We start from the raw sequence: 59,116 nt of genomic DNA on the forward strand, positions 1-59,116 counted from the left end.
TAGGGCTAGTCTCCCTCTTCAGGCCCATGCCTGGAAATACAACAGTATGTTCACAATCAACGAAATGGTACAGTGATTATGCTTTCAAGTAAAGCAGATGTGTACCTAATTACGTGCAATCACATACACCATCAAAAGATATAATATGTAAGCTCAATATGGTTTAATATATCAACTCTCAAATATATATTTGCTATCAATGTAATCAATGCGTGAGAGTGCAAACCAGTATGATCTTTATATCACGATATGTATTCAATCTAAAAGTTCAAACAAAGATATTAGCCAAACTTCATATATCTCAATCAGCAGATTTTCTTAATGTAGAAAACTCAAGTAATGTATGAGTTTGGTTTGTAAAAAGGAGAATAATGTGATCTTTGTATCATAAAATGTATTCAATATGAATGCTCAAACAAAGATATCAATCAATCCTTATATGTTTCAACCAACAAATTTTCTTAATCATAAATAGCTTAAGCAATGTATAGATTTGGTTTGCAAACAGAAATTTAATCTTTGTATTCAGCAAAAGATAGAACTCAATGAATATTGTCACAAAGATTTTTAACCCATAAACAAATATCACTTCAAATATTTTTCAAGATAAAAACACAATAGATATTTGTAAATGATTTTGAAAAGATTTTATAACCAAAATAAAATACAAGCTTCTCAAGATGTTGTAATGAATATGCTATCTTAGAAAATCAAATGAAAGTCTTCTTAGGAGAGACTTATTAGCAAAGTCCCCTAAGAATACTTAGGTTTGGCTCTCTAGAAAAATTATATCAAACAATCACCAACCAAGTGAGAGCAAACCCTTTTTGAGCAAATAATCACTAAAAACAAACTTACAGAGGATTTAGGCAATAGTAGAAGGTAAGTATGAGGGAATGGAGCTTAAATATGAGTATTATGGATTTTGAGAATTTTAGAGAATTTCTCATAATCAAAATTTCTAATCTCATGCTAATTATTTCAAATGAGGAGCTATTTATAGACTTCCCCTGAAATATAACCGTTAAGGACATGGTTGGAATAATTAGAAAAGTTTTAATGATATTTAATTATTTAAACCCTATTTAACCAAGTTAACCACCGCAAAAAAATAAGTCCAACCTGAGAGCACCTGTCGACCAGGACAAGTTCGATCAACCCAAATTCTTAGGGTTCGGTTGACCGGGCCAAAAATGAACTGTCGGTTCGGTCGACCGGACATGTATGTCTGAGGGTGATTTTTCCATATTTGCGAAGTTCGGTCAACTAAGGTCACTTTAAACTAAACTGGTCGGTTGACCAGACCGTTGGGTTTCCACATGTGGGAACTCGGTTGACTAGGTTGGTGGTATACAATTTTCTCTCGGTTGACCAAGAGGTCAAAATGTTGGCTTCCTAAGAGGTTCGGTCGACCGAGGCCAAATGAACTACATAGTTCGGTCGACCGGGGGCAAAATACACGTGAGGTGCCGGTCGACTGAAGGTGCACATTTTGTACATTTCGGTCCTGTTTCATCCAACAATCACCCTATTTAAGTGCCTAACACATATAAGTGAGTGTATGAGTGTCCTAAGGTATTTTCTAGGTCCAGTTTTAGTTATTATAGACCAAAAGCCCTAATTACAATTACAGACCTCTTACATGAATGAAACATATTACAATATAAAAATGGGTCTTCAATCTTTACTTTCTTTCATGTGCATTAAGACCTTTCAATTTAAGTTCCTGCACATAACTTCAAACACCCATTAGATATAATGAGCATTTGTCATAATCAAAACCGGACGTGACTTATAAGGTCAACATACTTGATAACTAAATATAAAAAAGTAAATTGATTGATATTTTTCTTTTCTTTCTTTAATATTTTTTGAATTCCAAATCGAACCTAAATTATGCAATTATTTTACAACAAGGCTCTTGTGTAACTTGGCATTCAAAAAAGAGATGGTTCCTAGTTTTCACATTAGAACCACATAATCTGCATGTAGGATCAGTTGTTTTACCCCAAAAGACAAGTCTATGTAGTGTATAAGCTCCCAATACTAGCCAACCAAGTAATAAAAAAAAAAAATCTAGGAACATTATATTTATTCTAAGGGTCCATTTGGATCAAGAATCTTGGTTAGGAAAAGGAAAACAAAAGAAAATAAGAATGAAACTTGTTTTCCATTATATTTTCCTTCTATATCAAATATTACTAAAAACAAATTTTTTTTAATGTAGTTAAAAATTAAGAAAAATTGAATGTAAATGGTAAATAAAATCATATTTTTATTCATTAATTTGGAATATTTTTTTATTTTCTTTTTTAATTTTCTTGACAATCAAATATGAAAAAGTAGATTTTTTTTTTTCATATTTTTCTTTTTTCTTTTTTCTTTTTAAAGATTTTTTAAGTTCCAAACAGGACCAAAAGATTTTAGCCCAACCAATAGCTGGCATTTTATCTCTCTTGAATTCTAGGCAGAAGAGGTGGAAAACTTCTCACTTACGTTAACTCTAGATCAATTTATCATCCTGACCAGAATGAGTAAACCTTGTAGGCCAGAATGAGCAAGCAATTGGACAGAATGAGTTAACCTTGTAGGCCAGTTCCACATTTGATCCTTAATAGTCACCTCAAAAAATTTTGCATATTTCATTATGCCCAGCTCAAATTGAATTTGAGGACCACAATGATCAATAAGAGGGCTGTGTGTTGTCAATTACCATAAAGAAGGTATATAGAATTATTAGATCCAGCAAATGAGTTTGATACAAGGGTAAGTAGCTTGTCCGAGCTTTAAAATTTTCTTTCAAATCCAAGTATTACTAAGATTCTGTTTGAAATTTCGAAAATATGAGAGAAAGAAAAGGAAAATATAAAGGAATTTAAATTTTTTATGTGATTGTTGGTTTTTATTCCTCACTCCCGTATAGGTGAACTTGGTTTGTTCAATTCTTAGGGAGAAGAAGGATCCACTGGGAATGAATGGAAAGACTGGAGTAGTATCTTCATTAGCCGAAAGGATTTAGTCTCCACTAGCGTCATTCGAAGACGCCACTGGTAGTTGAATAAGGGAGGATGCTTAGAAGAATGATTAAACCCGCAATTGTATTAGTATCTATAATTGATTTCTTCTGTGTAATACTAATCGATAGGACCTCATTGGTAAGTGCTACAAGATCCCGCATATTGGAACCCATGGTTATGGACCCGAATCCATTAGTATGAAACATTTTCTTTTCCAAGTGAAATCCCCTAGTATATGAAAAAGTTTATCTTGCTCATTATCAGACAATCACTTATTCACAAATTTCGTGTGGAGCTCATACTTCCTACGCCCTTACTATTAAAGGGGCTCTTCGACCAAGGAGGCATTCTGATAAGAAGGCCGACCACTACATGCCACCATCAGTCCAGGAAAGAAGTAAACTACCTTTCTAAAAGAAAATAAAAAATATATTAAATCAATGAACAAAAATTTCATTTTATATACTATTACCATTTATTTTTTCTTAATTATTAATCATAATATAATAAATTTTTATTTTTAGTAATATTTAATATAAAAAGGAAATTCAATAAAAAATTCCCATTTTCCTTTCATTTCCTTTCCTTCCCTTTACCCAACCAAAATCTTTCATCTAAACAGTTCATCATTTATTGCCAGAAACTAATTTTGGAAAATTTAAAACCAAATTATGTTTTGTAATTATTTTAAAATCTATAAATAGAAAATGAAGAATCTTGAAAAACTAAAAAATAAACTTAAATTTTTATAATTCTACAAAAAAACTAAAAATGAAAAAAATATATATTCCACAACCAAACGGATCATAAAGTTCCCTATGATGATTTCTTTATTAATTTATTTTATCAAATATCGATTTATATATATATTTAAAAAAAAAAAGACTTTAAATAGCTGAATACTTAGTTTATAAGACTGAAAAGCAATAGAATCCATTGTCAGTTTCTTTTTATTTATGATTTTTATCCATGGTTTCTCCTCATTGACATTCAGGTGGAGCATCTTCCACATAGGTTTTCAATATGCAATACATACCAAATCCTCATGTCAATGCTCAATTTGGGTTTACGAATAAAGACCAAAGACAAACAAAACAAAGCAAAACATAAGGAAAATTACTTATATTCCAGTATACCAAAATGTTCATAGTACAGAGACATTGTTTCTGTTTCTGCGGCTGGAGTCTTGCACTAGCTTGATAGGAAATGCAAAGTTCCATCAGTTTTTCCTCCCTTCAGACAAAATTATGTGGTAACCATGCCTGCATCATTTAACAAAGTGAGTGCCTGCTAAATCCAAATTCCGATAGATACATACACAAAGTGATAGGCTGTCTAGAATCTTAAGAAAGTCTTATATTTGCCAAATGGGTGTGCAAATCAGTTGGTTACTATTAGGTGGAAGGCACAATCAGCAGCCTATTTTCGAGAAATGGCTTTCAAAAATCTGCCTTCTAGTTTTCTTTCGAGGACTTCGTGTTCACATTTTCAGTATTTTTCTAGTCTCTAGAAAAAAGCATTAGACTCGCATCCCCAAGTGCTTTTCGTGGAGACAATTATTTTTCCTTTTGCTCAACTCCTACGTTCCTTAAGAGCCCAATGAACCTCAGTCATATCTTAAACATAAGTAATCTAACCACAACCAATTTCTAAACTCAAAATTTAGAACTGCAAATACGTACGTTGATTTGAATGGTGCACTGGTAGCTCCAACAGGTGTGGTAAATGCGACATCTTGAAATGGACCTGCCATTTTACCTCGAGGAAACCATCCAAGATCACCACCTTTTTTCCCTGAAGGGCACTCAGAATATTCTGCAGCTAACTGAAATAAAAGAAGTGTGAAATTGTTTAAGTATCATAATATCATCCAGTCAACAGTTCATACATTGCTTCAATAATAAGCACTTCAAACAACATTTTTCCAGACTTTCTGCCAGACTTGAAACATGTTAACATTTTTTGGGAAAAAAATTCTTCAAAATTTTGTATTCAAATAATTATATCAAATAAGTAAACAAGTGAAAAACTTTTACAACATAATGTCTTCATGGGATTCAGTGATCGAGTATATTGAAAGATTTTCCTGTATTGACTGGGAGTACTTCTTGATTTGATAAATTTAACACGTCTTCTTCACCACAATATGCCCATCATGCATAGTTGGTAGCTTACCTTTGCAAACTCTGCTGGAGGAACCTTGTCTCCATTACTAAGCCAACCATCTTCCAACTTCTTGTATGCTTCATTGATCTTTCCTTGCTTCTCGCATAAGATATGCCTCGCTAAAACAGAAATCCAGAATTGATATGATTAATATTTCCAGGTACCTCAGCAGCATACAAAACATCTAACAATATCAAAGCTATTATTCAAGTGTTCCCACAGCCATGGAAATATATTTGGGAAAAATGAAATATGCACACATGTACATGTGCAGAGTATATTGTGACATTTAAACTGTAGGAACCCGAACCAAGAAAATAAAAGAAAAAGAAAGGGGAAAAGAGAAAGAAGAAGAAAAAAAAGGAAATTGTTTGGTACAGCACCAAACCGTCGACGGTTTTGTGGGAATTTGGAAAACTATCGACGGTTTTAGGTAGGAAGGTTTGGTTTGAGACCAAACCGTCGACAGTTTTGGAAATCTTAGGAAAACCGTTGACGGTTTCAACTACCAAGAGCTTTTAACAGGAAGGTTTGGCCTGATAAGTGGCCAAGCCGTCAACGGTTTCACGAAAACCGTCAACGGTTTCTGGAAGGCCAACATGCTTATAAATAGAAACTCTTATATGTTAAATTCACTTAACTCTCTCTCTCTCTCCTCTCCCATGACTCTCTTTGCTAGGGTTTCATCCTCCGCGCGTCTCTCTCTCTCTCCTACGGTCTCCCAAGGCTCCAACAAGCCCTCCGGTTGGCTCCCTCTTCTTTCTCAGCTTGCCGGCGACCTTCTCCTCATCGTATTCAGGAACCTGGGATTTGTTCTAGGGAGTGTGGTAGGCTATTTTTTAGGATTAGGTAAGGGGAATAAATTATGTCAGCTTTTTATTGAATTTGAACCGACTAAAATTGAGTATATGGATTCTTGAATGTTGTATACGATTTTCTGAATGATTCAGGTATATGAAAGTTATGGTTTTGATTATTATTAGTATTTGGGGAAAAACCAAAGTGATTAGGGTTGGTCATTTCCTTTTTCTTATAAAACCAGTATTTTGAGTTGAATAAAAATTGTGGAGATGATCAGACCTGATTTTCAACGAAAATATATTTTTCCCGGGCAATTGAGTACATTATGATTTATCAGTCAAAAATCGTGTGGCATGAGATTTATCTATATTTTATGGCACAACTGAATTTGAGTATTTTATGGTATTATACAGTGAAAATGTGATTTGTACTGATTGATGGAAATACTCGAAATGTGGTGGAAATTGTGAAATTTGATATGATGGCTGAATGCCGAGTTTGATATGACAAGTTTTATACTTAATTATGAAATGAGATTATATTATGATTTTTATTACTTAAATTGCATTATATGGTTAAAAAACCCTGAGGACCAGATGTATTAAGAGCACGGTACCGTAGCTAGTATGTGAGATAGTGCAACCACACTATTCTAGATAGAAGTGTTGGTAATGAAAAGTCGATTTGACCATGGAAGGGTTGTGTAACCCACTGGAGTCTGGACCAGGCTGGGTAGGCAAATCGGACTTACAGACATAAGGATTGACTTAGCCTGGTGGTAGACCAGTCGGGGCTAGGTCCAGTCTTTGAACCGCACAACTCGATCATGGGAGTCTATACATGATGATGTTGTTTGTCCAAAAGGGGGTTTCTTCTATGCATATATGTAAATTTAAGTAAATGATATTATATACTGAGTTGATTTATACTATGAAGAAAATGTGTATTTCCAACTGTAAAGGTGTGAGTTACATTATTCAATTGTTATATTTGTCAGCTAAAGTAAATTAAAGAATAGGTCTGATTTCACTAAAACTCATGCTAGCCACAAACTGATAATAATTTATTCCACCTTACTGACAAGTGTCTCACCCCAGGAAATATATCATCTTTTCAGGGCCTACAAGAAATCGAGTCTTGGAGCTGAAGGGTAGGACCTATAGGAGTTTGCTAAGGGTGAGTGTTTGAGGACACTATTTTGTGAATAACATATGTTTTGGATATTTTGGGTTGTAATATAAATTTAAGTATGGGAGATGTGGTAGCCGTGAGATAGTACTGTGGTAGGTATGGAATGGATGGTCTTTTGCTTCTACTGTATGTATTTTATTTACGCTATGGAAAGTTGGTACTCGAGACCTCGGTTTGGGTTCGGGTTATTGCATTTGTGGTATCAGAGGCATTAGATAATGATGTCATTTTATGTTTATTAAGAATTTATTTTGTGGGCGTTACAGTTGTGGAATCAAAGTTTAGGTTGTTAGGTTTTGCAGACTTTAGAGGATAATACTACCAGAGTATAGGAATAAGTGATGATAAGAGTAGGAATGGGTAGTCTAAGTGTTGTAAATAGGTCAAGTATAGGATGGGTAGTGAAGTTGGGTACGTAAGATTTTGAGGTTTTGTCTTGTAGCCTGGAGGTAGATTTCCCTTGACAGTCTTCTGTGATTTTCCTAAGGCGACGGTTTCAGAAAAATCATGGCAAACCATCGAAGGTTTTGTTTCTGAGTGGTGAGGCGGAACCTTGGATTGAGACTTTGGAAGTCGAATGATTTAATTGTGTGAGAAAAGTTCATTAGGGAGAGTCAAAAGTATTTTGGCACGAGATGTAGGGAACTCTATAGTGTTAGTTAATTAGCCATATTGGTAGAATTCCGATAATAGGATTTTAAGAAAATCATTATTTGCCCTATTTTGAGGATGGACCCCAGAGATAAGGACGTTGATGCCGGAGGGAATAATAATGTGGAGGATTTCAATGAGGAGGATATCGATGCCTCGATGGTACTGCGAGGTTTAGCTCGGCAAGTTATGGGAGAGATTAGGCGAGACCCTAGAGGTCAGAACTACCCACCTGCAAACTAGGGTTGCTCCATTGAGCAGTTTATCTGAATGAATTCGCCGACATTTGTAGAAGGTGCGGACCTTATCGTGGCTGAGGATTGGGTTCAGAAGATTGAAGACCTTTTGACTGTTCTACATTGCATCGATGAGCAGAGGGTGCAGTACGCCACTTTCAAATTGATTGGGGAGACTAAACGATGGTGGAGAGCAGTGAAACTGATGGAGGAATAGAGGCCAGGACCTGCAACTATTACCTAGAGCCGCTTTAGGGAGATCTTCTTCGAAAGATATTTCCCCGCTTCCACCAAGGAAGCCAAGGCAGAGAAATTTTTGAATCTGACTCAAGGGCACTTGACCGTACAGCAGTACGCGGCCAGGCTTGTGGAGCTATCTCGCTTTGCTCCCTACATGGTCCTATATGAACTGAGGAAAGCATAGAGGTTTGAGAGAGGCCTGAGACAAGGAATATATGAGCAAGTTGTGGCGTTTCAGGTCCAGGGTTTCTCAGAGCTAGTAGATAAGGCCACAGTGTTGGAGACTAGCATGTAGAAGAGCACGGGTATAGAGAATCAGAGGAAGAGGCCCCTGCCTCCTGAGTTTCATACCGACACCAGTCAGGGTACATGGAAGAGGCCTGGTAACTACACGGGCTAGGGATAGGAGGTGGGACATCGAGCTCCACAAGGAAATCCATCACGCCCTCTCTGTCCTAGGTGTCATTAGAGGCATTGAGGTGAATGCCGAGGTAGAGCAGCTAGCTATTACCAATGTGGAAGGCCCAACCACATAACACAAGAATGTTGTGTGCCACTTGGTGATGCGCCCACACCTAATCAGTTTTGGGGACACAATCAGGCACCCCGAGGTGGCTACCAGACAAACACTGCCCAAGCGCAGGTGTATTCGCTTACGCTGGGAGATGCGGAGAACGCCGGCGACGTGGTGATAGGTACTCTTTCAATTTTGTTACATAAAGCTATTGTATTATTTGATTCAGGAGCGACACATTCGTTCGCAGCTCGGGAGTTCATTAAATTATGTGGGATAGAAGCACAGCCAATGACTGTCGATTTATCAATGGATACACCAACAGGAACTGTAGTGGTGTGTAGGAAGATACTTAAAAATTATTTGATCAATATTTAGGGAAGGATGTTGCCCGCTAACCTAGTGGTTCTCGACATGCCCGGATTTGAAGTAATTCTGGGGATGGACTGGATAGTCTCCGATTATGTCAATATTGACTGTTACAAGAAAGAGATGGTATTCAAACCTTTAAGGGTGTAGGAGTACATATTTGTGGGGTCGTGTGTGCATACCTCACCACAACTACTGTCAGCCATGTAGGCTAGAAGGTTACTCTTGGAAAGATGTTAAGGTTACCTGACTTATGTGAAAGATACATCGATAAAAGAACTAAAGCTAGAGGATATCCTGATAGTAAGGGATTTTTCTGATGTGTTTCCGGAAGATTTTCCGGGGTTACCTCCCGAGCGTGAGGTGGGGTTTGCTATCGATCTATCTCCGGGAACAACGCCGATCTCCAAGGCTGCATACAGAATGACTCTGACAGAGTTGAAAGAGTTAAAGGAACAATTACAGGAGTTGTTGGACAAGGAGTTCATCAGACCCAGTGTGTCACCGTGGGGAGCTCTGGTGTTGTTTGTGAAAAAGAAGGACGGATCGATGAGAATGTGCATTGACTACCGGGAGATAAACAAAGTGACAGTAAAGAACAAGTACCCGCTACCCCGTATCATGATTTGTTTGACCAACTTCAAGGGACATAGGTTTTCTCGAAGATCGATCTTCGGTCCGGGTATCATCAGGTGAAAGTTAAATCAGAAGATGTACCAAAAACCGCTTTTTGAACCCAGTATGGCCATTATGAATTTTTGATTATACCATTCGGACTGATGAATGCGCCTGCTGCATTCATAGATTTGATGAATAAGATTTTCCATTAGTATCTAAATCAGTTTGTGGTAGTGTTTATTGACGACATATTGGTTTATTCAAAGAGTCCTGAAGAGCAAGAGGATTATCTGAGGATAGTGCTTTAGGTGTTGAGGGATATGAGGTTGTATGCCAAATTCAAGAAGTGTGAGTTTTAGCTGGAATAGGTTGCATTCCTAGAGCACGTGATATCCAAGGGTGGTATTTCGGTGGATCCGAGCAAGATAGAGGCTATAGTGGGCTGTGTAAGACCGAAAAACATCCACGAGGTTAAAAGTTTCTTGGGATTGGCAGGATACTACGGCCGATTCGTTGAAAGTTTCTCCAAGTTATCAGACCCTCTAATAAACTTGACCAGGAATGTAACAACCCGGCCCATTACACGGATCCAAGTGTCACTCACATATATCAACTACCTATACCTACTCAAGATATGGAAACAACCCGCCCTAAACAGGGACATACAGGTGTAAATCATACATAATCATGATATAAATGTTGCGGAAAAACATAAACATCCATTGAGATTTCTACTAGACTTATACCAGAGTTTACTAATACATCCATAATTTACACAAATTCCAGACATAGAATAAATCTTGTTGTTATAACCCTCCAAAAAGGACTTCCATCTAGGCTTAATACAAGATTCCGATGCTTACGTAAGCTAACCAAAATAATCTCCCCAGTCCCTTGAGCTACTAGGACCGATGTATTGATGGACCTGAAAACAAAGGTTGTATGATAGGGTGAGACACCTCTCAGTAAGGAAGGAGTTACAACAATGTGTGACTACATATGAATATTTTAATTCAACATATGAAATATAAATCAAATATTTTCAATACAGTAATGCATCAAGTATATCATTACTCGTATTACAAAATTCTCACATCTGTCTTTCGACCATTTAATGATTTATCAGATGACCAACAACAAAATATCCCTATAACCAGTTTTTCCCCGTGGCCTAGGTTGTGCACTGATACTCGTCCAATGCCCTGTTCGTGCAGACACTGCCGAGTACCTACTTTTGATCCGACTGCCTCCATTTGGCCCTATATCAACCAATGGTTTCACCCTACTAGTCAACCATCTTGGTACCCACACCGTTTAACACGTGTGGTTGCATGTGTACATCTAGCTGCGATATCGCGCTGTATCATATGGCAGTAGTTTATTTCAACCATGCAAAGAAGGTATTTTTCAACCCTCCTGGGACTCTCAAGCTGTGGTTGCGTGTATCATAAATTCAATTTATACAAACATGATAACCTGCGCAATTTCAGTATTTTTCATAAATTCAAATAATCACATTGGGTTCAAACCGGCGCTTTTCCACTCGATTTACCCCTCTTTGTTTACTGATTCAGCTCAGTGTATCACCGGCCTCCATTTATCACATTCTCAGTATAACAAATTGGAACTTCGTTCCCATATTCTATATCAATAGTAAAGAAAATCCATTCATTTCCATTTCAACATATATCACACAAGTTTAATCCAAAAACCCGCTAAATGATAGAAATCAAGTAAATATCATTTAAATGAAAAAGTAAAGGAATCAAGCATCTCCTACTATAGTATAAACACAAATAGATGATTTTTATAAAGTTTGGAGATCATACGCCGAAATCTTCGTTTTTACCAAAAACGGTAAAATCGTAAAACCGGCATTTCTACTCGGTAGAATTTAGCAAATAAGTAGTTAAAACATACATAATAACATAAACTAACTTTTTAGCGGTTTAGTTTTCTAAAAATACTGTTGTAATCAAATTCCCCTTACCTTACACTCAAAATGAAATTTCGTATGAATACGGTCCAAATCGATAACCCGGGATCCTATAAACCTAAAACCACAGAACATAATCTTACTATCTTTTCTACTACTATCCAAATATCCAATAAAAACTAAGATCAGATCCCTACCTCGACTTTTGGGAAAAACCCGAAAATCTCTGAAACGACAATCTGATCCGTTAAACTTGTAGAGTTTTCTCTTTTGATCCACGCAGTACCCTCCGTTTTTGGAAATGGATGACGAACGGCGAAAACTCCTAGAGAGAGAGAGAGATTCGCAGCTTAGAGAGAGAAAGAGAGCTTTTGGATGAAACTTGGCCCTTAAGTAACTCAAATGGGACATTTACAGGCCATTTTGTAGAGACCCGAACCTTCATAAACTGGGTTCGTCGACGAAGGATCACATTCGTTGACGAATTCCTTTAGAGCCTCATTGACGAAATTTAGAGCCTCGTTGACGAGAAAATGCCGAGGGGTTTTGGGGGTTCTTGGGAAATCCTCGTAGACGAAATTCAGGGCCTCGTTGATGAATTTTGTGGTGAATTCGTAGACGAAAACGCCGCCTCGTCAACGTATTGGACCGGGTCAAAGGCTCTATAAATATCCTATTTGGTTGCTTAATAGCTAAGTTTCATCCAAAAAGCTCTCTCTCTCTAAGCTACGAATCTCTCTCTCTCTTTAGGATTCTTCGCCATTCGTCGTCCGTTTCCAAAAACGGAAGGTATTGCGTGGATCAAAATAGAAAACTCAACACTTTTAGTGGATCGGATCGTCGTTTCGGAGAGTTTTGAGTTTTCCCAAAAATCGAGGTAGGAATCTGATCCTAATTTTGATTGGATATTTGGATAGCAGTAGAAAACATAGTAAGGTTATGTTCTGTGGTTTTAGGGATCTCGGGGTTGTCGATTTAAACTGTATTCATACGAAGTTTCATTTTGAGTATAAGGTAAGGGGAATTTGATTACAACAGCATATTTGGAAAACTAAACCGCTAAAAAACTAGTTTATGTTATTATGTATGTTTTAACTGCTTATTTGCTAAATTTTACTGAGTAGAGATGCCGGTTTCACGATTTTACGATTTTTGGTAAAAACGAGGATTTTGGCGTATGATCTCCAAACTTTACAAAAATCATTTATTCGTGTTTATACTATAGTAGGAGATGCTCAAATCCTTTACTTATTCATTTAAATGATATTTACTTGAATTCTATCATTTAGCAGGTTTTTGAAGTAAACTTGTGTGATATATGTTGAAATAGAAATGAATGAAATTTTCTATACTATTGATATAGAATATGGGAACGAAGTTCCAAATTTGTTATACTGAGAATGTGATAAACGGAGGCCGGTGATACACCGAACTGAATCAGTAAACAAAGAGGGGTAAACTGAGTGGAAAGACGTCAGTTTGAACCCAATGCTATCATTTGAATTTGTAAAAAATACTGGAATTGCACAAGTTATCATATTTGTATAAATTGAATTTATGATACACGGAACCACAACTTGAGAGTCTTGGAAGGGTTGAAAAATACTTTCTTTGCAAGGTTGAAATAAACTACTGTTATATGATACGGCGCGATATCGTAGCTAGATGTATACGTGCAACCATACGTATTAAACGATGTGGGTACCAAGATGATCGGCTAGCAGGGTGAAACCATTGACTGATATTGGGCCAATGGAGGCAGTCAGATCGTAAGTAGGTACTCGGCAGTGTCTGCACGAACAGGGCATTGGACGAGTATCAGTGCACAACTCGGGCCACGGGGTAAAACTGGTTATAGGGATATTTTACTGTTAGTCATCTAATAAATCATTAAATAGTCAAAAGACCGATGTGGGAATTTTGTAATACGAATAATGATATACCTGATGTATTACTGTATTGAAAATATTTGATTTATATTTCAGATGTTGAATTAAAATATGCATGTATGCAGTCACACACTGTTATAACTCCTTCCTTACTGAGAGGTGTCTTACCCTATCATACAACCTTTGTTTTCAGGTCCATCAATGTGTCGGTCCTAATAGCAAAAAGGACTGAGGAGAATGTTTTTGGTTAGCTTACGTAAGCATCTAAACCTTGTATTAAGCCTAGATGGAAGTCCTGTTGGAGGATTGTAATAACAAGAATTTTATCCTATGTATGAAATTGTCTTAAATGGTGTGGATGTATTAGCAAACTCTGGTATAAGTCTAATAGTAATCCCAATGGATGTTTATGTTTTTCTGCGACATTTACATCATGATTATGTATGATTTACACCCGTATGTCCATGTTTAGGGCGGGTTCTTTCCATATCTTGAACAGGTATAGGTATTTGATGTATGTGAGTGACACCTAGGTCCATGTAAAGGGTTGGGTTGTTACACCTTTGACCCTGCCCAATTCGTCGACGAGGTGGCGTCTTCGTCAACGAATCCGCCACACAAATTGTCGACGAAGCCCTAAATTTCGCCAACGAGGATTTCCCGAGAACCCCCAAAACCCCTTGGCATTCTCTCGTCGACGAGGCTTTGAAGGAATTCGTCGACGAATGTGATCCTTCGTTGACGAACCCAATTTATGAAGGTTCGGGTCTCTACAATCTCCCCTCCTTATAAGAATTTCGTCCTCGAAATTTACTACCAATTGCTAACATAATCTTTTCTTATAATTTTTCTTATAAAATAGTTGACCGTCACCTACAACGTGATTTTGGTCTAAATTCATTACATACCCTCACATATGGTGGAAGAATACTGTGGTTACCCAAAAGATACATCGGAAGATTACATACATAGACAAAACTCTCTCAAAGACTTTACCATTTAATCTATACTGTCTATTACATATTCATGTACTATCAAATAATTGTGGGTGCTTTTAACGTATCTCAGATTCTAATTCCCATGAAGCTTCTTCTACTGTATGGTTACACCATAATACCTTTACGAGAGGTATTTCCTTAGTCCATAACTGCTGTACTTTCCGATCTAATATCTGCACTGGTACTTCCTCATACAATAAGGTATCACTGATCTCAAGAGGTTTGTAACTCAGTACGTGCGATGGATCTGGTACGTACTTTCTCAGTACAGACACGTGAAATACATCATGGACTCTGGATAATGCTAGAGGTAAGCCACTCGATAAGCAACCGAACCTATCCTTTCAAGGATTCAAAAGGCCCAATATACCGAGGACTTAGCTTCCCCTTCTTCCTGAATTTCATCACCCCTTTTATCGGAGCGATTCTCAAAAATACCATATCTCCTACTTTAAATTCCAACTCTTGCCGACGAGTATCAGCATAACTCTTCTGTCGACTCTGAGTTGCTTTAATTCTTTCCCTGATCAATGCGATCTTTGCAGAGGTCTGCTGAATCAATTCTGGACCTAGTATCTGCCGCTCACTTACCTGATCCCAGTACAACGGAGATCGACACCGACGACCATACAAAGCCTCATAAGGTGTCATCTCTATGCTCGCCTGGTAACTGTTGTTATATGCAAATTCAACAAGCGGTAGATATCGTATCCAACTATTACCAAAATCTAGTATACAAGCTTGCAATATATCCTCTAACGTCTAAATAGTCTTCTTCGACTGTCCATCCGTCTGCGGGTGAAAAGACGTACTGAACGTCAAACGCGATCCCAAGGCGTCCTGTAAACTCTTCCAGAAACGAGACGTAAAATGCGGATCTCGATCTGAAACAATAGATATAGGAACACCATGGAGTCGTACCACCTCCTGCACATAAAGTTCTGCTAGCTTATTTAGTGAGTAGCTGAATCGGATTGGAATAAAGTGTGCAGTCTCCGTCAACTGATCAACTATAACCCATATGGCATTCTGCTCATGCATTGCCGCAGGTAAACCCGTCACAAGGTTCATCGAGATGTGTTCCCACTTCCACTTAGGGACGTCGAGTGGCTGAAGTGGTCCTGCTGGCTTCTGATGTTCTGTTTTGATCTGCTGACATGTCAGACACTGTTCTACAAATCGGGCGATTTCTCTTTTCATGTTAGACCACCAAAAAGATTCCCTCAAATCCCGGTACATTTTCGTACTACCAGGATGTACAGTATAAAGTAAACGATGTGCCTCCTCTAGAATGACCCGTCTAATCCCGGCATCATTCGGTACACAAACCCTGCCGCAAAATCTCAATATCCCATCGCCAGAGATACTGAAATCCAGCTTTAGCCCCTTCTGGACTCCTTCCATAATATCAACCAACTCGGGATCTTCTTTTTGCGACACATAGATCCTCTTTTGCAAAGTCGGCTGTACCACCAAGCTAGCAAGGATAACCTGATGGTTTCCTTTCACTACTTCCAAACTCAATCTCTCAAGGTCCATGCAGATCTGATGCTGAACCTGCATTGCTAAGACTGCCGCATCAACTGATTTCCAACTCAGAGCATCAGCTACTACATTAACTTTTCTTGGGTGATAGCTAATAACACAATCGTAGTCTTTAATCAATTCAACTCACCTACGCTGTCTCATATTGAGCTCCTTCTGGGTGAAGAAGTATTTAAAACTTTTATGGTCGGTAAAAATCTCACACCTTTCACCGTATAAGTAATGCCTCCAAATTTTTAGTGCAAACACTACCGCTGCTAATTCTAAATCATGAGTCGGGTAGTTCTTCTCGTATTCTTTAAGTTGACGAGAAGCATAAGCCACTACTTTGCCCTGCTGCATTAGAATACAGCCAAGACCCTTTTTTGAAGCATCACTATATATAACAAAACCACCATCACTGGATGGAAGAGTCAAAACTGGAGCAGTGATCAATCACTGTTTCAGCTCCTGGAAACTCAGCTCGCACTCATTCGTCCAATCATATCTCTCGTTCTTTCGTGTGAGTTTCGTCAAAGGACCTGCTAAACTAGAGAACCCTTCAACAAACCGACGGTAGTAACCTGCAAGACCCAGAAAACTTCTGACCTCCTGCACATTCTTCGGTCTCGCCCAATCCACTACTGCTTTTATCTTACTCGGGTCTACTGATACACCTTCTTTAGACACTACGTGCTCCAGAAATGCAATTTGTTCTAGTCAGAACTCACACTTCTTCAGTTTAGCATACAACCTCTTATCTCTAAGCATTTGCAATATTAGCCTCAAATGAACTTCTTGTTCTGCAGCACTCCTAGAATACACTAAGATATCATTAATAAATACCACAATGAACCGGTCTAGATATTCATGGAAGACCCTATTCATCAAATCCATAAATGCTGCAGGTGCATTAGTCAAACCAAAAGGCATAACCATAAATTCAAAATGGCTGTAACGGGTTCGAAATGCAGTTTTCGAGACGTCATCCGCTTTCACCTTCAGCTGGTGATACCCAGACCGTAGGTCAATTTTAAAGAAGACCTGTGTGCCCTGAAGTTGATCAAACAGATCATCGATCCTGGGTAGCAGATACTTGTTCTTTATCGTTACCTTATTCAGTTCTTGATAGTCGATGCACATCCTCATCGACTCATCCTTCTTTTTCACAAATAACATCGGTGTTCCCCAAGGAGAAACACTAGGTCGAATGTACCCCTTGTTAAGCAACTCCTGAAGCTGTTCCTTTAATTCTCTTAGCTCAGTTGGAGCCATACGATACGGAGCTTTCGATACTGGCGCCGTAACTGGAGCTAATTCTATGGCAAATTTCAACTCACGGTCCGGAGGTAATCCTAGTAAGTCCTTTGGAAACACATTAGGAATTCGCATACCACAGTAATCATTTCCAATTCCCGTTCTCCTACTGGTGTGTCTTTCACCATCGCCAGATGTCCTTGGCACCCCCTATGAAGTAGCCTCCTAACTTGCATAGCAGAAAGGATATGTGGTGTAGAATGCACACACGATCCAAGGAACTGAAATTCCTGTTTTTCTGGCGGTCTAAACAACACCTCCCTCTTGCGGCAATCAATACTGGCATAACTGGCAAACAACCAGTCTATCCCCAATATGATATCAAAGCCATACATGTCGTACACCACAAAATTAACTGGTAGTATCCTCCCTTATATTTCAATCGAAAAGTCCCGAACTACCTTACTACACCCGACCATAGATCCAAACGGTGTAGCCACCACTAGTTCACCATCTAACAATTGCACTTCTAATCCACACAATTTAACAAAATCTCTGGAAATAAAAGAATGTGTTGCCCTGGAATCAAATAATACAACAACTTTATGAAAAAGTATGTAAATGATACCTGTGACTACGTCACCAGCGTTCTCAGCGTCACCAGGAGTCAGAGAATGTACCCTAGCCTGGGCAGTACCCCCCTGCTGACCGCCACGCTGTGTCGGAGCATTCCCTCTATATTGCTGCTGCGAGACCCCATTATTCCTCTGCATCAGACAGTCTCTCATCTGATGTCCTTGTCTGCCACACCGCATACAGGCTCCCGTAGACAACCAACACTGCCCCTGATGTTTCCTACCACATAAAGAGCAACGTGGAACCCGTGCAGCATTCTGGGATGTATCACCACTGTTCTTCTTCCACTTACCTTCTCCTGCCCCAGACGAATAATTAGGAGGCATTGGCCTCTTCTTCGTAACTTGAACTTCTGCATCCTCTAGTAAACACTCCTCGGCTACCATGGCTTTATCAACCAATGTAGCAAAGTCCTGCAACTGCAGAATCGCTGTCTACTTACGGATCTCACTCCTCAGACCCCTTTGAAACTTCCAAACCTTCTTAGCTTCATCAGGAATCACAAACGGAGCAAATCAAGACAGCTCCTGGAATTTGGCAGCGTACTGCTGCACTGTTAGCGATCCCTGCGTCAAATTCATAAATTCCTCTATTTTTGCGTTTCTAATTGTGGCCGAAAAATAACGTTCAAAGAAAAGCTCTTTGAATCGGGCCAACGTCAACGCTATCAGTATTGGTCGGTGCTCTTTCATCTGCTTTACAGACCCCCACCATCTCTCAACCTCTCCTGCCAACTTGAACATGGCGAAGGTGACCTTCTGCTTTTCAGTGTAGTTTAACACATCTAGGATCTTCTCGATCTCCTGGATCCAATTCTCAGCACGAACTGAATCTGAGCTGCCCACAAAAGCAGAGGGCTTCAATCCGGTGAACTGCTCAATGGAGCAACCCAACCCAGCCGTAGGACGATCCTGTCCCTTATTCGAACGCATTACTTCAGCCATAAGCTGCTGTGCAAAGTCACGTAACACGCTAGTACAGTCGTTACCAGCCTCGGGGTCAGCACTCTCACTACTACTGCCACCCACGTTGGCAGTAATATCCCTGGATTCCATCCTGCAAATATTTACAAGAACCCATTAGACAGGTAATAACCTACCCATCCACTACTACTATCATAATATAAAGTCAATTCTCCAAGTTCACATTCTTAACATTGACATACTCCATAAATTTGACATCTTTATTCTAACTCGAATTTCACCCTTCTACTAGGAAACAAAATCGTCAATGGATTGCCATGATTTTCTAACCTTTCGACTAATCCAGAAAAACACAGAAATCTATCAATGAATTTTTCATTTCTATATATACAAAGCAAAATCCAAGGTCTTATCCTTATCCTATACTCTGGTATATTCTAGACTATCACAACTGGCAACTTCTTAGTTTAGTACATATCCCTAACCAGGCAGTATGAAACAAATCATACTTCCGATTGGCTACGAGCTCTGATACCAACTGTAACGACCCGGCCCATTACACGGACCTAGGTGTCACTCACATATATCAAATATCTATACTTGTTCAAGATATGGAAACAACCCGCCCTAAACAGGGACATACGGGTGTAAATCATACATAATCATGATGTAAATGTTGCGGAAAAACATAAACATCCATTAGGATTTCTACTAGACTTATACCAGAGTTTACTAATACATCCATAATTTATACAAATTCTAGACATAGAATAAATCTTGTTGTTATAACCCTCCAAAAAGGACTTCCATCTAGGCTTAATACAAGATTCTGATGCTTACGTAAGCTAACCAAAATAATTTCTCCAGTCCCTTGAGCTACTATAGACTGATGTACTGATGGACCTGAAAACAAAGGTTGTATGATAAGGTGAGACACCTCTCAGTAAGAAAGAAGGAGTTACAACAGTGTGTGACTACATATGAATATTTTAATTCAACATATGAAATATAAATCAAATATTTTTAATACAGTAATGCATCAGGTATATCATCATTCGTATTACAAAATTCCCACATTTGTCTTTCGACCATTTAATGATTTATCAGATGACCAACAGCAAAATATCCTTATAACCAGTTTTTCCCCGTGACCCGGGTTGTCCACTCATACTCGTCCAATGCCCTGTTCGTGCAGACACTACCGAGTACCTACTTATGATCCGACTGCCTCCATTGGCCTAATATCAGCCAATGGTTTCACCCTACTAGCCAACCATCTTGGTACCCACACCGTTTAACACGTGTGGTTGCACGTGTACATCTAGCTACGATATCGCGTCGTATCATATGGCAGTAGTTTATTTCAGCCCTGCAAAGAAGGTATTTTTCAACCCTCCCGGGACTCTCAAGTTGTGGTTGCGTGTATCATAAATTCAATTTATACAAACATGATAACCTGCGCAATTTCAGTATTTTTCACAAATTCAGATAATCACATTGGGTTCAAACCGGTGTCTTTCCACTCGATTTACCCCTCTTTGTTTACTGATTCAGCTCAGTGTATCACCGGCCTCCATTTATCACATTCTCAGTATAACAAATTGGAACTTCGTTCCCATATTCTATATCAATAGTATAGAAAATCCATTCATTTTCATTTCAACATATATCACACAAGTTTAATCCAAAATCCCGCTAAATGATAGAAATCAAGTAAATATCATTTAAATGTATAAGTAAAGGATTCGAGTATCTCCTACTATAGTATAAACACAAATAGATGATTTTTATAAAGTTTGGAGATCATACATCGAAATCCTCATTTTTACCAAAAATCGTAAAATCGGCATTTCTATTCAGTAGAATTTAGCAAATAAGTAGTTAAAACATACATAATAACATAAACTAGCTTTTTAGCGGTTTAGTTTTCCAAAAATGTTGTTATAATCAAATTCTCCTTACCTTATACTCAAAATGAAACTTCGTACGAATACGGTCCAAATCGACAACCTGGGATCCTATAAACCTAAAACCACAGAACATAATCTTACTATCTTTTCTACCACTATCCAAATATCCAATAAAAACTAAGATCAGATCCCTACCTCGACTTTTGGAAAAAACCCAAAAATCTCTGAAACTACGATCCGATCCGTTAAACTTGTAGAGTTTTCTCTTCTGATCCATGCAGTACCCTCCGTTTTTGGAAACGGACGACGGACGACGAAGAATCCTAGAGAGATTCGCAGCTTAGAGAGAGAGAGAGAGCTTTTGGATGAAACTTAACCCTTAAGCAACTCAAATGGGATATTTATAGGGCCTTTGACCCGGTCCAATTCGTCGACGAGGCGGCGTCTTCGTCGATGAATCCACCACACAAATCGTTAACAAAGCCCTGAATTTCGTCGATGAGGATTTCCCAACAACCCCCAAAACCCCTCGGCATTCTCTCGTCGACGAGGCTCTGAAGGAATTTGTCGACGAATGTGATCCTTCGTCGACGAACCCAGTTTGTGAAGGTTCGGGTCTCTACAAGGAAAAATGTAAGATATGAATGGACAGATGAATGTGAACAGAGCTTCCAGGAGTTAAAGCAACGACTTATCACTGCGCTGGTGCTGACAATTTCTTCAGGAGAAGGGAACTTTGTAGTCTATAGTGATGCGTCTCATAAAGGGCTCGGGTGTGTGCTAATACAACGAGAAAAGGTTATTGCATATGTTTCTCGGTAGCTCCAGGAGTACGAGTAGAATTATCCTATGCACAACTTGGAGTTGGTAGCCGTGATTTTTGCATTGAAAATATGAAGGCACTATTTGTATGGTGAAATGTGTGAAATTTTCACAGATCATAAAAACCTTGAGAACATTTTCACACCGAAGGAGTTGAACATGAAACAAAGGAGATGATTTGAGCTAATAAAAGATTATGACTGCATCATCAGTTATCATCCAAAGAAAACTAATGTGGTAGCTAATGCTTTGAGTCGAGAGTCAATGAATGCATCAGTCTTGCCAGTGGTAGCTCAACAGCAAATCAGGATGGATTTGGAGAGATTTGGTGTGGAATTGGTAGAAAGGAATCATCAGGGGTTTATTGCTAGACTGATAATCCAACCGACCTTGTAGGAAAGGATTAAGGCTACTCAAATGAAAGATGCAAAGTTAGTAAAATTAAGGATAAGATACGGAGTGGACTGGCGGCAAAGTTTAACGTTTCAGACGACAGGGTTTTAAGATTTCACGCCAAATTATGTGTACCTAAACGACGCAGAGATTAAAAGAACCATTCTGAAATAGGCACATCGTTCACTTTATACAATACATCCAAGGAGTACAAAGATATATAGGGATTTGCGAGAATCCTTTTAGTGGAACAACATGAAGAAGGAGATTGCTCAATTTGTGGAACAATATTTAATATGTCAGCAAGTGAAAGCAGAGCATCAGAAACCAGCAGGACCATTGCAACCACTTCTCATTCCTGAGTGGAAGTGGGAGCACATCTCCATGGACTTCATAGCGGGGTTACCATAAGCATTGCATGGACAAAACGCCATTTGGGTAATTGTGGATCATCTGACAAAGACTGCACATTTTGTTCCACTCAAAGTCAGTTACTCCATGAGTAAGCAGACATAACTTTATGTGCAGGAAATAGTTCGACTTCACGGCGTACCTGGGTCCATTGTTTTAGATCGAGATCTACGGTTCACCTCCCAATTTTGTAAAAACTTACAGAAAGCCTTTGGATCTCAGCTTACTTTTAGTACAACATTTCACCCGCAGATTGATGGGCAATCAGAGAGGACGATTCAGATATTAGAGGACATGTTGCAGGCTTGAGTTCTGGATTTCGGAGGTAGCTGGATTCAGTTTATGCCACTGGTGAAATTCGCCTACAATAACAGCTATCAGGCTAGTATCGAGATGACACCATATGAAGCACTATATAGTCGAAGGTGCAGATCACCGTTGTATTGGGACGAGGTTGGCAAACGACAAATTTTGGGGCCGAAACTTACTCAACAAACTTCAGAGAAGATCAAACTTATTCGGAATAGAATTAAAACAGCTTAGAGTCGGCAGAAGAGTTACACTGATACTCGCTGACAGAAACTAGAGTTTGGGATAGGGGATAAGATATTTCTGAGACTCGCTTCGATGAAGGGAGTTATGAGATTTGGAAAGACGGGTAACCTAAGTCTTAGGTACATCGGACCGTTTGAGGTACTAGAGAAGGTAGGTCCGGTTGCTTATAGGATAGCGTTACCCCCAACATTGTCTAGAATTTGTGACGTCTTTCACGTGTCAATGTTGAGAAAATACGTTCCAAACCCTTCGCACGTGATAAGCTATAAATTCTTAGAAGTCAGAGATACCTTATCCTATGAGGAAGGGCTAGTTCAGATATTAGATCGAAAGGAACATGAGCTCCGTACTAAAAGGATTCCGTTAGTGAAAATGCTCTGGCGTAGCCATGCAGTGGAGGAAGCTTCATGGGAACTAGAGGAGAAAGTACGTCAGAGGTACCTGCAACTATTCAATGAGACCCAACGCTAGGCAGGTAGGTGAAGCTGTTAAGGTAAGAATTTGATTGTGAATATATTTTGTTTTTGGTGTAGGTTATCTAGTTAGGTTTAAGTAATTGTAAATCTATAGGTTTCGAGTTTTGTGTTCTGAGCAGTTTTTGGGAGAATTTTGTTTGACTATTTGTAATCTTTTAGAAACGTATTATATAACCACGGTATTCCTCCGCCATAAGTGAAGGTAATTAATAAATTTGGGACGAGGCCGCTATGTGGGTGGCTGTCGACTCTTCTTAGAGTCGAATGATTGATTCGGTAATTCCAGGAGTGATGATAAATACGAGTTAACAAATTTCGAGGACGGAATTTTTATGAGGGGAGGATGTAGGAACTTGAACCAAAAAAATAAAAGAAAAAGAAAAGTGAAAAGAGACGAGAAAGAAAAGAAAGGAAATGGTTTGGTACAGCACCAAACCATTGATAGTTTTGTGGGACTAAGGAAAATTGTTGACGGTTTTAGGTGGGAAGGTTTGGTTTGAGACCAAACCGTCAACGGTTTTGGAAATCTCAGGAAAACCATCGACAGTTTCAACTACCGAGAGCTTTAACAGGAAGGTTTGGCCTGATAAGTGGCCAAACCGTCGACGATTTCCGACAGGCCAGTATGCTTATTAATAGAACTCTCTCTCTCTTTCTCTCTCCTCTCCCACGACTCTCTTTGCTAGGGTTTCGTCCCTCGCGCATCTCTCTCCTACAGTTTCTCGAGGCTCCGGCATGCCCTCCGGTTGGCGCCCTGTTCTTTCTCAGCTTGCTGGCGACCTTCTCCTTGTCGTATTCAGGAACCTGGGATTTGTTCCAGGGAGTGTGGTAGGCCGTTTTTCAAGATCAGGTAAGAGGAATAAATCATGTTAGTTTTTTATTGAATTTGAACCGATTAAAATTGAGTATATGGATTCCTGAACTTTGTATACGATTTTATGAATGATTCAGGTATATGAAAGTTATGGTTTTGATTATTATTAGTATTTGGGGTAAAACCAAAGTGAGTAGGGTTGATCATTTTCTTTTTCTTATAAAACCAGTATTTTGAGTTAAATAAAAATTGTGGAGATGATTAGACCTGATTTTCAACAAAAACATATTTTTCCTCGACAGTTGAGCATATTATGATTTATCAGTCAAAAGTCGCGTGGCATAAGATTTATCTATATTTTACGGCACAATTGAATCTAAGTATTTTATAGTATTATACAATGAAAATGTGATTTGTACTGATTGATGGAAATACTAAAAATGTGGTGGAAATTGTGAAATTTGATATGACGGTTGAATGCTAGGTTTGATATAACAAGTTTTACACTGAATTACGAAATGAGATTATATTACGATTTTTATTACTTAAATTGCATTATATGGTTTAAGAACCTTGAGGACTAGATATATTGAGAGCATGGTACCGTAGCTAGTATGTGAGATAGTGCAACCACACTGTTCTGGATAGAAGTGTTGGTAATAAAAAGTCGATTTGGCCACGAAAGGGTTGTGTACCCCCCTTGGAGTTTGGACCAAGCTGGGTAGGCAAATCGGACTTGCAGACATGAGGTTTGACTTAACCTAGTAGTAGACCAGCCAGGGCTAGGTACAGTCTTTGGACCGCACAACCCGATCATGGGGGTCTATACATGATGATATTGTTTGTCCAAAAAGGAGTTTCTTCTACGCATATATGTGAATTTATGTAAATGATATTATTTACTGAGTTGATTTATACTATGAAGAAAATGTATATTTCCAACTGTATAGGTGAGTTATATTATTCAATTGCTATATTTGTTAGCTAAAGTAAATTAAAGAATGAGTCTGATTTCATTAAAACTCATGCTAGCCACACACTGATAATAATTTATTCCACCTTACTGAGAAGTGTCTCACTCTGGGAAATATATCATCTTTTCAGGGCCTACAGGAAATCGAGTCTAGGAGTTGTAGGGTGGGACCTATAGGAGCTGAGGGTGAGTGTTTGGGGACACTATTTTGTTAATAACAGATGTTTGGGATATTTTGAGTTGTAATATAAATTTAAGTATGGTAGATGTGGTAGCTGTGAGATAGTACTCTGGTAGGTATGGAATGGATGGTCTTTTGCTTTTGCTGTATGTATTTTATTTATGCTATGGAAACTTGGTACCTGGGACCCCGGTTTGGGTTCAGGTTATTGCATTTGTGGTATCAGAGGCATCAAATAATGATGTCATTTTATGTTTATTAGGGATTTATTTTGGGGGCATTACATTTATTGCTAGAAAAATTTAAAAAAAGATTCAACATTGTTATATATGAAATGATCGAAAATAAAAAACCAGACCTTTGACATATGTGCATGTGCCAAGCCCATCAGCAGCCTTCCCAGATTTTCCTTTCCCCTTTAAAGTATTCTCATTGCTTGCACCTCCTGCCTGCTTACCCTTGCCCTTAGCTCCCGAGTCTTTTGGTTTTGAGTCCTTCCCCATTAATCCAAAACCTTCAGTCTTTGAATCAAGAGAACAATCATTAGTACAAGATAGGATCATAGGATAGGAAGACATGACACAGAAAACAACACAAAAAGATTCCGTTTGCACAAGAAATAAAGCTATTGTGATCAATAAAAAACTAACTGAAGCCTCTGAGGCTTAATTCAGCATTTACTTATAAGAGCCATAAGTAACCCGGTGCTTATGATGCATTACGCAGCTTGTTAAGAAGTTCTTTTGGAGAGAAGAGCTTGAAACCTATCAGTTATGCGATAGATTAACCCTCATGCTTAAAAATTTCATTGCAAATGATAAAACCATCTAATCCATATTTCATGAGGGGACCCTTAAAAATGCACTGTCCAAAATGAGTAGTGACATCATTTCAGATATTTCAAGCAGACTCAAGTCCTGGATCAAACTTTCCCCCTCCATCAAACTTTTACATCCATTACAAGCTAGAAGATCTCAAAAAGTTATTAGTGGTATCTAGCTCTTGCACCATGCTAAAGTTTAGTTTACTGCTCCTAAATGCATGGTCCTTGGAAAAGCAATTCAAGATCAAAAGAAAATCTACTTTGAGTTTTATAAACAAATCTGTATGTTGAACTGTAAAAGGGGCGAGTTTTCTGCTAACTGGCATAGCATAACTGCATATTCATCTCATTCTCCTAATAAAGACAGGCCAACAGCCCAGTGCATAAGGCTCCTGCCAGAATGGGACTTGGGCAAGGTTGGAGGGCTGGCTGTACATTCAATGAAATAACATAAACACCTATTTGAATGGCTTAATAAGGACAGCTAATGCATGAAACTCCCACCGAAGCAGCATTTGGGAAAGATTAAACGTGCACAACACTGCCCCACCCTGCATGAGAGAAAGGGTGCGATATAAAAAATAGGGTAACTTTAAAAATAATGAAGATTCACGTCAAAATTCCAATATGATTGCAACACCATGAACACAAAAATGGGATGATGCAATTACAGAAGAATTAATTGGATTTTTTTTGTTGGGGGGGGGGGGGGGGGGGGGGGAGATGTGATCAAATGTAGGATTTTAAGAATGTTGCTATTTCAATTTTCAACTATCTAACACCAATTGTATATAATATGTATAATAAAGTTTATTTTCTCCAGCGCCCGACGTGATGGATTTGCACAAATACACATAACACTGTTAAGCAATCAAATTTCCAACAACATTCAAGCCAATCATTTGACATGTCAACTAGATTGTTCCAAAGAATGGCAATAGAACAAACCAATACTACTAACAATCTATCTAGTTACTGAAAGCAGTTCTTATCTTTCATCTCTAGTTTTCCACAAATTACAAAACTCATTTCACAGTTTTCCAATATTTATATGAAAAACTTGGAAAACAACAATAAAGATATTTTTCAAATTTATTATAGAAATGTTGCAAAAGTAGAAAACACCGTAGCATTTTTTGTAACTATTTAGCCAATGTTCGGAACGTGGAAAACATTAGAGAAAGGAAGGGAAAATATGACAGAATCCATTTTTTCTAGTTATCAAGGAAAATGAGAAAGAAAATCTATATAGTATATGAACCACAAAAAATTTTACACATCATTAACCTTTGATTTTTTTTTTAAAAAAAAAATTACCATATTAAAACGAAAAACTTAATTTTTAATAGTATTTGATATGGAGAAAATACAACAATAACAACAACAACAACAAAACCAAGCCTTAGTCCCACTAGGTGGGGTCGGCTATATGAATCATTTTCTGCCAATTTATGCGATCATGGACCATTTCTTTTTATAAATTCAAGGATATTAAATCCTTACTATCTCTTTCCAAGTTATTTTAGGTCTACCCCTACCCTTTCTACTACCCCCCACAGTAACTAAGTCATTCTTTCTCACAGGTATACTAAGCGGCCTACGTTGCAAGTGTTCATACCATTTGAGTAGTCCCTCCCTTATCTTCTATAGGAGTTACACCTAACTTATCACGAATATGTTCATTCCTTAATTTATCTTTCAATGTTATACCATTCATCCATCTAAGCATTCTCATCTCAGCAATTTTTACTTTTTGGATATTATGTTTCTTCATTGCCCAACGTTCTGATCCATATAACATAACTGGTCTTATAACTGTCCTATAAAACTTCCCTTTCAATTTTAGGGGTATTCTACGATCACAAAGCACACTTTAAGTACTTCTCCATTTTACCCAACTTGCTTTAATTTTATGCATTACATCATCTTCGATTTCTCTTTCAACTTGCATAATAGATCCAAGGTATTGAAATCTACAAATGCTATTTATTTCTTCATCATCAAGTTATATGTATGTATATGTATATATATATGTATGCGACATCATTCAATCCAATCACAAGTGCTATTTATTACCATTCTTTGGAGCAATCTAATTCGCATATCCAAGGTATTGTATGTATATGTGTATATATATATATATATATATATATATATGTATATGTATATGTATATGTATGTATGTATATATATGTATATGTATATGTATATGTATGTATGTATATATATGTATATGTATGTATGTATATATATGTATATGTATATATGTATATGTATATATATATATGAATGTATGTATGTATGTATATATATATATGAATGTATGTATGTATATATGAATGTATATATATATGTATGTATGTATGAATATTAAAACTACCATGTAAAGTCTTATGATGCCCATCTCAGCTTGGCATTTGTTTTAATTGTTGAAAACTAAGAATGAGGGCCTCTCAAATTAATTGTAAAAGGGGCGAGTTTTTTGTTCAGTGGTATATTGAAATTGTAAATTCATCTCATTCTCCTAATAAGGCATGCCAACAGCCCAATGCATGAGGCTCCTGCCAGAATGGGTCTTGGGGAAGGTTGGAAGACTGGCTCTACATTCAATGAAATAACATAAAGGCCTATCTGAATGGCTTAACAAGGGTAGCCAACACTTGAAACTCCCTCCAAAGCAGGATTTGGTAAAGGTTATATATGGGCAACATAGCCCCACCCTGCATGAGAGAGAGGATGTGATAAAAAATAGGGCAAATTTAAAAAATAAAGATTCATGTCAAAATTCCAATACGATTGCAACACCATCAACACAAAATGGGGTGATGCAATTATAAAAGACTTAATTAACTATCTAACACCAATTGTATATAATACGTATAAGCAAGTTTATTTTCTCTAGCATCCAACATGATGGATTTGCATGCATATGCAAAACACCGTTAAGCAATCAAATTTCCGACATCATTCAATCCAATCACTTGATATGCGAATTAGATTGCTCCAAAGAATGGTAATAGAACCAACCAAAAATACTCAATCTATTGCTGAAAACAGTTTTTATCTTTCATCTCTAGTTTTCCAAAAATTACAAAACTTGTTCTCCGTTTTCCAATATTTTTATGAAAAACCTGCAAAATAATAAAAAAAAGATATTTTTCAATTTTGTTATAGAAATGTTGTAAAAGTAGAAAAGAAGGTAGCTTTCTTTTTTTTTTCTGTAACTATTTAGGCCCTGTTTGGAACTTGGAAAAAAATAGGGAAAGGAAGGAAAATATGATAGAATCCATTTTTTTCTAGTTACCAAGGAAAATGAGAAAGAAAATATAATGTATAGTATATGAACACAAATTTGATTCTACACATCATTAACCTTCATATATATATTTTTAAAAATTACACATTAAAACAAAAAATTTAATTTTGAGTAGTATTTGAGATGGAGAAAATATAATGAAAAATAAATTTCGTTCTGTTTTTTACTTCTCTTTTTAAACAAAATCCTTGAGCCAAAGGGAGTCTTCGAGAAATGAAAATGGAAAACGAGAAATGTTCTCTAAAACTAAACAAGCCCTAAGAGACTTTGAAGAAAATAGAACATTCATACAGGCAATGAGCTCATATATGCAAGTATATATATATATATACTGATGCCCATCTCAACTTGGCATTTGTTTAAACTGTTAAAAACTAACTACGGTCTCTCACAGATGAAAGCCCCAACCTTTACCTTCAATTTTTTTTTTTTTTTTTTGGGGTTAATTTACTTTGTCCCCTATATTGATTGGGTTCACTCCAACATTCTCTTGAAGCAATCCAAACATAACCCAACAACCCAATACTTAAAACTACTAAAATGAAAGCAAACACAATGAATTTCGCAACTCCAGTTCTGATCACAAACAGAAACAGATAATCGAATATTCACAATTTTAACAAAAAGGCGCGTGGGTTTAGAGAGAGAGAGAGAGAGAGAGAGAGAAAGAGAGAGAGAGAGAGAGAGAGAGTTCTAATTTCAGTCTTACAGAACCGACGATCGATCAGTGAGCGGAGGGAGCGGTGTGGTATTTGGAAGGTCCAAATTTCCTCCCAAGAAAGATGATGCCTTCTCTGCTATTCAGCGGTATCGTAAAATAAAAGTGCGCGAAAGTTGAAGATTACGGGTTTGCCTTTTGGACGGAGATGGGCTTGTCGTAATGGGCCGAGGATTAACCCAAACAAATTAAAATGAATGGGCTGGATTCACACAGGCCCACATAATCCTGACCGCCCATTGGACTAATTGGGTTAGAAAAGATTAACTTAATTAACCTCAGCCCTATTTCCATTCCTATCCATTTTGAATTGGTCGAGGGACAAAATGAATGGGCCGATGGTACTTGCCGTGAGGTGCAAGAATACCCATTCTCCTTTTCCCTTTGGGCAAAGGCATTAAAGATCATCCTCCTCATAACGCATCACCTTTGTCCTTTGTTCTCCTCTACTCCTCTCACTGTCCGTGAAGATTTTCACATATTCCCACTCAATTCTTAAACAAGCACACCAAAGTCGATAAGTTGAGCAAAACGACGCATTGATTTCTTCCCATTTGCCATTTGATATTTATCTCCTCCAATCTCTTCACAGCTTCTCTGGGCATGGACGCCGCCGCCGCAGCTGCAGCCAGGACGACGCAGGCCGCTAATGTCCTTTCAGCTTCTGCCGCCGGAAGAAGAATAATGAACCACCCAGCTGCCATAGCCCCGCCGTCAACATGGCCTCCGGCCAGACCAAACATGCTCGTCCTTTATGCCCGCAGCAACAGAAACTCTGCCCTGTCTCTGGCTCGCTGCTCCTTGAAGCCAAACGCCGACACAGACGAAGTTACGGAGAAAATTTCTACCTTTGATCCTCACTCGAGTTCGAAATCCCATGAACAACCAAAACCCACTTCGGTTGAACCGTATTCGTCTTCTTCTTCGACGGATTCGTCATCGTTTTCCGCCGGATTGGTGTTCGATTTGGGTCCTGCAGACTGCTGGGATGGCGCTGAAGTGGGGTCCCCCGTCGTGAAAAGGTTCATCGGCGACGAGGAGGAAAGATGGTACATGTGGTACCACGGGAGGTCCGGTGAGAACCCCGGTTTGGATTCAATCGGATTGGCGGTTTCCAGCAACGGGATTCACTGGGAGCGCGGCGGAGGCCATGCTCGATCCAGCGTACACGTTGGTTCGGTGATGAATTGCAGTAAGGACTGGTGGGCATTTGACACCCATAGCATTAGGCCTTCCGAGGTTGTCGTCATGTCCAGCACAAAGGTCAGAGCTACCAGTGCCATTTACTGGCTCTACTACACCGGCTACAGCTCAGAGGAGGTTACATTTCTGAAAAAATCCGATTCCGATTTCCCTTTAGGAAACCCAGTAAGGATTTGTCACGGAAATTTCAAGTCTCTGCCAGGTTTGGCGATCGGCCAAGATGGGCGAAATTGGGCTAGAATCGACGGGTTGCATTACAGCGGAGCTTTGCTCGAATTGGGCGCAGAGGGCAAGTGGGATTCAACCTTTATTGCTTCACCAAATGTTGTTGTCCACGGTGATGGCGATCTTAGGATGTATTACCATTCGTTCGATCTTCAAAATGGGCAATTCGCAATTGGGGTTGCGAGATCCAGAGACGGAATTAGATGGGTGAAGTTGGGGAAGATAATGGGAGGAGGGCAGAGTGGTGATTTTGACGAGCTCGGGGTGATGAATGCTCGCGTGGTGAGAAGCCGCAAAGATGGGAATTACGTGATGGCGTATGAAGGGGTGGCCACCGGCGGGAAGAGGAGCATTGGGCTGGCTGAATCTTCCGACGGGCTGAAGGATTGGAGGAGGGTTGAAGATGGTGGTGAAGTTCTGAAGGCGGTGGGAGAAGATGGGTGGGATGGGGGAGGAGTAGGATCGCCTTGTCTGGTTCAGATTGAAGGTGAGTGGAGATTGTATTACAGAGGTGTTGGGATTAATGGAGGGAGAACAGGGATTGGAATGGCTGTTTCTGAAGGAAGCAATCTCAGGAGGTTTAGGAGATGGACAGGATTTCGTTTGTAAGATGCAAATGCATTTATTGTGTGAGAAATTTTGTTTTGTTTTGTTTTGTTTTGTTTTGTTTTCATTTTTCGTCTTAATGTTCAAATTGAGACGCTGTTGATTGCTTTTTCTATTGGATGAATAAAATAAAAGCTTTTGTTGGCATTTGTGTAGTTTAAGTTGGAGGCTTTATGTTAGCCGTATTTAGGGACGAATTTAAGAGTTAGAAAATTAGGAAAATAATAATGAATTTCTTTTTAAAATTTTTTATTTTAATATTATTTTAATAAAAACTATTTTAAAATAGTTCCGTCTGGAATGTTTTCCTCAAATTGATGCGTTTTAAAAAGCGAATGTCCATCTAGCGTTTATTAAAAAAAAACACTGGATGGACCAATATTTTTTAATTTGGACAAGTTTCCTATTGACTAACACGTGGCTATTGAAAAAACGCTACTTGGTGTAGCATTTTTTTATCTAAAAATACTGATTCATCCAACATCTTTTTTATGTCCCATGCTGATTGAGCAATAACAAGAACTACAGGTGGCCAAAGCTCTTGACTTCGACCTCGACGTCGCCTTTCGCCTTCAGATGCAAAAGGCTGTGAGAAGGTTTGAAAAACCACCATACTTGTAAAATGGTGAGTATGATTTATTTATAATGAATTGAGGATTGTGTGTAATAATTACATATCAATTACATACTAATTTAAGAACAAATAAATGAAAAATATATTCAGAATATGTTCCTAGAATTAAGGCAGAGGATCTTCAGCATGATCCTCAACACCCTCCCACAAGTTAAGCGTCGGATTTGAACAGACATGAAGTTTCGATCGGAAGAATTCAAAGAGAGGTCTTGACACACTTTTGGTGAAGTTGTCGACAACTTGCAAATGAGAGGGCGTATATTGTTTACAAAGTTTGCCAATGAGAACAAGTTCACAAAGAAAGTGGTAGTCTAACTCAACATGCTTAGACCGCTTGTGAGAAACAAGATTGGAACTTTGTCACGCCTTGAACCCCGAAATGGGACCCAAGGGTGAAAATGTAACTAACATGTCCCTGTATCTGATAAAACATCCCAAAGATACAGTACAATGGATGAGGGTCTAACCCCGTGGGGTTCCCAGACACCCTAAACACATCCAAACACAATCATATACGCGGCGAAAAAACCATACATATATATGCAGTACCATACTAGAGTCTATACAAGAGCAGACATAATGCTCTATCAAAACGTACAAACGGGTGCCCAACATATCCCAAAATGGCAACTCACCAAAATTACAGTCCTAGCACTTACCTAGCGCTAAACGCGGTACACCGGCCACAACGCTCCCTACACCAGGATGCTAATTCTGATTACCCGAAGGACCTGTAAAAATGTACTTACAGCAGTGGTGAGACACCTCTCAGTGAGGAAGAACACATGTTAAATCAGTATGTGGCATTTGAGTGTTATCATAATACACTAACATGCATGAATCAATAGTCAAAACAATCAAAACAGTTCCAATATTTTCACAAACCAAGGAATACAATCTGGTGTCGTCACACCCTTCAGCTTGAAGCCGGACTGTCTGGTGGTATTTCACACCCTTCGGTAAAAATTAGTGATCTGGTGGTATTTCACACCCTTCGGCTCGAAGCCGGACTGTCTAGTGGTATTTCACACCCTTTTGTAAAAATCGGTGATCTGGTGGTATTTCACATCATTCGATAAAAATTGGTGCCCCCGGTAACCTAGCTTAACATCAGCGTTGAACCGGTGTAGATCTGGTGTTCGCACACCCTTCGGCTCGAAAGCCGGCCAATCTAGTGCTATTGCGCACTCTTCGGTAAAAGTCAGATTTTCAAACCTGGAACAATTCGGAACCCCCTTCCTATTTCACCAAGATACAACATATGCATGCTCATATAACCAAACAAACCACACCCATTTAGTAATCTAAATCATGATTTTCCAAAAAAATACAGTTTAAACAAGTCAAGTCACGACCATCCCAATATCACAGTATAAATCACACATATACTCGGTTTTCAAAAAAACCAGGGATGCAGCCCGTCGCCCCTTTTTCTCAAAACTGTAATAATAAAAAACTCATAGTTTTCCCCGTTAGATCCCCCCAAATGAGTAGTTAAAACACACACAGGACCGTGAACCACAGTTTCACCGAGTCTGATTTCAAAAATAACCAAAATAACACAATTTCCCCTTACCTTTTCCCCGAATACCAAATCATGAACTCCAAGGCTCCTAAACAGCGAACCGAGTTCCCAAACCTACAAATCACAGTACAGAATATGCTCACAAAACCATCATCTAGAAAACTATCGGATCAAAAATGAAAACTGAGTCTTACCTCGATTTTATGCCGAAAACCCAAAAACTCTGAAACGAGATTCCAATCCATAGAAATTGTAGAGAATCCTTCCACGATCCTCATGGTAACTTCAGATTTCCGATTCCATCAACGATCAGCGAAGAAATCTAGAGAGAGAGAGTGTAGGGAGAGGTTTAGAGAGAGAGAGAGAGATATCTTTGAAGTTACTTAGTGAAGAAGTAATGAAACTTTCCTTTTATAGCCCTTTGACCCGGGTAATTTCGTTGACGAAATGGTGTTCTCGTCGATGAATCTTTCACAGACTTTGTCGACGAATCTGGGATCTCCGGTATTTTTGAGACCCCTCGGCTTCTCCTCGTCGACGAGTTTCTGAATTTCATCGACAAGAAAAACAAAGGCTTCATCGACAAAATATGGCTTCGTTGACGAAATCTGTCAAATTCCCAAAATTTCCCCTCTCTTATTTATTTAACACCATTTATCACGGTTCGGGTTTTTACAATCTCCCCTCCTTAAAAAAATTTCGTCCTCAAAATTTGTCATCTCTCATTCACAAATTCATTCATACAATCGAATATGTAGACACAACTTTAGAGAAAAACTGACGACCACTACTGCGTAGCCCCATCATACATATACACACACATACCCTCACTTATGGCGGAGGAATACCGTGGTTACATATACAACTGTCTCAGGAGTTCACAGTACACACACACTCCCGACGACCAACCACCTATCCCAACCCACAGTAGGATCATGTACCAGTGCTCAAAATAACTGTGGATACTTCCAGCGTATTTCTGTTTCCAGTTCCCAAGAAGCTTCCTCAACCTCGTGGTTTCGCCACAATACCTTCACTAACGGTATCTCACTGGTACGAAGCTTCTGAATTTTACGGTCCAGAACCTGAACAGGTATCTCCTACTACGCTAAAGTATGCCCAATTTCCAAATCATCGTAGTTGATAACATGTGAAGGATCCAACACGTACCTCCTTGACATGGATACATGAAACACATCGTGGACCCTCGAAAGTGCTGGACGTAATGCAACTTTGCAGGCTACCGGACCCACTCACTCAAGAATCTCAAATGGTCCGATATACCTTGGGCTCAACTTGCCCTTCCTGTCGAATCTCATCACCCCTTTCATTGGAGCAATACGTAGAAATACCTTACCTCCCACTTCAAACTCCAACTCACGGCAGCGAACATCTGCATAACTCTTCTGCCGACTCTAAGCTGATTTAATCCTCTCTTGGATCAAACTCACCTTCTCAGATGCCTGCTGCACAAGTTCAGGTCCTAATACCTGACGTTCACCAACCTCATCCCAACATAAAGGCGACTGACACCTCTGACCATACAAAGCCTCGAATGGTGTCATCCCTATACTAGACTGGAAGCTGTTATTATAAGCGAACTCTACAAGTGACATAAACCGTATCCAGCAACCACCAAAGTCTAACACACATGCTCACAACATATCTTCCAATATCCGTATCATCCTCTCCGACTGTCCATTAGTCTGGGGGTGGAACGTTGTACTGAAAGTAAGCTTCATCCTTAGTGCCTCCTGTAAACTCGTCCAGAATCGAGAAGTAAACCTCGGATCTCGATCTGACACAATGGACACCGGTACCCCGTGCATTTTCACAATCTCATGCACATACAACTCTACTAGCATACTCAAAGGATAACCAACTTTCATCGGTATGAAATGAGCAGATTTCGTCAATCTATCCACGATCACCCAAATAGCATTCAACCCGTGAAGTATTGGCGGCAATCCGGTCATAAAATCCATGGAAATATGCTCCCATTTCCACACCGAAATAGGCAAAGGCTGCAATGGCCCTACTGACCTCTGATGTTCAGCTTTCACCTGCTGACACGTCAGACACTGCTCCACGAACTTAGCAATCTACCTCTTCATATCAGACCACCAGAAGGTCTCATGCAAGTCCCGATACATCTTTGTACTACCAGGATGTACCGTATACAAAGAACGATGCGCCTCCTCTAGAATCGTCCTTCTGATCTCATCATTGTTCGAAACGCATAGCCTGGTCCCAAATCTCAGCACACCTCCCTCGGAGATATTAAACTCTGTAGTCAGTCCCTGCTATACCTTTTTCCTAACCTCTGATAACTCTGCATCACTAGCCTACGCGGCTTTTATATGCTCAAATAAGGTCGATTGAACCACCAAACCAGCAAGAAAAGCCTGATGATCACCAACCACCAACTCTATACCTGAGCTCTCCAAATCCCGTTTGATGTGACATTGAGTTACAATCGCAGATACAGGCATAGGCCCTGACTTCCGACTCAACGCATCAACTATCACATTCGCCTTCCCTAGGTGATAACTGATTGTGCAATCGTAGTCCTTAATCAACTCTAACCACCGCCTCTGCCTCATGTTCAACTCCTTCTGTGTGAAGAAATACATAAGGCTCTTATGATCAGTGAAGATCTCATACGGCACACCATACATATAGTGTCGCCAGATCTTCAGTGCATATACAACAGCAGCTAACTCCAAATTATGCGTAGGGTAATTCTTCTCATACTCTTTCAATTGCCGAGAAGCATACGCCACTAGCTTACCCTGCTGCATAAGCACACATCCCAAACCCTTCAGAGACGCGTTGCTATAAATCACAAACCCACCATCCCCCGAAGGAATGGTCAATACTAGAGCAGTAACCAGCCGGTGCTTCAACTCCTGAAAACACTGCTCACAATCACTGGTCCACTCAAATTGGACTCCTTTCTTGGTCAATCGTGTTAGAGGTCCAGACAGTTTAGAGAAACCCTCTACAAACCGACGATAGTAACCTGCCAGTCCTAGAAAACTTCGAACCTCCTGCACATTCTTCGGCCTCACCTAATCGACCATAGCTTCAATCTTGCTAGGATCAACTGAGATACCATCCCCAGTAACCACATGGCCTAAGAACGCAATCTGACTCAACCAGAATTCACACTTCTTCAGTTTAGCATACAACTTCTTCTTCCGCAAAATTTGTAACACTAACCTCAAATGTTCCACGTGCTCTTCTATACTCCTTGAGTATACCAGAATGTTGTCAATGAATACCACCACGAATCGATCCGAATACTCATGGAAAACTCTGTTCATCAGATTCATGAACACCGCCGGAGCATTCGTCAACCCAAAAGGCATGACCAAAAACTCGTAGTGGCCATATCTGGCTCGGAAAGCAGTCTATGCTACATCCTCTGCTCTAACCTTCACCTGATGATATCCTAACTGCAAGTCGATCTTCGAAAAGACCCGCGTCCCCTGCAACTGGTCAAAAAAATCATCTATACGAGGTAAAGGATAGCGATTCTTCACAGTCACCTTGTTAATCTCACGGTAATCAATGCACATCCGTATCGACCCATCCGTCTTCTTCATAAACAATATTGGAGCTCCCCAGGGCGAAACACTAGGTCGAATGAATCCCCTGTCCAGTAATTCCTACAACTGCTTCTTCCACTCCCGAAGTTCTGCTGGAGCCATCCGGTATGGAGCTTTAGAGATCGGCGCCTTATCAGGCAGCAACTCTATCGCAAACTCCACCTTACGATCCGCAGGTAAACCGAGTAAATCATCTGGAAACACATCCGGGAACTCGCTGACTACCCAAATGTCCTCGAGTCTCAACTCATCCCGCGGCAGTTCCTTCATACAAGCTAGGTATCCCTTACATCTTTCCAAGAGTAGCCTCCTTGCCTGTAATGCCGACAGAATCTATGGTGCTGGACGCACACACGATTCCACGAATTCGTACTCTTGCTCCCCAGGAGGTCTGAAAACTACTACCTTCCTACGACAGTCGATCGCAGCATAACTAGAGAATGACCAATCCATCCCTAGAATGATATCGACGACATGTCGTATACCATAAAATTCGCCAGTAGCAGCTTCTCCTAAATTTCCACTGGGCAGTCTACCAACATCTTCCTACAGAAAGATACACTCTCAGATAGCGTAGTAACAGATAACACCTCGTTCATTTCTTGGGTCTCAACCCCACACCGTCCCACGAAATTCACAGATACAAAGGAATGGGTTGCACTCGAATCAAACAACACAGAAGCTTTATTTGAAAGCAATAATAAGGTACCTGTCACCACGTTACCTGCATGCTTAGTGTCTGCTGGAGTAAGAGAGTATACTCTAGCCGGAACTATATTCGTCTGAGCGGTTCCCCGAGGTATCTGATTGCCCCCTCGATTTCCACTAAATGTAGGCACATCTCGCTTCGGTGCATGACAATCCCGAAATATGTGACCTGGCTGGCCACAGTTATAGCAATTACCTCCAAATGACTGGCACTCACCCTCGTGCCATTTGTGGCATCTGGCATAACGCCCATGAGTCTGGCTCCCCTAAGAATCTTGGTGCTCAGTATTCTAGCGGTAACCCGAGCCCTTGCTCCTCTTCTTCCATGATCCCTGACGAGATCTTGTTTGAGAACCAGAAGGTATTTTCCTCTTCCTTGATTCCTGATCCGCCTCGTCCTCTCAGATACTGGTCTCAATCACCGTGGCTTTATCCACCAACACCGAGAACTCACGGATCTGAAGCATACACACCAGTCTGCGGATATCCTTCTTCAGGCCCTTCTCGAACCTCCGAGTCTTCTCGTACTTGCTCGAGATCATACATGGTGCAAAACAAGACAACTCTATATATTGAGCCGCATACCTCTGCACCGTCAAACTCCCATGTGTCAGAGTAGAAAACTCATCTGCCTTCGTATCACGTACTAAAGCCGAGAAGTATCTGTCAAAGAACACCTCCTTGAATCGGCTCCACGTCATCTCCTCAGGACCGGCTCTCTGCTTCTCCAATAGACTCACCGCAATCCACCATCGACCCGCCTCCCCAGATAGCTGGAAGGTGGCATAAAGGACTCGCTGCCTATCCGTGCAATGTAGGACCTCCAAGATCCTCTCAGTCTTCTCCACCAAATCCTCTGTTATCGTCGGGTTAGGTCCTCCAGAGAACGTCAGAGGATGCATGCGTGTGAACCTCTCAATGGTGCACCCCACAGCAACAGGAGAGCACTCGCGTCTCCTAACACTCCACCCAATCTCCCGTAACACCTGCCTTGTCAAACCTCGAGGCACAAAAGGAGACTCATCATTCACAGTCTCCTCGGAGCCACTTCCTAGGTTATTATCCTTGGGCTCCATTCTGCAACACAATAGGAATCTATCATTATCCCTATAACACATACAATTAACACAATGATCTACACTAATCGTGTTAACTACTTCCTACCAGGTCTAGGTTTGTCCTATCACACTGACACGAAAGTCATCAATGATCTGCCCGGTCTAGCAACCGAACAACCCTCAACCAACTCTACCCACATCCACATCCTATACTCTGGTATGTACTCATAACTAAGCCTAACCAAGTCTACAAGATCTAGTAACTTGGTTAGCTCTGATACCAAGTTATCATACCCCGAACCCCGAAATGGGACCCAAGGGTGAAAATGTAACTAACCTGTACCTGTATCTGATAAAACATCCTAAAAATACAGTACAATGGATGAGGGTCCGACCCTGTGGGGTTCCCAGACACCCTAAACACATCCAAACACAATCATATACGCTGCGAAAAAACCATACATATATATGCAGTACCATACCAGAGTCTATATAAGAGCAGACACAATGCTCTATCAAAACGTACAAACGGGTGCCCAACACATCCCAAAATGGCAACCTACCAAAATTACAGTCCTAGCACTTACCTAGCGCTAAACGCGATACACCGACCACTACGCTCCCTACACTAGGACGCTAGTTCCGGTTACCTAAAGGATTTGTAAAAATGTACGTACAGTAGGGGTGAAACACCTCTCAGTAAGGAAGAACACATGTTAAATCGGTGTGTGAAATTTGAGTGTTATCATGATACACTAACATGCATGAATCAATAGTCAAAACAATCAAAACAGTTCTAGTATTTTCACAAACCAAGCAATACAATCTGGTGTTGTCACACCTTTCGGCTTGAAGCCGGACTGTCTGGTGGTATTTCACACCCTTCGATAAAAACTGGTGATCTGGTGGTATTTCACACCCTTTGGCTTGAAGCCGAACTGTCTGGTGGTATTTCACACCCTTCGGTAAAAACCGGTGATCTGGTGGTATTTCACACCCTTCGGTAAAAATCGATGTCGTTGGTAACCTGGCATAGCATCAACGTTGAACTGGTGCAGATTTGGTGTTCTCACACCCTTTTGCTCGAAAGCTGGCCAATCTAGTGGTACTGCGCACTCTTCGGCAAAAGTCGAATTTTCAAACCTGGAATAATTCGGAACCCCGTTCCTATTTCACCAAGATACAACAAATGCATGCTCATATAACCAACAAACCACACCCATTTGGTAATTTAAATCATGGTTTTCCAAACAAATACAGTTTAAACAAGTCAAGGCACTACCATCCTAATATCATAGTATAAATCACACATATACTCGGTTTTCAACAAAACCAAGGATGCAGCCCGTCGCCCCCTTTTCCCAAAATTGTAATAATGAAAAACCTATAGTTTTCCCTATTAGATCCCCCCAAATGAGTAGCCAAAACACATATAAGATCGTGAACCACAGTTTCACCGAGTCCGATTTAAAAAATAACCAATATAACACAGTTTCCCCTTACCTTTTCCCTGAATACCAAATCCCAAACTCCAAGGCCCCTAAACAGCGAACCGAGTTTCAAAACCTACAAATCACTGTACATAATATGCTCACAAAACCATCATTTACAAAACTACCGGATCAAAAATGAAAATCAAGCCTTACCTCGATTTTATGCCGAAAACCCAAAAACTCCGAAACGAGATTCCGATCCGTAGAAATTGTAGAGAATCCTTCCATGATCTTCATGGTAACTTCAAATTTCTGATTCCATCAACGATCGGCGAAGAAATCTAGAGAGAGAGTGTGTAGGGAGAGGTTTAGAGAGAGAGAGAGAGAGAGAGAGAGATCTTTGAAGTTACTTAGTGAAGAAGTAATGAAACTTTCCTTTTATAGCCCTTTGACCTGGGCAATTTCGTCGACGAAATGGTGTTCTCGTCGACGAATCTTTCACAGACTTCATCGACGAATCGGTGGCCTCGTCGACGAATTTGGGATCTCCGATTTTTCTGAGACCCCTTGGCTTCTCCTTGTTGATGAGTCTCTGAATTTTGTCGATGAGAAGAACAAAGGCTTCGTCGACGAAATATGGCTTCGTCGACGAAATCTGCCAAATTTCCAATTTTGCCCCTCTCTTATTTATTTAACCAATTTATCACGGTTCGGGTTCTTACAAACTCAAGAAGATCACACTCTTGTTGTCGCAAAGTAGAAGAGGTTGCTGTGGAAGAGGGAATTTGAGAGATCACAAAAGAGATGTGTGAGCCAAAGAATTTCGGTAATAGTGAAAGGCAAGGCACGATACTCAGATTTACAACTGGAGCGAGAAATAGTAGGTTGTTTCTTTGCACTCCAAGACACCAAATTGTTGTCAAGATAAATACAATAACCAGAGGTAGTGTGACGCCTTGATTCTTCATACATTTAAATATATATATATATATATATAATAATCAACAAATCAATCCTTTGCCATGTCACAAACTCTGATACCATATCAACATAACTTGACCCGATGTCACACCTCAAACTTGGCAATGAGACCTAGGGTGTGATGTAGTAACCTAACCTGTCCCTGTATCATACAAAACACCAATGATATAATAATGAATGAGGGTCCGACCCTGTGGGGTTCCTGTACATCTACACACATTCACATACACGACATATACGCAGCAGAAAATGTTCTTTCTATACATACATTGTAACGTCCTCAAAATTCTCACCATTTTTTTTTTATATACAACCATATCTACGTGGTAGATATACAAGTCATACAACCACATATACTAAACAATATCAAAATTTAGTACATTCAGACCATAGCCATATACAATAACTCCCTCCAATATCATCTACCCCAAGAAAATACAAAACCCTGTCACAAACTTACCCTACAACCAGGGTAACCAAGTTAACTCTCTAACCGCGAGCCTGATCTGCTCGCCTAGCTGGCTCACATGAAAAGTGGTAAAGTAATGGGGTGAGACGACGCTCGGTAAGTGGAAATATGCTAATATTAGTGTGTGGTGACCGAGTCATAAAACTATAATAATAGTATTTAAAACTACATGATCTGGCAAAACTATAAAACACATGTATAGTAGCTTAAAACACTTGTATCATCTGAATTTTCTATCATTTATACTGTTATATCGTACTATATACGACAAAAGTTGTAAAATTGTATACACATACATATACATAACTGTGCTTTTTCCCTGAGACTCTATATGTCATGATTTGACCCCTCATGGTAGGGTTGTGCGGCCCGTAGGCGAGACTTAACCTGGTCGGCCCTCCAGGTAAGTCATCATACTTTACACTAGCTCAGCCCGGCTAAACTGCATCAACTCCTAAGCTCGGGACTAGTGCTACCTCGTCAAATTTACCCCCTCAACCCAGTGAATTGGGGAGCTGCATCCTCTTCGAGCACAGTTTAACGGTAACCACACACTATCTGAGATATGTGGTTGCACTCTATTCTGTATATAGTAACAGTACTGTACTCTGAAACTGTATTTGTCTATAATCTTCCACAGGGATCTGATACTATATACATATATACTATATTCTTTTTACTGTTTTCATTAGGTTTCCAAAATAACCATAACACAGTTAATCTGAACTGTAAATACTGTAATATCTGTAGCATCTTGATGCTATAACTGTATAATCTGTCTATACTTTCTATCTGTGTAATCCATTTGTATACTTTGAGTGTTATAGCATTTGGGAAAACATAACATTCTATAAATACCATGTATACTGTTCTGAATGAATATTTGTGTACATATATATATATATATATATATATATATATATTTATATTTATCTATGAAGCTATCTGAATGAAAATTGTATATGTACTTATATTTGTCTGTATAATATCATATACTGGAAAAACTGTATAAGATTTTACATAAAATAATATCTACTCGGGCCATACATACTTTAGAATCTCGTATCTTATAAAAACTATATAATAACCGGTATACATGCATATATGTAAAATTCCTGTTGATATAAATAAATCTCCTAGCATAGCATATTTCCCTTACCTTGTTTTTGAAAAGCCCTCACTGAACTCTGGCCCTACACCCGCAGGGTTCTCCACTCAACACCCTGAAAATGACATCCCTCAGAATAAAACATCAGTATTTTCCTACATACAACATTTCCTATAACTGCAAGGAAAGCTAATTCTAAATAAAACACCTTACCCTGAATTTGGGATGAATTTCAAACCAACTTCTCTCTACGATCAACTCCGGCAGACTTGTAAAGAACTTCGCTAGGAACGTCGTGGTGGCATAAGATCTTCAATCCGACGAGAAATGGGGCCAAAATCGAAGAGAGAAGGGGAGGAAAACGTAGAGAGAGAGTGTGGAGAGATTTCTGCGTTGAATTTTCATCAAAAATTCGGGTTTCAACTAATTATAGGGTTGGATTCGTCGACGAGGTGACATGTCTCGTCGACGAGTCCTGTAGAAATTTCGTTGACAAACTTGCATCCTCGTCGACGAGTTTTAGTTTTCCTTAAACCCTCTCTCGGTATCTTCTCGTCGACGAAACGGGACTTCGTCGACGAGGTCTCCTTATGCGCTTATCGAAGAACTCCGTGTGTTCATCGACGAGACCCTGTGTAAATCTTCTAGGTTATTACGTCCAAAGTGCAACATCGTCGATTAAATGCTTCGCGTTCGTCGATGAAGCTTGTAGCCTCCTTCTATTTTTGTTTCCATTTCCTTCCTTCTTTATTATTTAAATACCATTATTCTTCGGGTCATTACATACATGGTACCATACCAGAGTCTATACAAAAAGTGTCTAAGCTCCATAATACAAAACATAAACCTAGGTGCCAGCCAAAACCCAAAACAACAACCCGATATAGTCCTAGTACTTACACAAGTACTTCACGCAGTACACTGACCACTACGCTCCCAGCACAAGGTTGCTAGTTCTGGTTACTCGAAGGACCTAAAAACATGTATGTACAATAGGGGTGAGACACCTCTCAGTAAGGCAGATCCAGGTTATATTGGTGTGTGGCATATGAGTGTTATCATGACATAAAACATACATAGTTCAATACAATTCCAGTATTTTCACAAAATAGTTCCAGTATAGTGCTCATCACACACACACATGATCAAGTAACCCGATGTCGTCACACTCCTTGGCCCAAAGCCGACCCACATTACACAGCGTCCCCGGCACATGGCATAGCCCTAGGCTCCCATAGCATCATACCGGTACATCTAGTGGATCCAAACCCTTCGGTGATCAGCCGGAAAGGCGGTATTGCATGCCCTCGGATATAGAGCCGGACACTCTTGCCATTGGCAGGTGGTATTTCACACCCTCGAATACAGAGCCTAACACTCTTTCACAACCTGGAACAATTCGGAACCCCATTCCTGTATCTCATTTCAGAAAATCACAACTTATGCATGTTCATATAACAAGTCATTCCACATTTATTTGGTAATCTCAACAATCATGATTTTCAAAATACAATTTAAAACAAGTCAAGACACGACCATCTCCATAACACAGCATCACAATATATCCACGATTTTCCAACGAAACCAGAGATGCAACCCAATGCCCCCTTTTTCCCAAAACTGTAACATGAAAATCCCATAATTTTATTCGTTATATTTCCCCAAATAAGTAGTCAAAACACACGCAGGACCGTGAACCATAGTTCTACCGAATCTGATTTCGAAAATAACCGATATAAACAGAATCCCCTTACCTTTCCCCAAAAATCCAAACCCGAACTCTACGGCTCCTAAACATCGAACTGAGTTCCCAAAACCTATAAATCACAGCACAAAACATACTTACAATTTCATTCTCTACAGAACTACCAAAACGGAAATGAAAACCAAGTCTTACCTCGATTTTGGGTCAAATCCCGAAAACGCTCGAAACAAAGATCCGTTCCACAAATCTCGAAGAGAATCCTTCCCTGATCCTCGTAGTAATGTCGGATCGTCTATTCTAACAACGTACAATGAAGAAATCTAGAGAGAAAGAGAAAGAGAGTTTCGAGTTCTTAGAGAGAGAGAGAGAGAGAGAGAGAGAGAGAGAGAGAGAGAGAGAGAGAGAGAGGATTTTAATGTCTTGGCCATGAAGCAATGGAAAAAGATATTTATGCCACCTTTGACTCGACCAACCTCATCGACGAGGCGGCATCTTCGTTGACGAGTCAACATAGGCAGTTCGTTGACATACCGGTGGCCTCGTCGACGAGCCTGAGATTTTTGGATTTCCCGAAACCTCTTGGCTTCTCCTCGTTGACGAGCCTCTGCATTTCGTCACTGAACAACTGAAGGGCCTTCATCGACGAACTCTGGCTTCGTCGATGAAGCCTGCTCAATTTACTATTTTGCCCTTTCATTATTTATTTATTCCAGATCTCATAGATCGTGTTCTTACAACCTCCCCTCCTTACAAAAATTTCATCCTCGAAATTTGTAATTTCTCATTTATGAACTCATCCACACAACTAAACACACACACTCGACTTTAGAAAGAATCGGCATCCACTTACAACGTAGCCCTGTCACAATACATACATACCCTGACTTATGGTGAAGGAATACCGTGGTTACATACATAAACCATCTCAGGAGTTCACAATGATACACTCTCCCAACGACTAACCACCTATCATAATACCATTGTAACAACCTTCTTAATTAAACTAATTTATATATATATATATATATATATATACTATGATAATCTACATGTTCTGATACGATACTGGGGGTAAACCCAATCATTAGCCTAAGCAACAAGAAGCAGAAATCAAATAAACATTACCATATGTAAATATATATACAATACCAATACCAGAGTACTAACATGTTTCCCCAAAATATATACATATATTTGTTTCCCAAAATACCCTAAACTATACTGGAATATACAAAAATCCTCCTTAATACTCACTTCACTGACAGGGCACTACTGAAGTCTCTCTATCTACGAGCCTGGTCTGCTCGCCTACCTGGATCACCTGAAAAATGATTCAACACTGGGATGAGCCAATGCTCAGTAAGACGAAATATGCTATTACTAGTGTGTGGCAAATGAGGTACAGTATTATGAAAATCTGTTTTCATATAATCATGTATAATTGGATAGGTAAGTACAGTACAAGTAATAAAATACACCACCTTTTTTTCATGTTCCTTAACATAATAGTATTGTAAGTTATTATTCAAAGTACTTCTAGTATACATAAGTATATTTCCTATTTCTATAAATTTGTACATACATAATAGTAACTAAAAATGTTCCCTGTGGATAACTATGTGTCATGATTTAACCCCTTATGATAGGGTTGTGCAGCCCGCAGGCGGGATTTATCCTGGCTGGCCAACCAGGAATAAATCACTATACTCCATTGGTCTGATTTGCCCACCTCAACTCATATCTGATGGGGAGCCTCTCCATGTCAAGGGCCTAGGTGATCGACCTACTACCACGTATTATCTAAATAGGTGGTTGCACTCATAACATAACGTAATATCTGTAGCAACGGTACCGTGCTCTGTAACTGCATAGTCCAATAGGGTCTGATACTATATAATATATTTCTATATACAACTATCTGATTTACTATGATTCTAAAATAACCGTAATAACCATGATGCTGCATAAACTGTAACTGTAATTCATACGTCATAATACTGAAAACTGTACAATCATAACACTGAAACTACATAATCATAATACTGAAATTCGTATAATCATGGTACTAAGATTTGTATAATCATGGTACTAAAATTCGTAAAATCATGATACTGAAATTCATATAATCATGATACTGAAATTCATATAATCATAATACTGAAATTCGTAAAATAAATCATATCCCCGTACTAAATTCGTATTCTCAAGTCACACTATACTTTACTACATAATTTTCATAATTAATTAAACTGTATAATATTTCAAAATTTCTTAGCATAACATATTTCCCTTACCTGACTACTGGAAAGTCCCTATGGTATACTGGCCTAACACCCGCAGGGCCTCCTACATAACACCCTGAAAACACCGTTTGCCAAAACAAAATATTAGTATTTCTTCACCTACAACATTTCCTAACTGTCAAAAGGTCAAAAATGGACTAAAAGGTCTTACCCTAAATTTGGGATGAATTCCAACTCGATACCACTAACGATCCGTCCTAGCAAATCTGAAGAGAACTCCGCCAGGAACGTCGTGGTGGCTTCAGATCTTCAATCTAGCGAGGAATAGGCCCGGAAACGAAGAGAGAAGTGAGAGAGGGACTTAGAGAAAGAGAAGACTGAAATCTGAATAAAAATCTGAGTTTGCTCTATTTATAGGGCTAGATTCGTTGACGAGACATGTCATCTCGTTGACGAATCCTTTAGTAAATTCGTCAACGAAACCCTGTATTCGTCGATGAAATTCAGAGTAGCCCAAATCCGTCTCTCGGTATTTTCTCGTCGACGAACCCTTGTATTCGTCGACGAATTCCCTTATGCACTCGTTGACGAACCCCTATATTCGTCGACGAATTCCCTTATGCACTCGTTGACGAACCCCTATATTCATCGATGAATTCCCTTATGCACTCATCGACGAACCCCTGTATTCTTCGATGAATTTTGGCAATTTCTTGAAATTATTGTATCCTCCAAAATGCAATGTCGTCGACGACGAAGTCTACTACCTCCTTCTGTTCCTATTTCCATTTTCCTCCCTCTTTATTATTAAAATACTATTATTCTTCGGGTCACTACAACAATAGTAGAGTAACTCATATACTCACTGATTCTATTATCCAAACCACAACTCAGAACAACTGTGGATACTTTCGGTATATTTTCGCTTCCAATTCCCAAGAAACTTCCTCAACCTCGTGATTCCACCACAATACATTCACGAATGGTATATCCTTGGTATGTAGCTTCTAAACTTTACGGTCCAGAATCTGAACGGGTACTTCCTCGTACGCTAAAGTATCCCAAATTTCCAAGTTCTCGTAACTAACAACATGCGACGGATCTGGCATGTACCTCCTCAACATGGATACGTGAAACACATCGTGGATCCTCGAGAATGCTGGGGGTAGTGCAATCCTGTAGGCTAGCAGACCTACTCGCTCAGGAACCTCGAATGGTCAGATATACCTCAAGCTCAGCTTACCCTTCTTTTTGAATCTCATCACCTCTTTCATCGGAGCGATCATCAGGAATATCTTACCCCCTACCTTGAATTCCAACTCACGACGGTGAACATCCCCATAACTCTTCTGTTGAATTTGAGATGATCTAATCCTATCCCGGATCAAACCCACCTTCTTAGACACCTGATACACGAGTTTAGGTCCTAACACTTGACGTTCACCAACCTTATCCCAGTACAAATGAGATCGACACTTCCGATCATACAGAGCCTCGAACGGTGCCATCCCGATACTGGCTTGGAAGCTATTGTTGTAGGCAAACTCTACTAGTGGCAGAAACTGCATCCAACCACCACTAAAGTCTAGCACGCAAGCCCGTAACATATCCTCTAAGATTTGTATTGTCCTCTCTGACTATCCATCAATCTATGGGTGGAATGCTGTACTGAAAGTAAGCTTCATCCCCAATGCTTCCTGCAAGCTCTTCTAGAAACGAGAGGTAAACCTTGGGTCTCGATCTGACACAATGGACACTGGTACCTCGTGCATTTTAACTATCACATACACGTACAAGTCCGCTAGCCTACTCAAAGGGTAACTAACCTTCATCGGTATAATATGAGCAGATTTCGTCAACTTGTTCATGATCACCCAAATGACATTTTTCCCATGAAGCGATGGCGGCAATCCAGTCACAAAGTCCATGGAAATATGCTCCCATTTCCATTCCGGAATAACTACGGACTGTAACGAACTTGTCGGCCTCTGATGTTCAGCTTTCACTTGCTGACACATCAGACACTGCTCCACGAACTGAGAAATCTGCCTTTTCATACCACTCCACCAAAAGGTCTTGTGCAAATTCCGATACATCTTTGTACTACCAGGATGTACCATATACAATGAACGATGTGCTTCCTCTAGAATCGTCCTTTTGATCTCGTCGTTGTTTGAAACACACAGTCTGGTTCCAAACCTCAACACACCTCCCTCAGAGATGTTAAAATCTACAGCTAACCCCTGCTACACTTTCTCCACAATCTCAACTAACTCCGCATCATTAGCTTGCGCAGCTTTAATACGCTCAAACAAAATCGGCTGGATCACAAAGCTAGCAATGAGAGCCTAATGATCTTCGGTCACCCACTTTATGCCAAGGCTTTCCAGATCTCGTCTGATATGATGCTGAGTTACAACTGCAGGTACTGCCGCGTGCTCTGACTTCTGACTCAACGCATCAGCTACCACATTAGCTTTCCTCGGGTGATAACTGATGGTGCAATCGTAGTCCTTGATCAGCTCAAGCCACCTCCATTACCTTATATTCAACTCCTTCTGTGTGAAAAAGTACCTGAGGCTTTTGTGGTCAGTGAGAATCTCGCACTGAACACCATATAGGTAGTGTCGCCAAATCTTTAGTGCATAAACTAAAGCAGCTAATTACAGATCATGTGTAGGGTAATTCTTCTTGTATTCCTTGAGTTGACGAGAAGCATAAACTATTACTTTACCCTGTTGCATAAGCACACATCCCAAACCCTTTAGAAATGCGTCGCTATAAATCACAAAACCCGCCATCCCCAGAAGGAATGGTCAAAATCAGAATAGTAACCAATCGTTGTTTCGGCTCCTGGAAACACCACTCGCAATCCTCAGTCCAATCAAACTTTACACCCTTCCTGGTCAATCGTGTTAGAGGCATAGACAACTTAGAGAATCCTTCCACGAATCAACGATAATAATTCGCCAGTCCTAGAAAACTCTAAACCTCTTGCACACTTTTTGGTATCACCTAGTCGACCACAGCTTCAATCTTGCTAGGATCAACTAAGATACCGCCCTTAGACACCACAAGACCTAAAAATGCGACTTGCTTCAACCAAAAATCACACTTATTCAACTTGGCATACAACTTCCTCTCCCGCAGAATCTGTAGCACCAACCTCAGATGGTTTTCATGCTCTTTCGAACTCCTCGAATATATCAGAATGTCATCAATAAACACCACTACAAATTGATCCAAGTACTCATGGAAAACCCTATTCATTAGATCCATGAATACTGTCGGAGCATTCGTTAACCCAAAAGGCATGACAAAGAACTCATAGTGGCCGTATCTGGTTCGAAAAGCAATCTTCGCAACATCCTCAGATCTAACCATCACCTGATGATACCTTGACCATAGGTTGATCTTCGAAAAGACTTGCGTCCCCTACAACTGGTCAAAGAGATCATCGATACGAGACAATAGGTAACGATTCTTCACAGTCACCTTGTTGATCTCATGGTAATCAATGCATATGCGCATCGACCCGTCCTTCTTTTTCACAAACAACATTGGAGCTCCCCAAGGCGAAACACTAGGTTGAATAAAGCCCTTGTCCAGTAATTCATGAAACTGCTCCTTCAACTCCTGAAATTCTACTAGAGCCATCCAGTACGAAGCTTTAGAGATCGGTGCCTTGCCAGGCAGCAATTCTATCGCAAACTCCACCTCACAATCTTGAGGTAAATTGAGTAAATCTTCAGGAAACACATCCTTGAACTCGTTAACCACTCAAATATCCTCAAGCTTCAACTCATCCTGTAGCGGTCCCCTCATGCAAGCTAGGTACCCCTGACATCCATCCTAAAGTATCCCCCTTACCTATTATAACGACCCGAAGAATAATGGTATTTAAATAATAAAAAGGAAGGGAAATGGAAACAGAAACAAAAGGAGGCAGCAGTTTTCTGGGATTAGCTAGGCAACGTTCAGGAGGTTAGGAGTTTTGTGGGATTAGCAGGCTATTACCGGCGCTTCATAGATGGATTCTCCAGTTTATCAGATCCATTGACGCAGCTCACGAGGAAAAATGTAAAATTTGAATGGACTGATAACTATGAGCAAAGTTTTCAAGAGTTAAAGCGGTGGTTATTTTCAGCTCTAGTGTTAGCTATTCCTTTAGGGGAGGACAGGTTTGTAATATACAATGATGCCTCTTTGAAAGGTCTTGGATGCTTGTTGATGCAACACGACAGGGTTATTGCATATGCGTCTAGGCAACTTAAAAAAATATGAGAAGAATTATCCGGTCCATGATTTATAGCTTGCTGCGGTGGTGTATGCTCTTAAGATTTGGAGGCATTACCTATATGGTGGAAAGTGCAAGATTTTCACAGATCACAAGAGCCTGAAATATTTCTTTACCCAGAAAGAGTTGAATATGAGGCAAAAAAGGTGGCTAGAGCTTATTAAAGACTATGATTGCACAATTAGTTACCACCTAGGAAAAGCGAATGTAGTGGCAGATGCTCTGAGTAGGGAATCAGGGGGACCCGTACTGGTAGTTATGGAGATTTCGCAATCAATTCTGATAGATTTGGAGAGGCTCAGCATAAAATTGGTAGAGAAGAGCCTTCAGGCAGTTATTGGCAGTTTAGTGGTTCAGCCTACGCTATACGAGAGGATTAAAGCAACTCAGGGTGATGATGCGGAGTTGGCAGAGATGATGGGTAGAGTGCGAGATGGTCAGGGAGAGGAGTTCAGCATATCATATGACGGAGCCCTGAAATTCCATACTAGGCTATGTGTTCCTGCAGATACTAAGATCAGGAGAACTATATTGGAGGAGGCTCACAGATCCCTATACACGGTTCATCCCGATAGTACTAAAATGTACAGGGATCTGCGAGAGTATTTCTGGTGGAGTGGAATGAAGAGGGAGATAGTCAAATTTGTTCAGCGATGTTTGACGTGTCAGCAGGTTAAAGCTGAGTACCAGAGATCGGCAGGACAGTTGCAACCATTTTTCATTCCATAATGGAAATGGGATCACATTTCGATAGATTTTGTTATGGGGTTACCACCTGTACATCAGGGGTTGAATGCAATTTGGGTGGTTGTTGATCGTCTGACGAAGACCGCTCATTTCATTCCGATTAAAGTTAGTTACTCCATGGATAGATTGATAGAGATATTTGTTCGATAGATAGTTTGTGTCCATCGTGCACCGGTATCCATAGTTTCAGACTGAGATCCTCGGTTCACTTCACGATTATGCACGAGTTTTCAGGAGGCTATGGGTACACAGTTAGCATTCAACACTGCTTTCCATCCCCAAACAGATGGACAAACTGAGAGGACAATCCAGACACTAGAAGATATGCTTTGTGCTTGTGTGCTTGACTTTGGAGGTGGCTGGATTTAGTTTTTGTCGTTAGTCGAGTTTGGCTACAATAACAGCTAACGGGCTAGTATCGGCATGGCTCCATACAAGGCATTGTATGGTAGGAGATGTCGTTTTCTTCTCTTTTGGGACGAGGTTGGTAACAGGCGAGTTTTGGGTCCAGAGATAGTACAACAGGCTTGTGACAAGGTTCTACTAATTAAAGAAAGAATCAATACAACACAAAGTCGGTAGAAAAGCTACGCAGATACTCATCACTGAGAGTTAAAGTTTGATGTGGGAGATCGAGTATTTTTGAAGATAGTTCCTCTGAAAAGAGTTATGAGGTTTGGAAAAAGGGCAAGTTGAGCCCTAGGTATATTGGCCCTTTTTGAGATACTAGAGAGAATAGGGTCAGTTGCCTATAGGCTAGCTTTGCTGCTAGCTTTGGCTCGAATTCATGACGTGTTTCATGTTGTTATGTTAAGGAAATACGTCCCAGACCCGTCCCACATAATCAACTATGCAGAGATAGAACTTAAGAATTCACTAGCTTATGAAGAAACGCTAGTACAAATTTTAGACAGAAAGACACAAGAACTATGTAGTAAAGAAATTCAGCTAGTGAATATTTTGTGGAGGAACCATGCTATGGAAGAAGCCTCATGGGAACTCAAGGATGAAATTAAAAGGAAATACCCACATTTGTTCCAAGAGTAATCAGATAATGTTTCTTTTGCAGGTACATGTACTATTTAGATAGTAAGTAGTTTTAATTTTATTTGTGTAATCTCCTAAAACATAGAATGTAACCACGGTATTCCTCCGCCATAAGTGAGGGTAAGTAATAAAATAAGTAGACCGTTTTTACCTTTAAATAATGATGAGTTGTATGAATGGTAAATTTCTAGGACGGAATTTTATAAGGAGGGGAGAATGTAACGACTCGAAGAATAATGGTATTTAAATAATAAAGAGGGAGGGAAATGGAAACAGAAGGAGGCAGCAGGTTTCGTCGACGAACAAAAGCGTTTGTTGATGACGTTGCACTTTGGACGTAATAACCCAGAAGTTTTACACAGGGCCTCGTTGACGAACATAGGGAGTTCGTCGACGAGCTCATAAGTAGGACTCGTTGACGAGAAGATGCCGAGAGGGATTTTTTTGGGTAGTCTGAATTTTGTCAACGAGGAGATAGGGTTCATCGACAAAATTACTTAAGGACTTGTCGATGAGGTGACGTGTCTTGTCGACGAATTCGGGTCTATAAATAGTGAAAACTCAAATTTTTGGATGAATTTTCAGCGCAAACTCTCCTTTCTCTCCCTCAAACGCACTCCTCTCCTTCTCTTTTTGATCCCGACTCTATTTCTCGCCGGATTGAAGATCTGAGGCTACCACGACACTCTTGGCTAAGTTCTCCGCAAGTCTGCTGGAACTGATCGTTGGAAAAGTTGGTTTAGAATTCATCCCAAATCCAAGGTAAGGTATTTTATTCAGATTATGCCTTCCTTGTAGTTATAAGAAATGTTGTAGGTAAGAAAATATTGATGTCTTATTCTGGGGGATGTTGTTTTTAGGATGTTGAGTGGAGAACCCTGCGGGTGTAAGGCTAGAGTTCAGTGATAGGCTTTTCAGATTTAAAGTAAGGGAAATATGCTAAGTTAGGAGTTTTAAGAATGTTAATAGAGATTTCATAGATACTTATATACCAATTTATTATACAGTTTTTACAGAATAAGAGTTTTAATGTTTGTGTGGTCTGAGTAGATATTTACCTAATGTAGAATTTATACAGTGTTTCAGCATATCATGTTATATAGTATATATATATATATACACATAGATATTTATAGATATTTAACAGGCAAATTTATATAGATTTTATTTAATTCAGTATATTATAGTATTTACAGAATGTCATGTTTTCCTAAATGCCATAACACATAGTTTATACAGACAGATTACAGACAGTTTATAAAGACAAATTATATAGTTATAGCATCAAGATGTTACAGTTTCTCAGATATTACAGTATTTACAGTGTAGAATTATAGCGTTATGGTTATTTTGCAAACATGATGAGAATAGCAAATATATATATATATATATATATATATATATATATATATATATAAATGTACTTATATAGTATCAGATCCCTGTGGAAATATTAGAGACAGATTGTAATAACTCGAAAAAAAAATTATTAATAAATTAATTAGTTAAATATTATTAAATTAATGTATTAAATAAATAAATAAAAAGAAATAGTAGGAAAAAATTAAGAGTAATTATTAATTAATTAATTAGTTAATTAAATATTATTTAATTGAATTAATTTTGTTAAGTAAAATGGTGGTTATATATATATATATATATATATATATATATATAAGTATATAATATAATATGATATTACTTTAATGAATAAAGTAAAATAAAAAAAAAAGTAAATAAAGGAAGTTAAAAGGAGAAGTTACCTGAGAAGAATTGAAATCTCTCTGAATTATAGAGAGCCTACCAGCATCTCCTTTAGTCTCTCTCTCACTTCTCATTGCTCCTTCGTCTCTGCCTCTCTCTCTCCTCTCATTTCTTGACAGATATTTGACCAATCGGGAAACGGAAGGTGTCGTTGGATTCCTAACTTCACCACCGACATTTCTACTGGAGCGGATTTGTCGTGGGAGCGGCGTAGACACCATTCATAGGGAAAGGTATATTTCCCCTAATTTCTTAATTTCTTGTTAAATTTGTCGTTGAATCAACGATCAGGTACCACCACAGGGTCTTAGTCATCGTCACCGTCATTTTGGCATAGGTAATTTTTTAATTGGAATTTTTTAGGCCTTACTCCAAAGCGAAAGTGAGATTTGAGAAATTTGATAATTTGACTATATTTAAGGGTATATTTATTTATTTAGAATTTATGGGTTTAAGAAATATTAAAGTAATATTTTATTTAGGATTAATTACATGGAATTAGAATTTTTAATTTCAGGATCTGGGTGAGCGCTACAGGCATCTTTTTGGGGTCCCTGTTGGCGTAGTTTAAGAAACCAGGTAAGAGAAAAAATATACATTAAGCTAAAATTTTTATGAATTTAATAAAAAAATAAATTGTGTTATATATACGTGTATATTTTTCGATATGGGTAAAATGTCAACTGTTTAAATTATATTTTTTCGGGTTTAGGGTTGTTTATTAAATATGTATATGCGAAAATGAACTGATGAAAGTGAGAAATATTTTCAGGATAATTATGTAAGAAATGAAAGATATTTTCATTATATAAACATTAAATGTTGGTTGACTTATTTTACAGGTAATGTATGAATTTTATTGCTAAACTGTGTGGCATGAGATTCTGTGCAAATATATGTTAAATGTATAAGATGCAGGTTAAGTAAGTAATGCATTGTGAACAAAACATGATATGGATTATGCTGCTTGTGTGTGTTAATGCAACCATGTAAACAAGTGAAAAATGTTAGGTAAAACAGCTTAAAGATGTTGGGTAAATATATAACAACTGAAAAATGTTGGGTAAAACAACTGAAAGATGTTGGGTAAATGTATGACAATTGAAAAATGTTGGGTAAAATAGCTGAAAGATGCTGGATAAAACAGCTGAAAGATGCTAGGTATGAAATGAAATGAAATGAAAAAGGAAATGAATGGAATGGAAATGAAATATGAAATGTGAACAATGTAAAATGGCAAAAAGTCACTTAAAGTGAAATGAAATGCAATGTTTAAGTTATAAACATGAACGGATGTGTATGATTGAATAATGACAGAAAAGAATAATGTATTATGATATTTGAAGTATTTATGTATGTAAAAAATGTTACGTTTGGACAGGGCGCACTCTTCGTCTGAGGGCTTACTGAGTAAGGCGAGTGCACTAGTAGTTTCAGATGTGACAGTAGTTGCATAACGTACTAGGGCAGAGGGAACCTACTTGTATGGGCGGGTAGATTTCCCTATCCTTAGGGCATTTGCCAGTAAGCTATTGTTGAATGGTGTGAGTACGAGACCAATTTAACACTTGAGAGCTTACTGAGTAAGGTGAGTGCCCTGGTATGCTTTATTAATGACCTTAGGGTTACCTAAATATTAGAGCAGAGGGGTGCTACTTGTATGGGCGGGTAATCATCCCTATCCTCGAGTAATCTCGTGGGTTAAATCTTTTGTATGTGTTTGATTAGGATCAGAGAATGATTTCAAAAAATTGTGTTAACGATTTTTAAATGTTAAATATTATGTTGTTATATATACCTCATGTTAGCCACACGTTATGTTTAATATATGGTTTCTTCCCTTACTGAGATGTGTCTCACCAGAATATGAATTTATCTTTTTTTTAGGATTTCCTAGAGCTCGAGATTTTTATAGCATTATTGGGAAATAGAAAAAGAAAATGGTATATTTCTATGTTAATTTTAGGGAATGTAAATATTTTATATTTTATGTCTTATGTTTTAAGGATGGCAAGGAAGGAACGATTGTGAATACTAGATGTTTTTTTTTTTATGATATGTATATATGTTAAATACAGGTGGAAGCATGAGTTATTACGGTATGTTTTGGGAATTATGTAGATTTATGGAAATGCAGGTGATGATTGATTTATTGTGGACTATAATTAGAATTAGTAAACTTTGATATTATGTTATATGGATATCATGTTTATGTTTTTCGTTGTATATATTGATTTATAGATTATTAGGGATTTTATCAAGTATAACGCACCAGACCCAGGCGTAAGGGTTCGGGGCGTTACACAGATACAGTTACAGACCACGGTATCGTTGCTATATACAGAAAGAGTGCAACCACATATCTTAGATAGTGTGTGGGTACTGTCTAACCATGCTTGGAGATGATGTAGCTCCCTAGAACGCCGGGTTGAGGGGGCCGGTTAGACGAGGTAGTAGCCAGTCCTGAGCTTAGGAGTGGATGCAGTTTAGCCGGGCTGAGGTAGTGTAGAGTATGATGACTTACCTGGAGGGCCGACCAGGTTAAGTCCCTCCCACGGGCCACACAACTCTGTCATGAGAGGTTAAATCATAACATACAGAGTCCCAGGGAAAGGGCACAGTTATTTATATGTATACAGTTCTACAGCTTTTATTGTATATAGTATGATATAGCAGTATGAATGATAGAAAGTTCAGATGATATAAATGTTTTAAACTACTATACATGTGTTTTACAGATTTGTCAGATCATGTAGTTATATATATATATATATATATGTATTAATGTTATAGTTTTACGACTCGGTCGCCACACACTAGTAATAGCATATTTCCACTTATTGATCGTCATCCCACCCTATTACTTTACCATTTTTCGAGTGAGCTAACTAGGCGAGCATATCAGGCTCGCGGATAAAGAGTTGACTTGCCTACCCTGGTTGTAGGGTAAGTTTATGACAGGGTTTTGTATTTTTTTGGGGTAGGTGATACTGGAGGGAGTTATTGTATATGGATATGGTCTGTATGTACAGAATTCTGGTATTGAATAGTATATGTGGTTGTATGACTTATGTTTCCGCTGTTTAGGTATGCTTATATAGATATAAAAAAAATGGAGAAATTTTGAGGATGTTACACCTGTAATGCCAATAGAACCTGAGGGGTCGAATGCACACACGATCCTACAAACTCGTACTCCTGCTCCCCAGGAGGTCTGAATACTACCACATTCTCACAACAGTCGATTACAACATAACTAGAGGATAACGAATCCATCCCTAGTATGAAATCGAACCCAGACATGTTGTAGACCACAAGATTTTTTGGTAGCAATCTTCCCTGAATTACCACTAGACAGTTTTCTAACATCCTCCTACAGAACGATACACTCCCA

The 59,116-nt window shown here is 39.2% G+C and overlaps 2 protein-coding genes across 3 annotated transcripts; one reads left to right on the forward strand and one right to left on the reverse strand.

Moving 5' to 3' along the window:
* Positions 1-3,940: 3,940 nt before the first annotated feature.
* Positions 3,941-30,485, reverse strand: LOC131144082 (uncharacterized). 2 transcript variants are annotated; one of them, XM_058092462.1, is made up of 5 exons: positions 30,350-30,485; positions 25,860-26,022; positions 5,193-5,302; positions 4,700-4,842; positions 3,941-4,279 (listed from the first exon to the last, which is right to left on the reverse strand). In XM_058092462.1, exons 2-5 carry the CDS (start codon positions 26,002-26,004, stop codon positions 4,237-4,239), a joined length of 441 nt encoding a protein of 146 aa, XP_057948445.1. In that variant the 5' UTR covers positions 26,005-26,022; positions 30,350-30,485; the 3' UTR covers positions 3,941-4,236. The 2 variants fall into 2 exon arrangements, with proteins under 2 accessions (XP_057948445.1, XP_057948446.1); XM_058092463.1 differs by having other exon boundaries at positions 25,860-26,015; positions 30,350-30,454.
* A 476-nt stretch (positions 30,486-30,961) lies between these two features.
* Positions 30,962-32,539, forward strand: LOC131144081 (uncharacterized). Its single transcript, XM_058092461.1, has one exon. The coding sequence runs from the start codon at positions 30,962-30,964 to the stop codon at positions 32,393-32,395; it is 1,434 nt and encodes a 477-aa protein (XP_057948444.1). The 3' UTR covers positions 32,396-32,539.
* Positions 32,540-59,116: the final 26,577 nt, after the last annotated feature.

The sequence above is a fragment of the Malania oleifera genome, chromosome 12 (genome assembly GCF_029873635.1).
Source record: "Malania oleifera isolate guangnan ecotype guangnan chromosome 12, ASM2987363v1, whole genome shotgun sequence".
Classification (NCBI taxonomy): domain Eukaryota; kingdom Viridiplantae; phylum Streptophyta; class Magnoliopsida; order Santalales; family Ximeniaceae; genus Malania; species Malania oleifera.

What these genes read in the sequence shown, in the direction of transcription:
- LOC131144081 (XM_058092461.1), top strand. Translation starts at nt 30,962, where the DNA reads ATGGACGCCGCCGCCGCAGCTGCAGCCAGGACGACGCAGGCCGCTAAT.
- LOC131144082 (XM_058092462.1), bottom strand. Translation starts at nt 26,004, where the DNA reads ATGGGGAAGGACTCAAAACCAAAAGACTCGGGAGCTAAGGGCAAGGGT. An exon ending in CTCCAGCAGAGTTTGCAAAG is followed by an intron (nt 4,843 to 5,192) that starts GTAAGCTACCAA and finishes CTTTTATTTCAG; the next exon opens with TTAGCTGCAGAATATTCTGA. An exon ending in AGTGCACCATTCAAATCAAC is followed by an intron (nt 4,280 to 4,699) that starts GTACGTATTTGC and finishes TAAATGATGCAG; the next exon opens with GCATGGTTACCACATAATTT.